Source organism: Tamandua tetradactyla, chromosome 8, assembly GCF_023851605.1.
Source record: "Tamandua tetradactyla isolate mTamTet1 chromosome 8, mTamTet1.pri, whole genome shotgun sequence".
NCBI lineage: Eukaryota > Metazoa > Chordata > Mammalia > Pilosa > Myrmecophagidae > Tamandua > Tamandua tetradactyla.
This window is the reverse complement of record NC_135334.1, coordinates 80,411,453-80,483,541: the sequence shown is the minus strand read 5'-3', so window position 1 is coordinate 80,483,541 and position 72,089 is coordinate 80,411,453. Positions and strand designations below refer to the sequence as shown.

The window sequence follows — 72,089 nt, the reverse complement described above, 5'->3', positions numbered from 1 at the left end:
TTCCTAAAAAGGTTCAGGATATGTTCCTCCAAATATAAGAAGGTAAAACAAGTAAGAAGAAGGCATGGGATACTGAAATTGGGGTCTTCAATATAGCAGAAGTGAATTAACTTCCTAGGATGATGGTGAAGGGAGATCCCTGGGTAGTAGTTGTGTTGCAGGCATAGAAAAAAAGGAAAAAAAATGTTTTGGAGATTGCTGAAGGAGACCAGAAATTCAGAACTATATAATCAAGAAAAAATTTTGATGGAAGACTTCTTATTGTTTGACCATATCATGAGGAGTTTTCAACTTCTGGCAACAATTTTGGAGTTACTTTGTGATTGGTACATAAAAAACTATATAAACAAAGAAATGAGAAAAATAATTAGCTTCAGGACACGGAGATTTCTTCATAAGAAATGCAATGTAATGGTTGTATTCTATATGTCTCAGTTATGAATAATACTGACATAAACATAATCATGTAAACACTGAGTACTTTTCTAAGCACAAATTATTGGTATACATAGATTGATAAAATGGAGGAAGGGAAAGAGTAGACATGTAAGGGAGTTGCACCGATATCTTTGAGAGAAGCAGTTCTCAATTGAGCTGGTTTTGCTGCCTAAAGGAAATTTGGCCATGTCTAGAGATATTTTTCATTGTCATAACTAGCAGAGTCTTTGCAACTGACATCTAGTGGGTAGACATCAAGAATACTGCTATACATCCTACAATGCACAGGATATTCCCCTCAAACAAAAATTTCCTGGTCCCAAGTATCAGTATTGCCAAGATTGAGAAGTCTTCTGAAGTAGAAAGTAAATAGATGAAAAATAATTTTTTAAATCAAGAAATAACAATTTAAGAATATTATTTAGAAATTTAGAGGCACGTACTTTATTAATATACAAATTATATGTTATATAAAAGTGGGAGTGGAGTTTAGGGATATAGATGAGTGGTCAGTGTCTGCTCTCTTCTTTTTGAAAAATTTTTGGGAAATGTATTAATTTTTAAGCTTTAAACATTTATAGCCATTCAAAACTAAAACATGAAAATAAGAAAAAATCCAAAAACATATTTTGGATAATTTAGTTGATACACCAAACTCACTGTGTAAGTAAGCCAGAAGCATAACTACAATGGGCGGTAATATGCCAATTACCCATTGGTAATATGCCCAATGTCTTGGGCAATTTGGGGCTGCTACAATAATCATAAGAGAAAAATAACTTGGCTTGGCAGAGATATTATCTAACATGCAGTCTTCACTTCTGCAGTTCTTCTACTCCTCCAGAAAACTGAAGTTTTGAGTTTAGGTATTCCCAAGAGAACAGAAGCAGAGGCTAGAGACCTGATGGGACATATGTAATCAATATGAGATAGAGCTCAAAGAAAAAAATAACTTCACAATCCAGGAACTGTGCTCACTCATAGAAAAATACAAAACAAAGCACTCATCTAACCAATGAAATTTTCTGCATTTTCTCACATTTCTAGTAGATTGCTGCCTATTTCTCCTGGCCTGTTGAGTACCTGGTATTCCAAGGTAAAATTATAAAACATATAAACATTTCTTTTTTATCTTTGTTAGAAATTAAAAGACTTAGACAGTAGAAAATATCTCGCAGAACCCATTTAATGTCAATATTGAACAAACATAAGCTCTCGTTAGTAAGGATTAGCAAATTGAAAAAAATATTAGCTATTGAAAAGATTGGACATCAGAAGGGGGCAATTTTCAATAATCAGTACAACTCTTGTCAATGCAATATACCTAGTCTAACAAATGAGAAAGCTTTATAATAAATCTTTAATTTGCTTTTCTTACATGATGAAAAATCTATCATGATTCTTTAAATGTCTTTGAATCTAGGGAAATGAGTGAAAAAAAAAAAGATCAGGAAACATTGAATAAAAGTGAATAATGTGGATGGTGCAGCAGTGGCTCAGTGGCAGAATTCTCGCTTTGCTAAGCTGGAGAGCCGGGTTAGATTCCCAGAGCCTGCCCATGCCAGAAAAAAAAAGAATAATCTGATTATAAAATTTAAAAAGATACCTCAAACATAGTATTGGAAAGTTGAATATGATTTATTCAATGAATGAAAAAATGGCATATTCAAGATAACTTTATTACATTAACAAAATAAAGAAGTCTTATTATAAAAGGTTTTTAAAAATATTTTATAGAAGTTTAGCATCCAATTATGCTAACACAATTTTTAAAAATGGAAATAGAAAATAATTCCACATGTATTCTACAAAGCATATTTATAAGAAAACTAACAGAAGACATCATTTTACATAGTGAAGTACTGAAATGTATCCCTATTACAGTCCTTGTAATGTTAGAGATGCATTTGTTTACATTCTCAAAATAATTTTGGAGGTTCTGACTAAAACAGTGTTACAAATCTTGGAAGTAAGGCAAAAAGACGATTCTCTGACCTTTACTGTTATTCTAGACATGCCCTAGAGGCTTGCCTACAGATATAGAACAGAGATTGAGAAAGATTTTCTGTAAAGGATCAGATAGAAAATATTTTAGACTTTGCAGGCCATTTGGTCTCTGTCTCACCTACTCAACTCTGTCATTGTAGTGCAAAAGCAGATATAGACAATATGTAAAAGAACAGTTACGGCTCTGTTCCAATAAAAGTTAATTTGTGGTCAAAGAAATTTTAAGAATTTTGTGTAATATTCACATGTCATGGAATATTCTTCTTTTTTATTTTTTCAATTATTTAAAAATGTAAAAGTTCTTCTTAGCTTACAGGCTGTACAAGAACATACAGTGGCTGAATTTACCCTTCAGGCCATGGTTTGTTGCCCCTGCTCTATAAGAAAATTATGTTTCCAAAATTCTATTGAAACATATGTTTAACATAGTAAATTCCCTTACAATGAATTTCATTAGCAAATTAAATTAAGTAAAATTCTTAAAAGGTGAATTATATTCATAATTGTATACAGTTGATTTTTTCATACTCTTAAATGCCTGGAAGGGAAGACTAGGGGCCCTATAAGAAAATCTTTCTAAATACTTAAATAATTCTCATAGATCTAAAAAACTAAACTTTTGAATGCAGTAAATAAAGATCTATTAAACATTCAAACTCTCTTAAAAACATGACCCAAAAATTTTAAACTAAATAGAAGTATAGCCATATGTATCAAATAGTCAAACATCTAAATCCTGTTTTGAAAGACAATGACTCTCAAATGGGTAAAAGGCACAGTCCAACTGCATTACATTTGTGAGAGATGCAACTTTTGTAGTAGAACATAATGTTTAAAATAAAAGTAGATTTCCAGTTCACGATGGCCTGCTGAGCACACAACTTCAGTAAAAAACATATAAAAACTATAGAAGTAATTCCATTGTATTATTGAGAAAAAAATCAATGAAGGGGTGAAGAAAGATAAAAGATAGCATACATAAGAGCTGAGTAGGGACAATAAAAGACACATACATAATCTGAAGAAATATATTAATTGAAAGAATAAATTAGAAAAATAATGTCCAGAAATATTTTCTCAATTTTGGTAGCAACTCAAAATCAAATCTGTGCTAATTGCAGTACAAGCACACAGCACAAATCAAAGAGGGTTTAAAAATAAGGGGAAGCAAAAAGATATAAATACAAATTAATTGTAATGATCCAGAAATGGATAGAACAATACTATGTGATGGTTGCACAATATTGTAAGTATAATCAAAAAAGCTGAGTGTGCATATGGTTGAAAGAAGAAGGCTAGGGGCATGTATGACATCAGAAGGAAAGATAAAGGGTTAAAGCTGGAACTACATAACATAGTGAAACCTAGAGTGGACAACAATACTGATTGAATTGTACAAATATAAGGAAGTTTTTACTTGAGAGAGAACAATTGAATGCCACCATTGCAAGGTGTTAAAAATGGGATGGTATATGAAAAAAACACAACTAAGGCAAACTAGGTTCTATGGTTAACAGTAATGAGTATTCTTCCATTAATTGTAACAAAGGCAACTTACCAGCTAAATGTCAACAAGAGGGGAATGTAAGAGAGAAGTATGCGATACTTGGTGGCAGTGTTGTTTCTTTCTTTCTTTTTCTCTCTTTGTCATCTTCTTCTTTCTTTGCAGAAGAAATGAAAATGTTCTCATATAGATTGTGGTGGTGAATGCATAATGATGTGATTATGCCAGAAGCCATTGACGGTATACTTAGGATAGATTGTATGGTGTGTGAATAAAACTGTTAGAAATAAACAGAAAGAGTTCTGGAGAAGATGTGTAGAGAGAGAGAAACCTATTCACTGTTGGTAGAGAAATAGAATGGTGCAGTCTTCTGGAGAGCAGTCCTCTGTGATGTTTCATAGAAGGCTTAGTGTAGGGTTGCAACATGATCCCGCAACCCTTTTATTAGAAAAAGATTTGGAAGAACTGAAAGGAGGGACACGAATGTACATTTGAACACTGTGTTTATAGTGGCATTGCTTATGATTTGCGATAGATGGAGGGGGCCTAAGGGTACATCGACTGATGGACAGAAGGGCAAATCATAGTGTTTACATACATTGGGATATTGAGTGGCTGCAGGGAGGGAATGAAATCATGTGATATGCAACTAGGTGAATGAACCTTGAGTGAAATAAGCCAGAAATAAAAGGACAAATGATACATGGCTTTACTAATATAAACTACCTATAATAGGCAAATTCTGATAATTGAATTTGAGTGCATAGGCTATCAAGGGGTAGAATGTGGGCAGAGATTGGGCAATTGATGATTAAAGAGTACAGAATGTTCAAATAAGGCTCATTGTAAAGGTTCCTAGATTGTATGCTCTTACAGCAATCACATCTATCCCTGAGTTTTAACTGTTAATTCTAAATTTTGAGATGGTTTGTCTATAACTTTGTATATAAATCAGTAGTTCCCTGGAACACTGGGTATCTGTATGACACCTGAGGCTCAGAGTTCTGCAGCTCTCAAAGTCAGCATTACTCCATATACTGCTATTAAGGAAGCTGAAAAAGAGGTCAACTCCAGTTAGAGATGTGAAAGAAATAGATCTGGTTAGGACTAAGTAAATCAGAATACAGGGTAAAGTGTGATATTATCTGTATTTAAAACTTCATCTTCTGTGTGAGACCAAAGGAAGAGATGTCTGTTTGGTCCAAAATTTAAATTTTCTATAGTGTACTACTTAATTTAACCTGTATGGTCAGTTTATTCAAACAACCTAATTATATGGAACCTAGATTAGAGAATGAGATCTTATTATGCTGTACAGGTTAAGGTAATACCTGGACATATTTGGGATAGAAAATTTGAAAGTATTTGCAAAGTCCCCTTGAGGGACTGGGGGAAAATGTAGAAATACTAAACTTCCCCACCTTTGGAATTCCTAATATTCACTCAGGCATTAGGGAATCCCAATTTAATAAGCCAAGCCCTTGATCTTGAGGCTTGGCCTTATAAAATTTATTTTGGCAATGGTGAAACTAGGCCTGCATGCAATTATGCCTGTGAGTCTCTCCCACAGAGCTTCTTTTATTGCTCAGATGTGGCCTCTCTCTTTAAGCCAACTTTTCATATAAACTCACTATCTTCACCACTACATGAGACATTACTCCCAGGGATGTAAGTTGCCCTGGCATCATGGGACATGACTCCCAGGGATGAGACTGGTTCTGGCATCATAGGATTAAGAATGCCTTCTTGACCAACAGGGGGAAAGGAGATGGAACAAAGTAAAGTTTCAGTGGCTTAGAGATTTCAAATAGAGTTGAGAGGTCATTCTTGAGGTTACTCTTATGCAAACTTTCACCAGATGTTGCAGAGTACCACAGTATGGCAAGTCCCAGCCAACAGAATTCCTGAAAACCCTGGAGAGTGCCTTGTCCTCTATCTAGTTTTCTATAAAAGTTTTTCTTTGTAAGTTTAGTTTTGCAGAAACTTAAACCTGCCAGGTTGATCGTATGCCAGATAAGCACTGAAACCTAGAGATACTAGTTTCTCCAAGAACATTCTTCAGTTTCATTATTCTACCCTGTAACGTAGAATTTATATGAAAAAGTTAAAATTGTCATTTCCCAGATGTCCTTGGAGATTGAGAGAGAGATGAAATGAGTGGCAGGAGGTGTGACTGAGAAATAAGGATTTAGCAAATGACTGTGACTGCTGACTCAGTATATAGATATTTCTTTTTAGTATCTAGTGTTTTAGAATAGCCAGAAGGAAATATCTGAAGTTGTTGAACTGTAATCCAGTAGCCCTAATCTTTGGTAATGATTGTATAACTATACTGCAAAAAAAAGTTAGTTGCCTGTGTTTGTATACATCTACTCTTCTGGCTGTTTTGTTCTTTTCTGCTGACAATACTACACTGTCTTATTTAACCTACCTCAATTATAAGTCATAAAATTGGTAGAGTGCAATACTGGTTGTCAATAAGACAGAAAGGTATGGAATGTTCAGGGTTTTCTTTTTTCTTTTCATTTCTCTTTATTGATCAGTGTAAATATTCTAAAAATGATCATGGTGATGAATGAACAACTATGTGATGATACTGTGAGCCACTGATTGTATACTTTGGATGATTTTATGATGTGTGAATATATCTCAATTAAATTACATTAAAAAGATATAAATACAAATTCTAATAATAATATGCAGGATGGCTTATTAAAATCAACATAAATAATTTATCATTTAAGTAAAAAAACTTTAAATAGATCAGTGATAAATTGTATTGATAAAAAGAACAACCCCAAAATAGATGTAACTATCATTCATATTGGTTTGCTGAAACCATATCTAGTATTTGAAATGAGATTTAAGGAGAAATTTACAAAATTATAATAATAGCAGAAGAATAACCTCCTTTCTCTTTCAGACTTTATAGAGTTTGTAGATGAAAAGAAAATAAGCATAGAAAAACTGATTATGACAAATTGGCTTACTTTTATAGTAATATAGAATTTTGTCTCTAGAGGCTGAAAAAGTACTTTCTTTTCTATTATACAAGTAATTCCAATAATTAATTATATAAAGAGCTAAAACATAAACTCACAACACATTCAAAAATCAAAAATAGAAATAGAATAGGCTATACTTCAAAAAAAATAGCACATAAATGAACTGACAAATAAGCAAAACTTAAATGACAACTTGAAATCATGTCACTTAAATTATGATCATAGAAAAAAATCCAAGTTAGATTTACAGACCATTTAGACAGTATCATTAATGACTCAAAGGCATCTTCATAATAATATTTCCTCTTTAGGAATGCCCTGTCAAAACGGGATTTATAAGCTTTTATTAAAACAGGGGAAATGATACCGTAATGAGTTTCTCTATTAAAGATGCTGAAGAGCGTTGGGAGAATAGTATTTTCCAGCAGATTGAAGATTAAAGAAGAAAAGGGAGTTTAGAGTGAATATATTTTTCTAATTTTTTTAAAGTAAATTTTTACTAAGTTGGTAAATATTTTTTGAAGTAAATATTTCTTCTAGTGTGAACACACTTGACATCTTTCTTTTCTGTAATGGTCATCAAAAACCCATTTTCTGTCAGTAAGTTTTTTCAGATATTTGTCCAGTTCATAAAAATCATGAAAAATAATGATGGGTTAAAAATGTTATCTGTTGCTATAAATAGTGTTTACAATATTTTTGATAAGGTATATTGTAACCAAATGATATAAAAGCAATTCGTCTGGATGGAACTTAAGATGAGCAACTCATGTTAAGCTTCCTACTCTGAAAATGTTAATTTTGATCTTTTATTTTATAGAAACAAATATGCAGTATTTTTATGTTTTAATAAGTTAATTCTAGTATGTACCATATGAAGCCTTATTTACCCTACACCCAACCCCAACAACTTTTGCTATGCTTAACTGATCCATACTGGGTATTGGGTAGAAATTTTTGAACTAAGCTGATCCAGGCCAATACCTTGCCCAGAAAATTGAAACTTAGAATTGGAATAAAAAAGGATAAAAATTTATTAGTGGGTTGTTCTAATGAACAGTGTTTCCAACCAGGAAATGCTACTGTTGAAGTTCTGTTTGTTTTTCTTCAAATATTACATCTTTCTTCAATTATATGAAATATCTTCTAAATATTCTACAAACACCTGGTAAATTTCCTTTAGTTCTCAATCTAGCCTAATTTTTTTTTAAAAAAAAAATGCAGCTTCCCAAGTCTGTAACTGGTACAGATATCTCTTTTGAGAGCTAGACTCCTAAACCCCACCCTTTTTATTCTAATTTTTGAGTGGACAGTTCAATATGGATTTCCCTAATATGACTGCTACTCATTATATCCTCAAACACAAATCAGCATATGATAATCCAAAAGGCAATATGGTATGGCTGTGAATTATGGATCTAGAGACAGAATGCAAGCTTGAATTCTGCTTCTACCACTTACTGTGTGACTGCGGGGAACTTACCCCTATGGCAGAGTATCCTCATCTACAATATGGAGAAAATAATATTACTTTTTTCATACTGCCATTATGAGAATGAAATGAGACGATACATATCAAACAATTAGAATAGTGCATAAGACAAAATAAGCAATTCAATTCATAGCATTATAATGATGTGTTTCCTGTTTAGGTGAGCACTGTTATCTATACAGTTACTCAAGCCAGAAACTAGACGCTTCATTCCGTATTTTCCCATGACTGTGCTAATTCATTAATTCTTGCCTTTATTCCACAAAAGATATGGTAAATTAACATTTGTCAAAATGACTCAGACTCATCTCTTACCCCCATCCCTCACACCTAACTATCCACAAAATCCTATCAATTCATCTGTGTATTTTTCTCTTATATCTATAAATTCTTCTTCTTTCCCATGTCCTTAAATTGAATTCTTGTCATTCTCATTTAGACTACCATAGTAGATTCCTTTCAGTCCTCTATCTCCAGGTTTTCTGCCTCTAACCTCTTTTCCACTGCTGTCGGGAAAATATTTCCAAATTGAAATCTGCAACTCCCTTACTCAAAACCTTTTAAGGACTCCTCATCACATGTAGAGTAAAATAATAATCTATTATCAAAGCATAAATCCCTTCATGAACTGCTTCATTTTGTCTTTCTGGCCTCATTTGCAGCAATTTCAGTGTTTACAGTTCTCAACTGAAGCCATACAAAGTTATCTGAAATCCTTTCATTCAATTACTGATTCAATAAGATATTGAGGCTCAACTACAAAGCTAATGATGTGCTAAGAAACATTAAAGAGCGTAGTAGGAGACTTGTAAAGAGTTAATAGTGTGAAAAATGCTCTGGCAAAGGTACATGGACTAAGAGGTAAGGGGAGGTTTAGATTTGATATTTGGTGAGGCTGTGTTTATTGTTTTTTTCTTTTTTTTTTTTTTTTGTCTCTTTGGACCAATGAAAATTGTCTGAAATTTTTCAGACAATTTTTCAGAGAGCGATGATTGTAAAACTAAGTGAGGAGACTGTAAGACATGGATTGGTTATTTTGGACATTATCCATGATGCCCAATAGATGGAGGGGGCCAAACTGTACAATGGCTGAGAAGCAGAACAGCAAACTGTGGTGTAAACATACAATGGAACATTCAGCTGCTACAAAAAGGAACAAAGTTGCAAGGCACACAGCAAAGTAAATGAACCTCAAGCGCCTTATGTTGTGCAAAACAAACCAGAAACAAAAAACACAAATATGGTATGGTCTCTTTTAGAAAATACTTATAAGAAAAATGAGGCCTAGACTGTAAGCTCTTATGGCAGGCACACTTAGTCCGGAATTGTAAGTGTATTTCTAGATTCTGAGATGCTGTGTTATATGTGTATAAACTGGTATTTCCCTGGAACTTCTGTGTACTTACATAACACCTAAGACTCATCCAGAGTTCTGCAGCTCTGAAAGTCACCATTGCTACATACAACAACTGTTCAAGTAACTGAAAAAGAGATCAGACTTCAAATAGACATAAAAACGAAGCCAATCTGGTTGGGACTAACGTAAATCAGAAAGGGAACACAGCCTTGTAATTTTGTATAGCTTAATGTAATACCCGGATACATTCCAAACTATAATGGACTGACAATTAAAAAGTACTGGTAGCGTCTCAAGAGGGACTAGAGAAAAAAAATAAGGAACTGTTAAGCTTTTCCACCTGGAAACCCCTGGTCCTATGTCAAACACTGGGGATCCCAAGTGAATAGACTGGGTCCTTGATTTTGAGGCTTTGCCTTATGAAACCTATTTCCATAGTAGAGAGGCTAAGCCTGCCTGATCATGCCTATGAGTTGATTCCTGGAAAACATTTTTGTGGCTTAGATGTGGCCTTCTTTCTCTAAGCCCAAATTTGCAAGTAAAATCATGCCTTACCCCCTGTGTAAGATATGGCACTGAGGGGTGAATGTCTCCCTGACAATGTGGGAGATGATTACCAGAGATGAGCCTGGCCCTGGTACTGTAGGATCACCAATGCCTTCTAGACCAACAGGAGGAAAAGAAATGTAACAAAGTAAGGTATCAGTGGCTGAGAGAGTTCAAATAGAGCCCAGAGGCTAACTGGAGGCTACTCTGATGTGAGCTTCAGCTAGATACTGCTAATTGCCATGCTATGTTAACCCCCAACCAACATGATTCCTGTTAACCCAAAAGAACACTTAGGACTTGTATTAGTTTATTAAAGCTGCCAGAAAGCAAGATACCTGAAATGGAATGGCTTTTTAAAGGGGAATTTATTAAGTTTCAAAGTACAGTTCTAAGGCTATAAAAATGTCCAAATTAAGGCACCCAGGAAAAGATACCTTGGCTTAAGAAAGACTGATGGCCCAGGACACCTTTGTTAGCTGGGAAGGCACGTGGCAATGTCTGCTAGCTTTCCCTCTGGGCCTCTCACTTCGTAAGCTCCACTGAGGACATTTTCTTCCTGCATTTCCAAATGAAGTGTGAGCTCTGTCAGCTCGGAAGTAGCAGTTCTCCAGACATCTACATCTGCTCTCTGCTTTCTCCAAAATGTTTCCTCTTTTAAAGGACTCCAATAAACTAATCAAGACCCATTTTGAATAGGCAGTCACTCATACCCACAATCGGGCATGCCACCTCTTTGTGGAGATAATCACATCAAAAGGGTTTCCACCCTACAATATTGAATCAGGATTAAAGGACATGGGTACACAACACTTTCAAACTAGCATAGGGCTCTAACTGATACTCTCCAAAAGTTTCATGCACTAAGTTTACTTTCCAGAAACCCATAATCTCCACAGGGTTCCTAGGCCAGATAAGTCCTGAAACTCAGAGGGGCCAGCCTCTCCAAGAGCATCAACTAATTCCATTCCTGTATCCTATGTTGTTGACACACATTTTCAACATGAAAATGTTAGAATGGGCATAGCCCAAAGGTCCTTAGAGATCTGGAGAAAAAAGGAGGTGGAGCTATGACAGTGGATGGGAGGATTTAACAGATCAGTATGGGTGCTGAATCACTATATTAATATTTCTTTTAGTCTTTACTGTTTGGGAACAGCTAGAAGGAAAAATCCGAAATTTTGGAATGGTAACCCATACCAAACTTTGAAATCTGATCTGTAACTAGTTGTTGAAAGGTACCTTGAAAATAATTGTCTTTTTTATGCATGTATATATGTTATGCTTCACAATAAAAAATGTTTAAAAAAATGTACACAGACTTTAGTAGGTGCACATTCAACAAAGGCCACACATTGCTGAAAATTAAAAAAACAGCACCTTTTCCTCCAGCAAAATATTTTTAAACATATAAAATATATTATAACAAGCAAACTTTTGGTATGGATTATTCAACCCAAATTATTAAAATGAAATTTGAATCCCTAGTGATAGTAGGAGCTCAAAGTAACTAGGATATAATAATTAGTTATGAAATAGTAATATCTTTTACCTTCATGGAATGAAATTCTTTTATTTACTTGTTCCACCATTTTGTTTACATAGAAATGGTCAGTAGGCTTGATGGTTTTTCTTGTGACATCATAGACCTTATTGCATTTTTAATAAAGTTTATTTTTGAATTGCTACATTGTTCACTGGTAACTGATATTGACCATGTTACATATATTATGTGAACCATACAGGTATTCATAAATGTGCAAAAATTATATCTGCAAATGCATCATAAAATTTTGGATAGGTTGTCATATTACATTTTGGAATTCAACTGATGGCTTGAGTGTATCATGCACTCAAGCCTCATCAATATTATGTTTCTTACTCTCCAACTGTTGAAAATGATACTTATTGAAATAATTCTTGAAAAATTATAATATTCTCTGTGTCATAAACTTTTCTTTTAAAGATAGTATTGTTATAGCCATTAAAATTTTTTATTTGATTTTGAAATTTAGATTTTAAACATAGGTGGACTGATTGAGGAATTCAAAATCAAAATTGTTCATATCAATTTTGCCAATATTTTCTATTTTAGAGCTTTTGATAGCAATGCTAAGAGACTGAGAGATTTATTTAGCATGAGAAATATACTTTTTCATAATGATTGTTCCTCAGTCATTATGAATGTTCTTCAAAGAATTTCACAATTATCCCAAACATGACAAATCTAAAATTTAATGTATTTGCTTATAAAATTGTTCATTAAAAACAGAATATTACAAATTTAATTTAAAACAGAATATTACAAAGTTAATTTAAAACAGAATATTTTCAAAGTTATACCTTTGCCTTGTGTTCTACATTCTATGCCATTGTTAATAGTATAAAAATTTCAAAAATAATACTTTATTTTTATTGACCTTCTATTCAGTTTTTAGCAGCATAATAACATAAACTTGTTTTCCCATTTCATATTTATTAATGGTTTCCAATTTATCATTAACATATGTTTTCAATACATTTGAATGCATTCTTAAGGCTGGACATTTGCGTAGTTTGTTAATGATATAAAAAAATTCAGTGCTATTAAAAGTGTTTTTTGTTCCAAATCAATTTTTAAAAAACGAACAAAAGAAAATGAATTTCTTTCGAATATTTAAAGTGTCATCTGCTGAATCACTTAAATTTTTCATGCATCTTTCCACATTATCATAACTGTAACTTCTAAAATCATTTTTGTGTAAATTTAGCTTTACTAAGCAATTTATTAATCATGTGTGTAATACGTGTCCAGATGATTTATTTTCTAGACAATATCCAGAAGAAAGTTAGCATGTAAAAATGTTTTCATATATTTGAAATACCCAATCCTAACGGTAATGATCACTTACTGGTTAAAATTAGTGGTTGAATTTACAATAACATCTTTTTTATTCATCTTAAAATTTCATTATTTTATTTTGTATTTCTTTGCCAATACAACATCATATTATATGATTTTGATGCTTTTAGTCTGCATGAGTGTTGGCTAAATTTTATTATGGTACTGCCAATTGAGCAAAATAACCATTTTCTTGCTTACTTTACGCAAAAAACCTGTCATTGTGCATATTATACATTCCACTTCAGCACATCAATACTTTTCCTCATTATGTCATTTCTGTTCTGCAACATAGATAAGTGAATTTTCTTACACATCAGTATTTACTTATAAATTTAGCATTACTGTTTATTTGCTTTTTTTCCTTATTTAGAAAATGTGATGTGGTTCCAATTTTTGTAACCATTTTTATTCCTTAGGCTTTTTTCCCACATTCATGAGTCTGAAAATATAAACAAATTACAGTTTTATTTAAGAATAAATGAAGTAACCAGGATCTACTGTCTTTTCCATCATTTATAACAATTAATAAAAAATGTTCCCAAAGTATCCTATCTGTATAAGCCAAATTATGCTACAAGAAACAAACAATCCCAAACTTTTAGGGGTTTCCAGAAGCAAAGATTATTTACTACTCACACTACATAAGTACTGCAGGTAAACTGTAGTTCTGCTCCATATGTTTTTCCACTCTCAGTCAAAAGCTGATGGAGAAACCTCTATAAGGAACATTGCTGATTTTATGAAAGAAGGTAAAGAAAGACTTAGCAAACTATATTCTAGCTCTTAAATATTCTCTTCAGAATTGACACATTGTGTCCTCATATGTAGCTGGCCAACTCCGGTCACATCATCAAGAATGATGTCAATGAACTGGGGATATAAACGCCTGCAGAAAGAGGAGTAGAGTTTTTTTTTTAACTAAATTTAATCTACCACAGTCTGTCCATTTGGTCAACAATCACTTTCCCTTCTTTCTCACTCAGGATACCTGATTAAAAGAGAGACTAGTGAAAAGTCCACACAATCACAATATGAGCATCAAAGTCCAGTGTCTTCTGATAGTTTCTCTAACAGGTTTGAATGCTCCTCTCGCTCTGGGTATCTCTGAACTAAATAGACAGCTATCCCACATACTCAATGCACAGAGGTGAAAAATGTATAGACTAACCACTAAGACACTACCTATTTGTATAGGGAAGAATGGGAGACACACACCACTACTTCTTTCATAGCAATTCTGAAATCCCACTGTGCAGATTTGCAAGGTTTCCCTACGTAAGGATAGCAAATGATTTTCTTTCTGGTGCAATTTTCTTCCACGGCCCCTGACTTCGGTCTCTCAGGGATTCCATACTTTCTGTTATCCACCCTGGCCATATTTAAAAGGGCACTGGAGAATATGCCATATGCCATCCTTAAGTCTGAGCAGCAATCTAAGCCATCTTCCAAACTATAGAATACAGAGTCCCAAGGTTGGTTTTAAATTTTAAACATCAACAGTATCTTTTAGTATAGCCTGCTGACTATTTTGACAGTTTAATTTCCTTTCAGAGAAGTTAGCTAACTTCTTAGATATTTGATTTTTGTCAGGATCTTGTACCAATATTCACAGTCAAAACTATCCATGAGGAATTTACCTCTCTCTTTACAGTCAGTTGTAGTTACATCCCATGGTCTTCTGTGGAAGAGCAGCAACTTTGGGCTTTTTTCTCTAAGCCATTTTGCCTGTTTTTTCATTTCTTCATGGTTATTGGCCATTTTTATTTCTTCCTTTTCCCGGAGTAGATTTTAAATTATAAATTTAATTTCTTTAACAGATACAGAGATATTCAGATTTTTTATTTGCTTTTTATCTATATATTTTTATTTACATATATGTGTACTGAGTCTATTTGTTCTTATGTCAGAATTTTAAAAATTATGTGTCTTTCAAAGCATTTATCCATTTTTCTAAAGCTGTTAATTTTATTAGTATAAAACTTATAAAACTCCCTGAAAATCCTTTCAATATTTATGGGATTTTTAATAATGTCTCATTTTTATTCCTGATATTAGTAGATTGTGTTTTCTTTTGATTATGAATTTTATCAATTTTTTCAAATAAATTAACTTTTGTTTCTTAGATTTTTTTGTAGTGTTTATCAACTTTCTATTTTATTGATTTTTACTCTATTTATATTATTTCCTTCCTCCTAGTTAATAGAATTTGATTGGCTTTAACTTTCACTTTTACTGATGTGATCACTAGATTGATCTTTAATGCAATATAGACATTTGAAGATATAAATTTTACTCTAAGCACTTCTTTAGCTACACATTTTGATATGTATTATATTACTCAGTTCATAAAACTTTCTAATTTCTCCTTTGATTTCTTTCTGATCCATGGGTACTTCAGAAACATATTGCTCAAATTCCAAATATTTGTGTGTTTTCCAGGTATTTTCCTCTCTGAAATCTAAATTAATTCTTTAGTGGACAGAGAAAACAATCTGTATGATATTGATTTTTTTTTAATTTATTCAAAATTACTTTATGATGCCAATATGATCTGTGTGAATGTTCCATAGACAATCAATTGTAAAAGTTGTCTATAGTAGTCTGTATATGTCAATTAGAACGATTTGGTTTATAGTGTTGGTCAAATATTTTATCCCTTATTGAATTTTTGTCTGGCTAATTTTATCAGTTACTAGAGGAAAAGATATATCATATAATCAATCAAAGGAAAGCAGCAGTGACAAAATAATTATCAGATGTAGCAGACTTCAGAGCAAAGAAAATAACAAGAAGTAAAGAGGAACACTATATGATAAATGAGTCCATCCACCAAGGAGACATAACAAACCTAAATGTAATGCTCTAAACAAAAGAGCTATGAAATATTTGAAAGGAAGTTTGATAGATCTGAAAAGAGATATAGACGAATCCACAATTGTAGTAGGGAACTTCATCATCCATCTCTCAATAATTGATTAAACAATAAAGTAATCCTCAGCAAGAATTTATAGAGTACTTCAACAATACCATCAGTCAACAGGATCTAATCAACATTTATAGAACAACCCTTCAAAGAACAGCAGAATACACATTCTTTTCAAGTAATTATGGAACATACATTAAGATAGACCATATCCCTAGCCGTGTGGAGGTAAACCTCAAAAAATTTAAAAGACTTGAAATCATAGTATCTTCTTTGATCACAATGAAATCAAACTAGATATCAATAATAGAAAAATAACAGAAAAATCTCCAAACACATGGAAATAAAAATACTTCAAATTGAATGAAAATGATATTACAGCACATTAAAGTTTGTAGAACACAGCCAAAGCAGTGCTGACAGGGAAATTTACAAAAATAAATTAATACATTAGAAATATATTCGATTGAGGCAAGATGGTGGCATGGGGAGGTGTGCCAGTTTGAAAGTATTATGTACCCCAGAAAAGTCATGTTTAAATCCTGAGACAATCTTGTGGAGGCAGCTGTTTCTTTAAATCTTGATTCAATACTTCAGGTTGGAATCTCTTGATTAGATTACCTCAATGGAGCTGTGGCTCACCCGATTGTGGGTGTGACATTTGATTAGATGGAGATGTGACTCTACCCATTCCAGCGGAATGAGAGCCAAGGGAAGCCAAGAGGGGAAAGCCAGCCCTGGAGAAGGAACCCCCATGGGAATAGAAGCTGAAAGCAATGGAGCCGAAGAGCAAGGGGCCAGCAGATGCCACCCATGTGACTACCCAGTTGACAGAGGTGTTCCTGACCCATTGGCCTTTTTTGAGTGAAGGTAACCTCTTGTTGGTGCCTTAATTTGGACACTTTCACTTCCTTAGAACTGTAAATTTGTAACTTATTAAACTCCTCCTTTTAAAAGCCATTCCAGTCATGGAATACCATATTCCAGCAGCTTCCAAACGAACATAGGAGGGGTGGGATTTAGTTCATCCTCTAGGGCAGCTAGTAAACAGCCAGAAGTTGTCTGGAGTAACTGATTCAGGGACTTCTGTGAGCAGACACACACCATACACCAGTCTGGAATGGATGGAAGGGCCAAGATCATAGTGCAGAAATGTAAGTAAAGACTCCCAGTCTGCGGAGACTGGCACCTCCCCCATGGGTACAGCAGACTGTTTGCCTTTACTTCACCATGGGAAAAATAAACAGTATCTATTAGTAGAAGGGAAGGTATGTCAACCAAGCTCCAATTGCAGAACTAATTAACAAATTCAGATGCTGAATACATGCTCCAAGCACAGATAAACCTGGAACAAGCACAAAAGAAACCTGAAAGTTTCTCCCTGGCAGAAAGGAGGTGGGCCTGACAAAAAAAAATAAAAAGGTTTTTTGGAGTGAGCTACAATCAGAATGCTAAAAAAGGGTTGTGCCCCAAGGAAAGGGACACATAGTGCCAGGTACCAACTCTGGCTCCTGTGACAAACCCAAGGGCTGGGATCCAGCTCTAAAAAGGAATTTTTTTCCCATTTTTAAAAAAATTTTTACGAGCCCATTAATTAAAGTTACAGACATTCTCAGGTTTCAGCACTACTCCAAACAAGGGCAAAGATAAGGCATATGTGAGAAACAAACTAACTAGTCAGGTGAAGAACATCATTCCTTAAAGTGCATCTGTTCCCTAAGTAAGTGGAGTAGGCAAGGCCCAGCACACATGGGTGCTCTTCATTTAGAGAATTCAGACCCCAGGGGCTGGAAAACAAGAAGGCCCAACTTCTGCTTCAGCCTTGGTATCAAACATGCCCTTTGCAGGGACAGTGTCAGCTGAGAATTAAAGACACTACACAACTTTATGCCAGTGGGGAGTTGTGGGCTGATAAGCGCTACCTACTGGTCAGGGAAGGAAAAACACAGATAAGACTGACAGCCTGCCGGGTCTCATCCTCAGGGAAACTTGGAACTGATTACAGCTTTTCCTGAGTCCTGGGCCTGTCTTGTCTTGAAATATCTGATTGAAGTTAATCCTATCTGGCAGGGCAAGAACCAGGAAAACAAGAGCTGAAAAATTCTGATAAGTTAAACACAAGCTATGCTAGAGGTAAAAAGTAAGTTGAGGGCAGGCCATGGTGGCTCAGCAGGCAGAGTTCTCGCCTGCTATGCCAGAGACCTGGGTTTGATTCTCGGTGCCTGCCTGTACAAAACTAAGTAAATAAATTGAGCTGAACAGAACAGAACAGATAGAGAACAACGCCATCTGACAAGAAAACCCTAGGTAAAAGAAAAACCTACATCCAGAATAAAGTACTTAAGGAAATCAGATGCATAAACATCCATAAAAAATCACTGCTAGTCTTACTAGGAAAAATGAAGATCTGTCCCAGTCAAAGGGAAAAAACTATCACTCTAAATGAGATACAGAAGTCGAAACAACTAATTAAAGATGTTCAAACAAGCATGCTAAATCAAATAAAAACCAAATCAATGAGGTGAGGGAAAATATGGCAAAAGAGATGAATAAAATAAAGACAGCGCTGTGTGGCAATACAGAAGAACTCTAAAACTTGAGAAAACAAATGGCAGAATTGATGGAAATGAAAGGCACAATAGATAAGATGAAAAGCACAATGGAGACATACGTCAGCAGAGCTGAAGAGGCAAAAAAAGAATTAGTGAACTAGAGGACAAGATATCTGAAATCATACAAAAGAACAGGTAGGGAAAAGAATGGAAAAATATGAACAGGGTCTCAGGGAATTGAAGGACAACGAGAAGCACATAAATATATGTGTTATGGGTGTCCCAGAGAAGAGAAGAGAAAAGAATAGTGGATAAAATAATCACTGAAAAATTCCCAACTTTTAAGAAAGACATAAAATTACAGATCCAAGATACTCAGCACACCCACAAACAGAATAGATCTGAATAGACCTACTCTGAGAAACTTACTATTCAGATTGTCAAACATCAAAGACAGAGAGAATCCTGAAAGAAGCAACAGATAAGTGATCCATCACATGCAAGGAATGCTCAATAAGACTTTGTGCAGATTCCTCAGCAGAAACCATGGAGGTGAGAGGCAGTGATATGATGCACTTAAGGTACTGAAAAAAGAGAAACTGCCAACCAAGAATTCTATATCAGACAAAACAATCTTTAAAAAATGAGGGAGAGTTCAAAATATTTTCAGACAAACAGAAATTGAGAGAGTTTGTAAATAAGAGACCTGTTCTGCAAGAAATACTAAAGGGACTCTACAAGCAGATAAGAAAAGACAGGAGAGAGGTTTGGAGAAAAGTGTAGAAATGAAGACTGTCAGCAAGGGTACAAAGAGAGAAAAAATAAGGTATGACATATAAAATCCAGAAGACAAAATGGTAGAAGAAAATACTTCCTTTATTGAATAATATACAATGTTAATGGATTAAACTCCCCAATCAAAAGACATAGATTGGCAGAACAATTTTTAAAAGGACCTATCTATATGCTGTCTACAAAAGACTCACTTTAAACCCAAGGACGAAAATATGCTGAAAGTGAAAGTTGGGAAAAGATATTTCATGCAAACAACAATTAGAAATGAATGGGGGTACACACTTTTCTCAAGTGCCCATGGATTGTTCCCCAGGATAAGCCACTTGTTGGGTCACAAAGCAGATCCCAGTGAACTTTAAAAGATTGACATTATAAAAATGACTTTCTTGGATCATAATGGGATGAAGTTGGAAATAACTGCTGGAATGCAGGAAAATTCACAAACACTTGGAGGCTGAACAACTCTTAAACAACCAGTAGGTCAAGTAATAAATTACAAAAGGAATCAGTAAATACGTTTTAGATGAAGAAAATGAGAATACAACATATCAAAACTTAGGAATAGGCTGTGCTGAGCGGGAAATTTATTCCCCTAAATACCTGTATTAAAAAAAAAGAAGAGTAAAAATTGAGAAATTAGCTGTTCACCTGAAAGAACTAGAGAAAGAAGAGAAAAATAACTCCAAAGCTAACAGAAGAAAAGAAACAACAAAGATTAGAGCAGAAATAAATGAAATTGAGAACATGAACACAATAGAGAATCAACAAATCAAAAATTGATTCTTTAAGAAAAAAAATTGATGAACGTTTAGCTAGAATGACGAAAAAGAGAGGATCCAAAGAGGTAAAATCAGAAATAGGAGAATGGATATAACTATTGACCACACAGAAATGGAGGCCAGAATGACAGGATATGAACAGCTACATGCTAAGTAGACAACTTAGATGAAATGGATAACTTCCTTAGAAAAGTATGAACAATGAACATTGACTCAAATAGAAGTAGATGATCTCAACAAATCAATCACAAATAAAGAGATCACATGAGTTATTCAAAACTTCTCAAAAAAGAAAAGTCCAGGACCAAATGGTTTCACATTTGAATTCTACCAATCACTCAAAAAAGACTTAGTACCCATCCTGGTCAAACTCTTCAAAAACATTGAAGTGGAGGAAAAGCCACCTAATTCATTCTATAAAGGCTACATCATTCTAATATTGAAGACAGACAAAGATACTACAAGAAAAGAAAATTACAGACCAATCATTTTTATGAATATAGACACAAAAATCCTCAACTAAAAACTTGCAAATGAATCCAGCACCATGTAATAAGAATTATACTCCAATAAATAAATACCAAGAGGTATTTATTCCAGGTATGCAGGTATGGTTCAACACAAGAAAATCAATTAGTGTAATACACCATATCAACAATCAAAGCAGGAAAACCATATGACCATCACTATTGATGTGGAAAAGGCATTTGACAAAATTCAACATCCTTTCTTGACAAGAATACCTCAAAGTACAGGAATAGAAGGAAACCTACTTAACATGACAAAGGAGCATATATGAAGCCTATAGCAAACATCACACTCAATGGGGAAAGACTGAAGGTTTTCTTTCTAAGATCACAAACAAGACAAGGATGCCCATTGACACTATTGGTATTCAACATTGTGCTGGAAGTTCTGGCTAGAGCAATTAGGCAAGAAAAGAAATAAAAGTCGCCCAAATTGGAAAGGAAGAGGTAAAACTTTCACTGTTTGCAGATGACATGATCCTATACATAAAAAGTCCTGAAAAACTACACAAGCTACTAGAGTGCAGCAAAATGGCAGGATACAAGATCAACACACAAAAATCAGTACTGTTTCTAGACACTAGAAATGAGCAATCTGAGGAGGAATCAAGAAAAAAATTCCTTTTCCAATAAGAAAAATATAATCAAATATTTAGAAATATATTTAATGAAGGCCACAAAACACCTATACAGAATAAAGTACAAAAAAAATTGTTAAAAGAAATCAAGGAAGATCTAAATAAATGGAAGGACATACTGTGTTCATGGGTTGGTAGACTAAATATTGTTTAGATGTCAGTTCTACCCAAATTGATCTATAGATTCAATGCAATACCAATCAAAATCTCCACAAATTACTTAGCAGAAATGGAAATGTCAATGATCAAATATATTTGTAAGGGCAAGATGCCATGAATAGCTAAAAATATCTTGAGAAAGAAGAATGAAGTGGGAGGTCTCACAGTACTGGACTTTAAAGCCTATTACAAAACTACAGTGGTCAAAACAGCATGGTACTTGCAGAAAGATGGATGTATTGACCAATGGAATTGAATTGAGTGTTGAGAAATAGACTCTCTCATCTATGTACAACTGATCTTTGATAAGGCTGTCAAGTCAATGCAACTAGTAAAGTGAAACCTCTTCAATAAATGGTGTTTGGAGAACTGGATATCCATATCATGGCTTATATACGAGATAATTCAAAATAGATCAAAGACCTAAACATTAAAGCTAAGAACATAAAATTTTTGAAATAAAATACAGGGAAATATCTTAAAGATCTTGTGGCAGGAGGTGGATTCCTAGACCTTCCACCCAAAATCACTAGCAGTGAAAGATGAAATAGCTAAATGAGATCTTCTCAAAATTGAACTCTTTTGTGCATTAAAGGACTTTGTCGGGAAAGTAAAAAGATAGTATACACAATGGGAAAAATATTTGGAAACAAGGATTTAATATCCAAAATACATAAAAAGATCTTACAACTCAACATTGTAAGGACAAACAACCCAGTTTTAAATCGGGCAAAAGACATGGACATATACTTCTCTGAAGGGGAAATACAAATGGTTTGGAAACATATGAAAAGATGCCCAACTTCACTGGCTATTAGGAAAATTCAAATCAAGACCACAATGCCATATCATCTCACACCAACTAGAAAGAGACACACTTATTCACTATTGACGTAAATAAAGAAGAGTGTAACTGCTCTGGAAAGCAGTTAGGCAGTTCCTTAGGAACCTAAGTATAGAATTGCCATATGATCCAGCAATCCCATTACTAGGTATATATTCAGAAAAACTGAAGGCAAGGACATGAATGGACATTTGTATACTGATATTTATAGTGGTATTATTCATGATTGTTGAGAAATTGAAACAACCCAAATGTCCACAAACAGATGAATGGATGAACAACCTGTGGTATATACATATGATGGAATATTCTGCGGTTATAAGACAGCATGAAGTCATGATACTTGCAACAATGTGGACGAACCTTGAGGGAATTACATTGAGCAAAATTAGCCTGAGACAAAAGACCATGCAGTATGGTCTCACTTATATGATCTAACAACAATGAGCAAACTTTGAGAGTTAAAGTCGAAAATACAGGTTTTCAGGTGATAGAAATAGGGTAGAGATTGAGCATTTGATGCTGAAGGAATACAGAGCATTCAACAGGATTAATTGTATAGGCCCAGAAATGGATAACATATTATCTGATCTCACACAATATTATAAGTACATTAAACAAAGTTGAGTGTCATTATGGTTGAAAGAGGGAGGCTAGGGGCATGTATGACATCAGTAGCAATAGTAGAGAATAAAAACTGGGACTGTATAACTTACCAATACTTAGAGTGAACAATGGGTTGTGATTAAATGTACAAATATAAGTAAGCTTTTACATGAGGAAGAACATATGTATATCAAATCAACATTGCATGGTGTTGAAAATGGGATGGCATATGAAAAAACACAATCAATACAACCTCATGTCCTTAGTTAACAATAACATTGGAATATGTTCCATTAATTGCAAAAATGGCAATATGCCTAAACTGAATGTCAATAAGAGGGGGATATAAGGAAGGAGTCTGGGATTCCTGATGTTCTTGTTGTCTCTCCTTTTTATTTTTTATTCTTTATTTTTTCCCTCTTCTTTCTTTGTGGAAGAAATTTGATGTCCTCACATAGATTGTGGTAGTGAATGCATAACCCTGTGATAATACTGGGAGAAATTGGGCAATCAACGATTAAGGAGTACAGAATGTTCAATAAGCCTTATTGTAAAGGTTCCTAAAGATTCTACACTCTTACAGCAGACATATCTGTTCCTAAATTTTAGCTTAAGTTTATTAATTTTGATATGTTGAGTTCTTCGTGTATAACCTGGTGTTTCCCTGGAACTGTGGGTATCTGTGTGACTCCTGAAACTCAGAGTTAGATTTCTACAGTTTGAAAGTCAGCATTATTCTATAAAGCAACTGTTAAAGAGGCTGAAAAAAGAGATCAGGTTTCAATTAGAGATATGAATGAAGCTGATCTGGTTAGGAATAAGGTAAATCAGAATGCAGGTTAATGGATGATATTCACTGTGTTTTACAGCCTCAACTTCTGTGTGAGACCTAAGGAAGAGATGTTTATTTGGTACAAAATTTATATTTCCATAGCACAGTATCTAATTTAGCCTGTATGGTCAGTTTATTCAAACTGCATAGTTACATGAAACCTTGAATAAGAAATAAGATCTGGATTTTGTAAAGGTAAATGTAATACCCCAATACATCTCAGAGTAATTTTGGTAGAAACTAAAAAAGTATTTGTGAATTCCCCTTGAGGGAAAAAAAATGTGGAAATATTAAACTTCCCCACCTGAAGAATTCCTGATAGTCTCTCAAACATTAAGGACTACCAATTTAATAAGCCACACCCTCAGTCTTGGGGTTTGCCTTTATAAAACTTCTTTCTGCAAAAAAGTAAGCTAAGCCTATTTAGAATTATGCCAAGTCACCCTAGAGAACCTCTTTTATTGCTCAGATGTGGCTTCCTAACTTTGGTAATAAACTCACTACCCTCATGGGACATGACTTTTAGGGGTGTTAGCCTCCTCAGCATTGTGGGGCATGACTCCTGGGGATGAGCCTGGCCCTGGCATTGTGGGACTGAGAAAGACTTCTTGATCAAAAGGGGGAAAAGAAATGAAACAAAATGAAGTTTCAGTGGCTAAGAGATTTCAAATAGAGTCAAGAAGTCATTTGGGAAGTTATTCTTATGCATTATATACATATTCTTGTTCAGTTTCTAGTGTATTAGAATAGCTAGAGCAGAACGGCATAGCCACGAGAAGCAGAGAGTCCATCAGCCAGCGACCTTTGGAAATGATGAAGAAAAACGCCTGCCGGGGAACTTCATGAAACAAGAAGCCAGGAGAGAAAGCTAGCAGATGACGCCGTTTTCACCATGTGCCCTTCCAGCTGAAAGAGAAACCCTGACTGTGTTTGCCAGTTGCCTTCTCACTAGAGAGAGAAACCCTGAATTTCATTGGCCTTCTTAAACAAAGATATCTTTCCCTGGATCCCTTTGATTGGACATTTCTGTAGACTTGTTTTAATTGGGACATTTTCTCAGCCTTAGAACTGTAAACTAGCAACTTATTAAATACCCCTTTTAAAAGCCATTCCATTTCTGGTATATTGCATTCTGGCAGCTAGCAAACTGGAACATTTACCAAACATGTAAAGAAGAACTGACACCAATTTTACAAAATCTCTTATAAAAACGGAAGAGAATACTACCTGTTTTAGTTTGTTAAAGCTACCAGAATGTAATATTCCAGAAATGGAATGACTTTTATAAAGGGAATTTATTAAGTTGCAAGTTTCCAGTTCTAAGGCCTAGAAATGTCCAAACTAAGGCATCTAGAGAAAGATACCTTAACTCCAAAGAAAGGGCTAATGAAGTTCAGGCCTTCTCTTTCAGCTGGGATGGCACATGGTAACATCTGCTAACTTTCTCTCCTCATTTAATAAGGATTCCCTAGGGGCATTCTCTTCTGCACCTCCAAACATCTCTGGCTGTGGGGGCTCTGGCACTTTTTGAAATTGTTCCCTCTTAAAGGGCTCCAGTAAGCAACCTCACCTTGAATGGATGGAGACACATCTCCATGCAAACCATCTAATCAGAAGTTGTCACCCACAATTGGGTTGGTCACATCTTCATGGAAACAATAAAAAAGATTCCACCCAGCAATATTGAATGAGTATTAAAGAGCATGGCTTTTCTGGGGTACACAACAGTTTCAAACCAGGACACTACCCAATTCATTTTATGAATTAGTATTACCCTGATAACAAAGCTAGATAAAGACAGTACAAAAAAAATGATAGACTGGTATTTCTTATGAATACAGATACAAAAATCATTAACAAAATATTAGTTCAGCAATGGAATTCAGCAACATATAAAAAGAATCGTCACACCAACAGATGTGGTTTAGTCTGGACATGCAAGACTGTTTTAATAATAAAAAATGAAGCAATTTAATTCGCCATATTAACAGGATAAAAAACAGGTATCACAAAAGTAAATCAATAGATGCAATATAAGCATTTGACAAAATTCAACATAATTTCTTGATAAACACTCTCAGAAAAATAGGAATAAGTGTGGAGCTTCCTCAACTTGATGAAGAGCATCTATAAAAAATACCTTTTACTAGTGTTATACTTAATGGTTAATGACTGAACGAGTTCTCCCTCGAAAGGGAGTAAGGTAAGGCTGTTTACTCTCACCCCTTTTATTCGATGCAGTACTGAAAGTTCCAAGCAGTGAAATTAAGCAAGAAAGGTAAATCAAAGGCATACAGTTTAAAAAGGGAGAAATAAAACTGTCAGTATTACAGATGACCTAATTGTTCACATAGAAAACTCCAAGGAACCTACAAAGACACTCCTAAAACTAATACGTGAGTTTGGCAAGGTCATAGAACTTACAAAAATCATGTGCATTTTAATATACTAGCAATGAACATGTGGATATTGAGATGAGAAATGCAATACCGTTTATAATTGCTAAAAAAAAAAAAGGAGAAATACTTAGGAGTAAATCTAACAAAACTTGTATGACACTTGTATGCTGAAAACTACATAATGCTGACGAAAGAAGATCTGAATAAAGGGAGAGATATACGGAGTTCATGCCCTGGAATGTTCAAGAGAGTAATGATGTCAATTTTCCCAAAATTGTTTATAAATCTAATGCAGTTGCTATCAAAATTCCAGCAAGGGTTTTGTGGATATAGAAAATATTATTCTAAAATTTATATTAAAGGCAAAGAAACAAGAATAGCTAAAGCAATTTTGAAATGAAGAATAAAGTAGGAGGAATCAGTCTATCTAATTACAAGATTTATTGTATAGTTACAGTTATCAAGACTGTGATACTTGTGGAGGCATAACACATGGATCAATGAAACAGAATACAGAACCCAGAAATAGACTCATAAACATATTCTCAACTTATTTTTGGAAAATGTACAAAAATATTTCAATGGAGAAAAGGTAATCTTTTTGACAAATTGTGCTACAGCCTTTGGACAACCATGAACAAAAAAATTAATCTTCATCAAAGTCTCACACTTTATACAAATATTAACTCAAAATTGCTCACAGACTTAAATATAAAGTGTAAAACCAGAAAACTTTAGAAAAAAATAGGAAGAATTCTTTGGGAATTCCAGATACCAAAGGGCTGGTACTGCAGATACCAAAGACAGAATCTATAAAAGGTAAAACCCCTACATTGTACTTGATCAAATTTAAAATTCTTTGTTCTATGAAAGACCTTGCTAAGAGGTTGCTAAGACAAAGTATAGACTGTGAGAAATTATTTGTAATCTATATATCTGGCAAAGAACAAGTATCTATAATATATAAAGATGCCTTAAAACACCAGTTTAAGCAACAACATAAAGAGTAGAAATTAGGTAAACAACCTGAAGAGACTGTTCGTTGAAGAGGACATACTGGTGGCAAATAAGTACATGAAAAGATGTTCAACTACATTAGACATTAGGAAAATGTAAACTGAGATATCACTGCATATTTGTCAAAATAAGTAACATTGACAAAACCAAATGATGGCAAGGATGCAGAGAAGCTGTATCACAAATACCTTTCTGGTGGAAGTGCAAAATGGTACAAACCACTCTGGAAAACAGTTTGGCAGTTTCTATATGATTTGCTCTCCTGGGTATTTATCCCAGAGAAATAAAAGCTCAAGTTCACATAAAAGTCTGTACACAACTATTTATAGCAACTTTATTCATAATCGCTCCAAACTGGAAACAACCCAGGTGTCCTTCAACAGGTACATGGTTAAGAAAACTGTTGTGTATCGATATCATGGAATACTCTTCAGCAATAAAAACGAATGAACTATTGATATACACAGCAACCTGGATTAATCTCCAGGGAATTATGTGTAATGAAAAAAGTCAATTCCAAAAGTTGTATAGTGTATGATTCTATTTGTACAATATTCCAGAGATGGAAAATTAGACAAATGGAGAACAGATTAGTGGTTGCCTGGGGTTAAAGAGAAGGGTGAGGCAAGAGGGAAGTGGATCTGGCTACAAAGGGGAAACATGAGGGTCCTTGTGGTGATAAAAATGTTCTTTATCTTTACTATATCTATGTTGATATTCTGGTCATCATATTGTACCATAGTTTTGTAAGATATTACACTGTGGGAAACTGGACAAAGGATATATGTGATCTTTGTGTATTATCGCTTACAACTCTCTAACAGTTTTTAACTTAGTACTCTTATGTGATCTTTCTGTATTATTGCTTACAACTCTCTAACAGTTTTTAACTTAGTACTTATTTTCCATGAGCATATTATAGGCAAACAAAATTTTTGCATCTATGTTTTCAGTATTTATTATTCCTTTCTTTCATGATGCATTGTATTGACAAGAATTCTCAAAGAAATGTAAAATAAGGGGAATAAAGAAGATACTGCTCTTACTTTTTTTAAAAAAGAATATATCTAGTATTTCCCCCATTTGGCACATGCATTTGATTTTAACTAGATGCAGACTCCATTACCTGCAGTACTCAAATCCAACTTTGAAAACTGAGTATTTTCCCCTAAGTTTGGGGCCTAAACTTGGCAGATGGCAAATCCTGTTCCAACTCATATGAGATTGTTTATAGTTTTTATTTATTCTATGTTATTTAAACAATCATGTTTGCAGTAGAGATATTTAAGTGCTATTTTAGGATGCTGCTTCAGAACTGTCTGGGGGTGTTAGGAAATATATAGTGTATGCAGCATTTACTTTGCTAAAATCTTAGAATTCTGAGTGCTCCATTTGTTTCAGATAAGTGAATGTGAGCCTGTATTTGGTCTACTAAGGATATATCTCCTTTATCCTCTTGGATGTTGAGTTCATCAAATATATTAAACAGTACATATTGAAATAATAATGGCTTATTTTATTTAGTCTATATGTGGTCCTTTGACTGGTAATAGTCACAAAAGGCAAAATGAGATTGATAAAACTAAACTTTTATAAAGATTCCTCATTATAAGGACTATCACATCAACCAAAAGATAATAAAGTAGCTAATTCAACCAGCTGCTGGCTTTGATTTTTTTTTTTCAGTTTTTCAACTAAAATATAGCATGCTAGTGATATTTATGTGTGTACAGGTTTATGTTCTACTCTATATTTTCATTTGTTCCTTACAATGACTCTGTGAGATAGAGATTATTATTACCATCTTATGGACAAGAAAATAGAGGCACAGAGACGTTAAATAATTTTCCCAAGGCCACATAGTTGAACCCAAACAGTGTGACTCTGAGCTCACATTATTAACCTCTACATTATACTGATTAGTTTGGGCTAATTCCTGTGCCAAACATTTTTCGCAAACTTTGTTTTCTGTAATCCTCAAAGCATCCTGAAATATATGTCATCAATTTTTAGAAAATTAGCTGATATCAATTACAGACACGGAACCTAAAATCCAGATACCCTAACTCTCAATTCAGTGTCCCTTCTAGGACATCAGGGGTTTTAAGAATGCTGGGATCATTTTAGGAATTATCCCATATGGGTCAGGAGAAAAAGGAACAGCCTAGCATTGAGCCCTTAACATGTTTCATACATTTTGTATCTCTTAGAACATTTATTCCTCTCAGCAACCCTCTGACGTATTTTAATGCCACTTGAAACATTAGAAATCTAAGGCTCAGAGTGTTTAAGTAAATTGCCCAAGATTATATGACTGGCCTAGGATATGAAACCAAATTGATTTAGCCTAAAGAGTGTGTTTGCTTTTGAGCATAGCATAGCGTGAGGAAAAGAAGTGGAAACTGATGAGGGAGAATGTAAGGAGAGAAATGTGTGGGTTTGTGGGGTTCTCATAACACATCCTCTTTCATGTAAGGTTCTTGGTAAACTTCTATTTCCTGAGTTTCCCAAACATACCCTTTCCTTGACCTCTGCCACAATATTTCTTTTCTCTTGTATCTCTTTTGTTCTCTTGGGCTTCTGCCTTAGAGTCATCCCAAAGGGTCAGAATGGAGCGAAGGGAGGACTAAAGGAAGGAAGCACAAGATAAAGGTATCTTTCCTGGCTTAGCAGGGTTTCCTGACTAAAGGAAGATGAGAAGGTAGAATCTCTGTAGCATCATTTTTTGTCCTTTTGCTGCAACTTCCTTTTACAAACGCTTCCTGAGACCTGTCCTAACCAGCCTGGCCATCTCAGAAAGACCCTGAGTCCAAGACTTCTGAATAAAGTAAGTCAATTTGGTTATCTTCTCATGTAGTAATTTTTTTCTTCAGGTACTAACTTCTATATTCTCTCTACATCTGTCGAATGCATCCATCTTCCTAGTCCCCTCTATACTTAAAATCCGAACCCAACACCCCTATCTGCATTGTTCACATTGGTACAGTATATTGACATTGAGACTAATATCACTTTCTTCATCTTTTCCACTCATACCTGCCCTCCCTAAAACCTTCATAATATCCACTCCTACTTTTTCCTTACCATATCGTATATCTTCACCTAATAGTCTTTCATTGGATATGTTATCCATAAAGCAAGTTCATCTTACTTAAACACCCATCTTATTGATGAAAGATTCAGTCTCTTGCCCTAAATCCAATTTCCTCATGTTTTATCTGGTCCCTGTAGATCTATTCTTTTTTCTGCATTCAATGTCTATCTTCCCAACACATCATTTCAATTCTGTCAGATTTTCTGATAATTCATTAAATTTATTCCTGATCACTTCTATCCAAATTCTTTTTGCCTTCTGCCTTCTCTATATTGCATTCCTATTCTCTTTGATTCATCTGTTCTTCCCATATCACACCTTTCTCCTTTTATTCCATCCATCATGCAGCCAGCCAGCCATTATAACACCTTAACTGATCGGTTACTATAAGCAGACCCTATAATAAGAACCACGAAGAAGACACAGAAACAGCAGTAAATAATTATCTCTGCAGAAATATGATTATTTGGGGAAGAAACTGAAATTTGGAAGATAATTAAGAATTCCACGGAATAGGGCTAGGTGTTTCTGACAGAGAGAAGAGTAAGCATAAATACAGAGAGAGAAAGAATAGCACAAAATGTTTAGAAAAAGGAAAATAGTATGCAATGATTAAATTGTTGTAGAAAGTTAAAATGAAATACATTTTGATATTTGGAGGGGAGGGCTGTATGTGTTCTGCAAAACTGGATTCTTATGGTCAGTGGGGAATAATATTTTTACATAGAAAACTCATTCTAGAAACAGGTGGAGATCAAATTGATGAAGGTTAAGGCTGGAGGGAGAAAGACCAGGTAAAGGTTATTGAAATAATTAAATCAAGAAATAACAAGGACCTTGTATAAGAGAACATGGGGAAGGTAGGAGAGAGGAAAGGGGACATGAGAGAGATAATAAGAGAGGCAGTTTTTATAGGACAGTTCTGGGTGGGATATAGGAAGAAATGGGTATAGAAAATATAGGAAACTTCTAGATTTCTGGCATAGGTGACTGCATGGACGCTAATGTCACTCATTGTGATAGAGGATGAGTAGGCTTTGGAAAGATCTTGTAGGCATAACGTATTTGAGGGACCCACATGCCATCCAGGGAATCATGTCTGCTACTTGTTAGTACCATTAAGGAGCTATGGGGCTACTTTGGCAATATAGAACATTCTTCACATCTTCCTGAGCAATAGCAGCAGCAAAGTAGCAAGTAAAATGATGTATAGGCTTGCCCCACATTAATGGGAGCAACAATGAAAGGCACCTTACCAAGTCTGAGAAGAAAAGAGGAAAAAAAAAAAGATAATTGACACCTTCCATGAGGAGAGGTGACAGAAGCTGAGCCTTGAAGGCTAAGTAAGAATTGGCCAGAAGTTTGCAGCATGAGCAAAGCTAAAGAAGTGATTGTGTGCTGAGAGATGCAGGGCACAAATACAGTGTAATCTAAGGCAAGAGTTGTTTTAGTGACAGCAGTGACAGACTGCGAATTCCCCATATGCCTTATTAAAGAGCTTGACCATTACTGTATATAGGCAATGGGGGAGTATGGAAAGCTTTTAAGTAGGAAAATAAAATGGCCACATTCGAGCTTTAAGGGCTAGATTAAGACAGCGAGGCCAGTTAGGAGTTTATGTTTGAGAGACTGTTTTTTCTTTTTCAATGGGCAGAACCTTGAATGTAAAGATAAAAAAATAAAAAAGAACAGGGTGGGCCACGGTGGCTCAGCAGGCAGGAATGCTTGCCTGCAATGCCAGAGGGCCGGGGTTCAATTCCTGGTGCCTGTCCATGTAAAAAATATATAATAATAAATAAATAAAAACAAAGATTAAAGGATAAACAGGAAAGTCTTTGGCCAGGGGATCACCATGCCCGCAAAGGTCATGTGAGGCAGCAACAGAGGAGAAAGGTTCAAGGCTAACATCATGGATGACATGTGTAGGTTTGAGGCTCCTGTGTATGTGGGCTAGTGTATGCTGCAGGGATAGACATGGCCACATCACCTTTCAGGCATGAGGAGATGATTGCTGGATTATAAATTAGTGGAAGACTGAGCATATCTCTTATTTATCTTTGATGTAGATGGTAAGAAGGGTAGTGATGGGAGATGCAGGACAGGAATATGGGCGTTTTGTGTTTGCATTACAGTACTGTCGTACTGCGAGAAATGCCAAGGGCTCAAGAACTGAGTAGCACTCATATGCTGATGGCTATTGATAGAGAAAAGGGAAACTCAGATACAAAACCATCAGAACGTTACAGTTTAATGTCTCAACTCATTCTGCCTCTGCTTACTACGTAGGAACCATGTAGGAACAGGAATAGGACTAAAAGTAGAGTTTCCTCCTAGAGGAAATAGTACACAGATGTTCAGCTAACTACACCCCATTCTCCTTTTTAATATCTATACTGTCTTTCAATGCTGTGACCATATGAGGACGTGGCTGACAATACTCTTTATTCATACCAACTTCCATGTGGAGATGCCAGCTACTAACCCATGACAGAACCAGAAGAGGCATGAAGTTTTGAAAAGGCAGATTGTATTTCTGATACCAGTGCAAACAAAAGAGAGCACCCCAGTAGATCTATGCTTTTTATATAGGTTTCAATGCTCAAGGAAGGTGGTCTACTCTCAATCCCAGAGAGGTTTGTGTTTGCACAATTTTCAGAATCAATGGCATCCTCAACTCTTCTGCCATCCAGAATCCAGGTGGTCCCTGGTCTTCCTCTTATGTGCTGGGTTGTGTGGAAAAATAATTCTAAAGATTTTATGAGCTTCTTTATTCATCTTTGTTCTTCTTCTTTGCAGGAGGGAACTGCTCCCCTAGATGAGCCCCAAATATTCTCTCTCCAAGATGTAACATGATGTATCTCACAGTCCCTCCTTTGTGCTACCTGAATGTTTTAGATGCTCTGAGGTCTTGACACTTCTTGATTGTACCTCTTACTATTCTATGACCTGGAACAAGTCACCTAATCTTTGTAAGCTTCCATTTTTTTCAGGTATTAAATTGGGCTAATAATAGTAATACCTCACAGGATTGTGACAATCAAATGAATTAACATCTGTAAATTTTTTAGATCTCTGCCTGTATTAATAACATATAGCAAATATTTGATTGTCCTATATTTTATTATTACTATGTTTGTATCTTATTTACTCAAAACATAGTCACTATCCAGCTCAAAGACAAACACTCACTTTAGAGTAGTATAGATACTATTATTATTTTTATTTTTTATCTATGTTTGCTTCAGGAACCAAACAGCGTTGGTTTTACCTATCACTTCTCAATACATGCTTATCCAAGGGCCAGAATAGACTCCTATCCCATCCTCAATACTAAGACACTTATCCTTGGGTACTTTTATAGAAGCTCATTTTTGGATTAGAAAGTGGCCTCAGTTCAATGGTTAATTGTATGCACTACATATATTACATTCTACCAATATAGTTCCCCCACGAAAAGAAAGTCTGGCCTCTTCTGTTGTCTCCAAAATATACTGTGTGTTCTCATCTCCTCAAGAGCAGTGAGCAAGATCAACCTCATGGAGCGAAGAAACCAGAGTGGAAGAGTGAGTGAGTTTGTGTTGCTGGGCTTCCCAGCTCCTCTACCGCTGCGGGCACTGTTGTTTTCTCTCTCTCTACTGGCTTATGTATTGGTGCTGACTGAGAACACACTCATCATTATAGCCATTAGGAACCACTCCACCCTCCACAAACCTATGTACTTCTTTCTGGCTAATATGTCCTTCCTGGAGATCTGGTATGTCACTGTCACTATTCCTAAGATGCTCGCGGGCTTCCTTGGCTACAAACAGGGTCGTGAACAGTTAATCTCCTTTGAGGGCTGCATGACACAGCTTTTCTTTTTCCTGGGCTTGGGATGCACTGAGTGTGTCCTTCTTGCTGTCATGGCCTATGACCGCTATGTGGCCATCTGCCATCCTCTTCACTACCCTGTCATCGTTAGTGGCCGATTATGTATGCAACTTGCAGCTGGCTCCTGGGCTGGAGGTTTTGGCATCTCCATGGTCAAGGTTTTTCTCATTTCTCGCCTCTCTTATTGTGGGCCCAACGTCATTAACCACTTTTTCTGTGATGTCTCCCCTTTGCTCAACCTCTCATGCACTGATATGTCTACAGCTGAGCTTACGGATTTCATCTTGGCCATTTTCATCCTGCTTGGACCGCTCTCTGTCACCGGAGCCTCCTACATGGCCATTGTTGGTGCTGTCATACGTATTCCCTCAGCTGCTGGACGCCACAAAGCCTTTTCCACCTGTGCCTCTCACCTCACTGTCGTGGTCATCTTCTACGCAGCCAGCATTTTCATCTATGCCAGGCCTAAGGCACTCTCAGCTTTTGACACTAACAAGCTGGTTTCTGTGCTCTATGCTGTCATCGTACCATTGCTCAACCCCATCATTTACTGTTTGCGCAACCAGGAAGTCAAGAGAGCTCTACACTATACTCTGCACCTGTACCAGGGCCAGGGTGGTAACCCCAGGAAACCAAACAGTGATGGGTAAGGAGAAGGTGTTGAGTCTTAGAAAATTCTTTTAAATTTGAGATTCATATCCTCTATGAAGTTCATTGTAGCTCTTAGAGCCTAAATATAGGATTAGCATTCATAGGCATCCCCGAAAGCCTGGGAATAATTCCTTGTAACTAGTCCAGGTAGAGGAAGAGGGATGACTTGCAATTTAGAAGCTGTATTTCTGTGGGACAAGGCTGTAAAATAGAGGCTAGACTAGGCCGGCCCAGTGTCACCTGCTGTATTGTAAACTACATAGAACAAGTTTCACGAATTGTGCATCCTGGTGGGGTTGCCTATAAAGAGAAGAGATGACTGAGCTTCATACTTAACAAGCAAACAAATGCAGAATTAGTGTCTTCATAAATGGTTCCTCTTGGATCTACTTCTGTGTCTTAATTCTGAGAGAGAAAGAGTAGAAAAGGGAAATGGGGAGGAGAAAGCCATGAAAGAAAGCACAGGCTTCATTTTGGAAAGGCATCAGAACACCGATGAACAAAATAGGGGTCAGGAGGAGATCATAGTAATATGACCTTCAAGGCAGGGAGCTAAGGAACTGAGAATGTATATATTGGCAACCTATCATGTCCTGAACTACAGGGCTCTCTAGCTTCACCTCCTAAATCCATAGGGTCATTGCCCAGATTAAACAGAGGTCACAGTGAATTTGATTGAGTGCAGTTGTTCGTTTAATCTTGTGTCTCTGTAATTAGACTGTAAACTTCATGGAAACAGGGATCATATTTGCTTGTTCACCATTTTATTACCATGGCCTAGAAAAAGATCTAGCACAGGGTTTAGGGTATGAATGTATATCATAAATGAATATAAATTGTAGCCATTTAGTCAGGACATGTGTGTCACACATGTAGATAGTGTTGGCTGACACAGGAACTAGTACCCTCATACTTCACTAGAGTGTGGGGAGGTACAAGTTACACAAATTCTACCATATGTATCTCAAGTCCTAAAAATATTGAAACTATTCTGATTCAGAAAGATTTATGTATACAAATCCTCTTATGTACAACAACCAAAAAACCTGGAAATATGAGAAACCTCCATGAATAGGACATTGCTAAATAAACTATAGTTCATACATTGAACGAAATACCACGCAGATATTGAAATAACTTGGTCTAAGTAGAGTAAATGACAGAAAAATATTCTTAACACTCTCAATGAAAAGCTTAGGACAAAAAACCCTAGAGGATATGTCAGCAATGATTTCAGAAATTTAGTTCCCTACAGATACCCAAGTCCCAGAACCCTGATGGCCAGAAGCCTGCATGAAGCTGCTCTCTCTAGGTTTGGGAGCCAACTATCATTGCTGTCCATCTTTTTATAGTTATCTGCTGCTTGATAAAATATATGTAATAAGACACTGGGCATCATTTGCTAGCCCTTCCTTATTAAGATTTCTTATGTAATGTCTATTTGTGCCAAAACAATTACATAACCTCAAAAGTATCTTATAATAATTTAAAATGACTAAAGGATATAAAGTTCATCAAAAGTGTATCCTCTAATTATCACCATAGAAAAAGTTTCTGAACTGGTGTCATGGTCTGTAATGACAGCGTTCTCTGGGCCTCACTCTTGTGTGAAACTCCCTTTTAGGCTGACTCCTGTCCATAGGAAGTGAACATGTGACGCTGACTTTCTTCACTGTACTTCATTTCCCAAACTTTTATTTATAGAATGTATTACTTTTCGAGTTGGAAAAAAAAAAAAAACACCTCAAATTCTGGTTTCAAAAATTGAAACCAAATCTTCAGGTGTAGGAACATTGCCTAACACAGAGTTCTGCACATATTCATCATTCAATAAACAAGAAATTAGAGAATTTATGAGTTCATGTGAACTACGGCCGGACTGACACCTCTCTTGACTTTAGACTGAATTCTAGTAGTCATGTGACCCTCATGGCTTGTATTGAATTTGAGGTCATAAAAAAACCTTTTAAGATTTTTCACATGAACTGTTAATAATCAGCTGAGGTATTACACTGTCCTCCATTGATGTAGTTATTTCCCCCCTTAACCTAGTTACAGGACTTTATTTTATCCCGGTTACATTTAAAGCTATTTTTGAAAGACCAATTTCTAGTCTGCAAATTTTTTTAAATATTGCATAGACAATGTAGCTCTACTGTAATTCTCTGGCAGTGTCAGGGAAAGTGTCCAGTTCCTCTCATTGATAAGGAGGGGGACCAGACCCAGACCAAGTCATCAGGTCAGGATGCTGTCAAAGTGGCCAGAGACAATTGCCATCTGAGGGTAAGTGAGGGGCAATAGAAACAGCTCCTGTGCCCAGACATATCTATTGGTTCTCACCAACTTCGAATAAAATCCAAGTTTCTTAGTCTGATTCTCAAGTTCTTCATACTAGGGTCTTGAGTTTTCCTTTAAATCTCTTGCCCACTAAGCACCCTGTGCAGATGAATGTTTAATGGTGAGTAATAATCTTTTTTTTTTCACTTGAACTTAATGATCCAATTTTTTTTTCTATTAGCTAATATTTCACATTGAATAGAATCATAAAATAGCCCCTAAACTTTCTGGATAAATAGCATTTTTAAAGTGACAATCCTTCTGTAGCTCGGGAAACCCTATTTCTCTTCATTAAAAATCCTTTACAGTCATGAGATACAAGGAAAGACTGAAAAGCTATCATATTAGAGAAGACCAAGAAGGCATGGTAACTAAATGGAATGTGAAATACTGGAATGGATCCTGGGGCAGAAAAAAATATTAGTAGACAAACTGGTAAAATCTGATTAAAATCTGTAGTTCAGTTAGTAGTAAAATCTGCCAGTTTTGGCTTATTAGTTTAGACCTGGTAATATAAGATGATAATATTACGGGAAACTGAAACTGGGTGAGGAGTAAGAACTCTCTTTAGTATCTTTGCCATTTTTGTGTAAACCTAAAATTACTCCAAAATAAAAAGTTTATTTGAAAAAGAAACACATCACACTATTTATTATTAGTCTTTTTATATCAAATAATTTAATAGAAATTTTAGTGATTTCAGTAGCTTCATAAGAACAATGGTAAATTGTCCCTTCCTGTTTGATTTCATGATGTTTATAGCAAACACTGCTTTTTTGTGCAAAATTGAAAAGTTTATTTTGAAATTTTACATGTAGTTTTACGTCTCATGAAATTCATTCATTGATGCTATTTTATTTAGCTAATTCAGGAGGAAGAGTTAGAAGCATAACTGACACATAGTTATAGCTTTATACATTTAGCAATTTTAACAGACTATACCAGCTCTTTCAGGTATTACCATGTGGTACAGGAAGGCACGTGTGGACAGTTCCCATGGGTTAGCTGAAGAAGAGAGGCACTTACAGCACAAATGTCTTCGTTGTCTCTTACAGTCATTTCTCAGGGGACTTTACCTTCCCTGATGTTCTTGCTCCTTTGCCTTATTTCATGAAGACCAGTGGCCCCAGCCTTCCCAGAATTAATGTCAACTCACCATTTGCCTTTGGACATAGAATGTGGTGACCAGGGGTGGAGGAGGAGTAGGGCTAGGTCCACGGTGCTCCACAAAATTCCACTTAGTTACACGCAGGCCTTTAGATCCTCAAGAGATGGAAAAAAAAATTCTCTAGGATTTCTTGCTTTTTTCAGCCGTTGTTTCAGCTCCCTTCAGTCACCTTTGGTTTCTGAGACACCTGTGAATCTTCTTGGCCTTCATTCTTACAAAACCTCTAGTGGTCGATTACAGTCTTTATAGTAACTTGAAGCAAAATTAATAGCAGGGGCTCTGAGAGTTTAATGGGCTGAAGACAATTTGACAGACAGAAGGGTTGTCACTTCACACTACTCTTAGCACACAGTGCACGCTTCACAAATTGTTCATTAATCGACTGAATGCTTCCTGGAGTTCAAGGCAATGGGTGTGACCTCTAACCCTAGGAAGACCTTGCTGTTTTTATCTCACTTTTTGTTGCCATTACTCTGTCTTCTTTCCTGTGCTAGTCTTTTGACATTTTTTCCAACTGAAAAAAATCCTGGCTATGCTTCCTACCCAGCACAGATAATACTCTATATTTGTGTATTTAATGCAATTCACTTTTAGAATCGCTTTCATATATATATATATATATATATATATATATATATACATATCACTTTCACATACATATATGCATATGTATATACATATACATATCAATTTAACTATGTTAATACATTCATAACATAAAATTTGCCATTTTAACTTTAACACCAATGTCTGATGTTGACAAGAGAACTATTGTTTCCCATATTATAGATAATAAACTGAGGAATGAAGACAATTTTTCTAAAATAAATTATCTAAAAAAATAATGGATCCCTATTTAGGAACAGGTCTTCTGACTGCTGAATGAAAATTATTGCTTATCATGCTATTTCCAGTCTACCGTGCTTCCATGAATCTGACACCTCTTTGATGAAATCTTTTCTATGTTCCCCAGTGAGAAAGTATTTCTCCCTTCTTGGCATTCCTACATTTTGTTATGGCATACAGCACATTCTACCCTCATTATACTGTGTACTTCTTATTTTACTTCTAACACTATAGGTTTCCAGGCAGCAGAGACTATGACTGTGCCGGTTTGAATCTTGTGTACTCCAGAAAAGCCATGTCCTTTAATCCTCATTCAGTATTGCTGCGTGGGAGCTTTCTGATTGTTTCCATGGAGATGCGACCCACCCAATTGTGGGTGGTAACTTTTGATTAGATAGTTTCCATGGAGATGTGTCTCCACCCATTCGAGGTGGGGTTGCTCACGGGAGCCCTTTAAGAAGGAGCCATTTTGGATAAAGCTTGAGAGCCACCAGAGCCAGAGACCTTTGGAGACGAAGAAGGAAAATGCCCCTGGGGAAGCTTCATGAAACAAGAAACCTGAAGAGAAAGCTAGCAGATGTCACCATGTTCGCCATTTGTCTTTCCATTTGAGAGAGAAAACCTGAATGTCATCGGCCCTCTTGAACCAAAGTATCTTTCACTGGATTGCTGTAGATTGGACATTTCTATAGACTTGCTTTAATTTGGACATTTTCATGGCTTTAGAATTGTAAACTTGCAACTTAATAAATTCCCCTTTTTAAAAGCTGTTCCATTTATGGTATATCACAATCCAGCAGTTTCCAAACTAGAACAATGACCTATATATTTTTATTCCAAAGAATACATAGCAGAGTGCACTATACATAACAAGAGGCTCAATAAAGCAGGAAGCATATTTGATGGTAAGAATAAACAAATGAATGCTTCTGTTACCTCAAATGGTAACCCCTGTTAACCACTTATTTTCATCTCACTTTTTGTTGCCATTACTCTGTATTCTTTCTTATCCTGGTTTTTGGTGTTGCATCACCTGACATATAGGACTAGAAGCAAAAAACTATACCATACCCATAGGTACAGAAAAACATTATACATGTATAAACAGAAATTGGTGGATGGGTAGAGATTCATCTTCCTTGGCCAGGTCCCCTGGACATAGCTGGTAGCAAATACAGTTTCCCTAGAGTCAGGCCAGACTGAGTGTAAGTGAGCCTCCTGGGGAGCAGACAGCAGCAAATGGTGTGCAAGTGCTAAATATACTCTCCAGCCTCTGATCTTGTGTTCTTGCCTTAGTGCTGCAATATCTACCATGTGGTTTAAAGAAAGACCAGACACATATTCCCAAGAAGTACAAAAATTGGCACATCACTCTTCTTTCTTCTGCTCAGTATAAAAATCTGAGGAACTTTCCATTCTTAAAAGAGGACAGGTGATGCACGGTGAGTTGTTGGATGCACCAGGAGAGATTGGTTGATCCCTAAGAAAGCAACAAAGAAGATGAAGAAAAACATGGAAAATGACTTTAGATACAATTTTTGGACAAGAGAAAGGGTGTTGTGGGGAATGAATGAGCAAATGAAGATTCAGTGCATAGTCCATTATTACTCAAGGTTAGGGAAATTTAGGCAGGTACTCGATTATTTGGGCATTGCACCAGGGCACAAAGGATAAGTTTCTTCTCTGGGAGTTGTCTACCAGTGTCTATTGTTTTCCCGTAAACAAGCATGTACAGGGCTGAAAGAAAAAATCCCTATAGCATGATGAAACAGATTTCTTTCCTAGGATTCCATAGAAAGCCCAGCACCCAGTGATTTTGGTTTTAAAAACAAGAAAAATAGAAAGAGAAGATTCTGCATTTCTCTGTGTTTTAAAGTAGGGCTTACAGGGTGGTACTTTTGTAGCAAAAGAAAAGTGGAGGTGAATATGAAAGGAAAGGGGGTGTGCTTGATTGAATAAAAGAAATACATTACAGAGAAGATAAAGAAGAAGGCACGAGTGATCTGTAAACTCAGAACTCTTCAAAGAGGCTATAATCTAGCTCTCTAGGAAATTCAGCTTACCTCATTCCCCAAACATGACGAAAAAGTGAGTAAAAGAGAAAGAATGATGATAGTGTGTGTACACAAGCATATGTGAGTACAAACAGTGAATATATATGATTAAATAAGCATGTTTGAGGGTTGTTATGAACTAATATAGTAACAGCTAATGCTTATAGAGAATAACCATGGACTAAGTCCCATTTTAACCACTTTCTGTGCATTTTCACATTTAATTCTCATAACAAAGCAATAAGGATGGCATTATTTCATTAATATCACTTGTAAGAGAGGATATTGAAGTACATAACTGTTAAGCAATCTGCTCATAACATAATGACATAACTAATAGATGACGGAACCAAGATTCAAGTGCTGATCTGACTTCAAATCATTTCTCTTAACCACTATGCAATGATGAATATGGGGTAATTGGTGTGGCTGATGGTGGAAATGTGCTATGTTTTAAATGTTATAAAGACTAGGAGACTCTCCATTGGTGTTGCTTCCTACTGAAACTAGAACATGGGGAAAACTAGGCACTCCCTGCACTCAGACCATAGTTTTTCCTCTAGGAAAAGCATTTAGTCAAAGGAACTAAGGAGCCAGGCCTGGAAGTCCTTACTACTGAGCTATCTCAGGGGTGAGGGTGTGAGTTGGAGACTGGAGATAAGGGAAAAATTTCTTCTCAGTCAGCAAGAAACACTGAGCTCTACCAATATGTCCTACTTTAAAAAGGTGGTAGTGGTGCCAATAGCCTATATTCCCACACCTTATCTGTCAGTCTCTTGCTATGAGCTATGGTCAGAAGGTCTGTAGTCCATTCTGGTATCACTGTGAAACCTTTTCATCCACCCACCCTCTCCATGCAAAGACAATAGCATGACAAACAAAGAGTGTGCTGGGAATGGTAAGCAATAGTCAGAAGGCAGGACCTGAAATTAGACTTTTGGACGAGGGTGGTATTCAATGGTGATATACATTCATTCATATGTGCTTTCAAGAGATAACTCTATGATAGCCTATTTCCTTAACCACAAACTGAAGTAATGGAGTTAGTTCATAAAAAATTCTGTCATCAGCCTTCATGCACAGTCCTCTCTCCCCTCTCCGGTCCAGAGCCCAAGGCAATGGCTAATATTTAGAGACAAATAAATATTATCACAAAGTGACCTGAGAACAGGGCTCAGACCCAATGTCCCTGTGCATATGTTTGTCATGAAAGCAGCCTGAGTGTGGAAGTTGAGGATGCATCTAAAGGTGTCCAGCCTGATAGATATTTGCCTCCTGCCAGTTGAGACTCTGTGGTCATTCTCTTCTGCCACTGACCCATTTTCTGTGGTCTCCAAAGCTTCAAGGCTTTCATCAATTCACTTCTGCATTCACTATTCATTAGGCATTCATGTATTTGCCAGTCATTGTTCTAGGCATTGGGTTTACAGTGGTGAGGGACAGAGTCTCCTTTTGGAAGGTACAGTGTGGTGGGGAGAAATCTCGACATGAGACATCTGTGACTGGAAACTGTGGGTATGCTGAGAAGGCACTTGACTCAGCTCTGGTGAGATGCCTCTGAATAGTCCTGAAGTTTAGAAGGTAAAGATTAAAGAATGGGTGAAAAAGGAAGACAGAGGAGTATATGCAAAGCCATAGTGGCAAGAGAATTTATAGCGCTTTTCAGGAGCAAAAAATAGTTGAGTATAATTGGAACATGGGCTGTCATTGGAGAGTAATAAGAGATGAGGCTAGAGGAAAAGTAAGAATCAAAATGTGAAGAGCTTCTAATGTGTGGTAAATAAAATTGTTTGCATCTTTATCTAAAGACAATAGGGGAGTCATTGAAACTTTCCTAATGATTTTTATTATTTAAAAATTTCCATAGACTCTATATTAAAGAAACTATTCTGGAACAAAGGAATATAACCAAGGTAGCACCAAATATTAAACTTTTGGAACTTTCTCTGCCCTATGTTATCCTCAGTAAACTCGGGGTGTCTTTTAGGCTAGATAAGTCTTTGTGCAGAGTTCCTAATTAAACAGAGACCTGGAACCAACCTGGTTAGTCACATTCTAATCATTTTCATCAGGTGAGTGAGCATTTGAGGTGGCAATACATTTTGATTCTGGGAGACAGTCATCAAAAAAAATGTAAGAAGTTTAACAAAAAGTAGGTGTTCATCACAGTTGCAAAATAGTCCTTATTAAGTGAAATTATTTTATTTTATGAGTTCCATTCACAGGAAGGACTGAAATACTAATTTATTTCCATCTCTTAGCTGATGCCGTAGTCATCTTCATTATTGGAGGCATTGCCATGGAAGAGATCACTACCTCTCAGTGTTTTTAGTCATGCTGGGGAGAAACATTACTCTGGTCAGTGAGTTCATCCTGGTGGGCTTCCCTACTGCCCCATGGCTGCAGGTCCTTCTCTTCTTCCTCTTCCTTGTGGTCTACCTACTGGTGGTAGGAGAAAATCTTATCATCGTGCTCACTGTTTGGGTCACTCACTCTCTGCATAAGCCCATGTACTATTTCCTGAGTAGCATGTCCTTCCTGGAAGTCTGGTATGTCTCCGTCACAGTCCCCAAGATGCTGGATGGATTCCTTCTGCAGAGGCGGCACATCTCCTTCACAGGTTGCATGACCCAACTCTACTTCTTTATCTCTCTTGCCTGCACAGAGTGTGTGCTCCTGGCAGCCATGGCCTATGACCGCTATGTGGCCATCTGCCACCCTTTCCAATACCCAGTCATCATGACCACGGGTTATTGTATGCAGCTGGTGGCTTTTTCCTATTTGAGTGGTTTCACAGTCTCTGTGGTCAAGGTCTATTTCATTTCACATGTTGCCTTCTGTGGCTCCAATGTCATGAACCACTTTTTCTGTGACATCTCACCAATCCTCAAACTAGCCTGCAAAGACATGTCCACAGCTGAGCTAGTGGACTTTGCCTTGGCTATTGTCATTCTTGTGTTCCCTCTCATCACCACTGTCCTCTCCTATGTCTTCATTGTCTCCACTATCCTAAGTATACCCTCCACCCAGGGAAGGAAGAAAGCCTTCTCCACCTGTGCATCCCACCTCACTGTAGTCATCATTTATTATACAGCCATGATTTTTATGTATGTCCGGCCCAGGGCTATTGGGTCATTCAATTCCAACAAACTGATCTCAGCTGTGTATGCAGTCCTCACGCCCATGCTAAATCCATTCATCTACTGCCTAAGGAACCAGGAAGTCAAGAATGCGATCAGAAAGACCATGGGAGGTGGCCAGTGCCTCAGCTTCAGCTGAGCTCTGCTGCCTTGAGGAAAAGACAGTGCCCAACCATATAACATTCTCATGAGATTTATCATAGTCCCTCATACAAACCCTGCTTCATAGACCTGGATTCTTAAAGAAATCACATCCTGCGAAAGGTGTTTCTACTTTTAAAAAGAGTTTAAAAGTAGAAAGAAGACACTTGATACATATTGCTTTAACTATGTACTATTATTGATATATACTGTAGATTTTAAGTGTTTTGAAATGATATATAAGAACATAGTGAAGGTAATAATTATATACTTAATGTATGCAGATGTTGTTTTAGCACATTATACATAATAAACCATTTTATTCTCTTGGTATCTTTGTGAGTTAGTTATGGTTATTTATCTCATTTTACAGATTTGGAAACTGAAGTGCAGAAAGGTTAATATGTTGCTCAAGGTTACACACTTAAAAAATGTCAAAAGCATTATTTGAGCCCAGGGAGATTGACTCTAGAGTCCATTGTGCTAGCTTCTTTCTATCCCTAATACTCTGTGATTGAAGTTCTAAGGTGAAGTTAGTTAGCATACATTAACACCTAGAAAGAACAAGCAATCCAGTAGATATGACATATGTAGTTGTGATGTTACTGATAATGATGCTGTAGTGGTGATGATGATAGTAGTTGTGATGGTGATAGTCTAGTGATGATGTGACACATTGATATTAGTAATGATGGTGATCATTTCACAAAACTTCTCCAATTTTAACCACTTCCAGGACTATAAAAGCTCATTTTCCACAATAAGGGTGGGATCAATAGTTACATGAGAAATTAAGGAATTGATATTACTGCCATCTTTATAGTGCATATATGCCTCTTGAGAGACTTTCTTTGAGCTCTTAAGTTCTTGTTACTTCCCAAGTAATATTATGCCTATCTTCAGCAAAATAAACGGATACAAAAACATCAATATATGTCTGAGCTGAAACCTTAAGGCATCAATAAAACTTAGATCCTACAAACTATGTGAAAAACAAATATAAAATTATCTACAACAAATGGAAGTGTTGGACATCATTAGGTCATCTGCTGAATAAATAAGAAATAGTATACCAGAAGAAAATTGAGCAAAATTGATTAAATTAATACTAAAATAAGGAAAAAATATTCACTAGTACCACCCTAACTCTAAATCCTGATGATTTAAGTGTGAATTCAAAATTAGTCTCCCATTTTGACCTAAGCCGCCCACAGCATGATTCATCATGCCTGAACTGATCTTTCTTATACACTGTTCTTATAATGTTACTGCATTGCTTAAGAATTCTCCATTTGAATTAAATAGGAACTACTCATTCTAGCTATTACTTCAATAATATTTCAACCTTCTCATCTACACCAACTCAGTGTAATAGTTGTATAACCTGCAACATAAGACTTCTGTTATTATAATACTAAGATGATAATTAGTCATTTTAGTGCACTCAAAAGCTACAGCTTACCACTTCTTGCATTGTTTAAATTATTCATTTAATCAGTATTTATAATGTCCGTATTCCATGCCAGGCACTGTAATAGCCTTTTTTGGTATAATGGTGAACAACAACAACAAAAACATACACTAAAAAAACGGATTCATATTATTTCTTCAAATAACTTAGAAAATAATAGGAAAGATAAAACCACAATTGAACTGTATTAAAAGTGTGATGATACAAGTATAAAGTACTGAAAGCAAATGGCAGGATAGTTCTAGGACCATCAGAGAAAATGCTCCAGCAGCAGTAATATAATAAGTTCTACAGAGACATTTTCATTTTGCAATTATTATACCTTTGGTGTATAGAGGTCTCCCAAAAATGGTGGCTACTGTTAGGGTAACCAGATAGAAGGTGAGTTGACTTTGAATATTCAACCTCTCCTAAAGCACCTTTTCATTCCAAATGATCAGTTTATGTGCTCCCAACTAGACTGAGTTCTACTAGCATGGAAATCCACTTTCTTCATCTTTCATTTTCAATACCTGTCACACTGTCTTACTCTGTAGGCACTTAGGCTACTTTTTCTTTATATCCCCCTACACAGCCCCCACAATTACCCATTCCCTGTACTCCTCCATATCTTTTGTTCCCCATCTTCAGTGGGCTGAGAGGAATTGATTTGCATCACCGTGGCTCATTTAGTCACTCGCTTCCAATTTCATTAGGCCAATGGGAGGCGGGATTATGTCAGTTGAAGGATGCAAGGGAAGAAAAGATGAAGGGTTTCTTCCCCTTCTTGCCTGGCTGGGTTCTGAGACTCTGGCAACACCTAGAGCTCCTTCAACAATAGGGGCATCCCTTTCAAGGCCACGGGAGCTGTCCCTGAGTTTCTCCAAGGCTACTCCTGAGATGGCTCAACATCCTCTCCTGGTTGCTTTCACCTTGCCCAGCTCTGTGAATAGTTGCATCATTTAATGCGCCTCAAAAAATCTCAGCTGAAAGCACTTTCTGTCTTGCTGTGGCCCTGACTCACATGGTATTCAATAAATATTACCCTCAGTGGGAATATCTGGAATAAATACACCACTTTAAAACACACGTGTTGAGATTTAAAAATCAATAGCAGCTATATAAGCACATATCATTTTCCAGTTTAAGTATGATATATGATAGAACTTGTAGTAAAACATAAAATCAATGGTTCCACATTTAATTTTTCAAGTATTTCTCTATAAATAACTTTTACTTTTCCTATAGCCACTGCCAAATTGAATTGATTCTGATATGTATGAACTAATACGTTCACCAAGTTTAAACTCAGGTGTTAAATGTATTATGCCCAGCTTTCCTGCTATTTCCCATAACTTGCCATATATCACTAGAAAGTACTTAGTTCTCAGGACTTTCCTGCAAAGAGAGCCACTCCTCTAATTTTCCCCTTTTAGGTTGCTTTTTTACTCTCATCACAGTACATTGGACTATATTTTAAGAACTGAAGAATTTCACACTATATTTTCTCAAGTGCTTCTAATTCACTCACTCAGGTTCATTATCTCCTAATAAATAACATAATAGGACTTTTTAAACAGCCCCATACTCTTTCACAGTGTGGTATTGGGAAAGCGAATAGGCTTTGGAAGCAAAGAGACTTAGCTTGAAACCCCAGCATTACCAGCTTTTAGCTTCATGTTTCTCACAGGTTTTCAAACTTTAGTTTCTCAGAGCTTCTGTTTCCTCATATGAAAGTGGATCATGGGGCTGTGGCGGGGGGTGGGGTGGGGGGCCCACAGTGGCTCAGCAGGCAGAGTTCTCGCCTGTCATACTGAAGACTCGGGTTCGCTTCCTGGTGCCTGCCCATGTTAAAAAAAAAAAGTGTATCATAATATCTACATGAAAAAGTTGGTATAAAGATGAAATAAGAATGAATATACATGAATACATGTAGAACATATATTGTTTGAAAATATTCAACAAAAAAACAATGTTAAAACAGGATTGTTTAAACAGCTTTAAAAGTCACATATCTCAAGTCCTCCATGATGCTTCTCTTATTGCTTCCAGCTTCCAGCTTATGTTGATTTATCCCCACTCCCATGAGGATGAAATGATCTCTAACTACTCCTAAATCCTGTGCATTGTTACAATATCTTGATCACAACACTCTGCCAGACTCTGACTTGTATTCACGGTGATTCAGACACACATATAATTTCTTGTAGTAGATTGTAAATTTCTTATTATCACATATATCTTTTATGACTCTCAGTTCCTAAAAATTTGCCTCTACTTGTTACATATCAATAGTCAATCAATGTTCTATGAATGTGTCTTTGTCTAAATGCAAATATTGTGGATGAGTCATTCAGTATCCATTCAATCCTTTCTAACATGCAAAGACTAGAAAACTTAAAACTATAGTTCTCAGCTTTCATTCGTGCTTAAGTTCTTATCTGATGCATTATGTGAAACTTTGATTCACATATGAATTGCTAGCAGAGGGGAACATAGTATGGGGCATCATTTTAGCTGATGTGGATTACTGCAAAAGTTCTGGAACCAGCAGATTTTGATTCACCAGCTTTCTATAGGAAAGAGCAGCAGTAACTTTCTCAACTGTGGTCAAGATAAGGCAGTTATGGGGGCTGAAAAATTTTCCTGGGAGTTCAGCTTAAGACTTCCTTCTCAAACTCTCTCAATGATTTTACATAAACCAGATTCCCTTTTAGCTTAAAGTAGCTAGAGTGGATTCCATTATCTGCAGTCAAACATTGCTTAATACAGTCACCGTAGGCAAATTATTACTTATTCTGAGCCTGTGTTTTCCACTTTAAAAACTGAGAGTAGTAATAATATTTCACAGAGTTATTGGAAGGATTAAATTACATAATGCAAACATGAAGTCTTTTGCACAGAGTAGGCACCCAACTTATTAAAGTTAGTCTCAGTTTTCTGCAGAGTTGCTGTTAAGTATTCAGCAATGTCCTTATGGCCTTGAAGGTGGCATTCCTCACAAAGGCAACCTTAATAATTTGATTAACTGGAGAGGGATGGGGTAAGAGAATTACAGTTCAGAATAATTAAAAGTTTTCTAGCATGAGAGACTAAATAAATGGTTTGCTGGTCCTGAAAATATCTGGAGCATGCAGTGTCTCAGTTTTCAATAGGCAATTAAACAAATCAATAAACCCTTTGGACATGGAGAAGTGGTGTTCTTTCTTAGCACATGTGGAATAATAAAATACCATCCCTAACTGCAGATGAATGGTGAAAATAACCATGTGAATATAGTAATAATTGTAGTTTTCTGTTGAATTTTATGATTATTCACCTAATCTTATTTTTAATAAGGGGTATCAATTAAATGTGTAAAGTGATGCAGTACTTATAACTATGTATCTTTATAGAAATAAATTCACAAATTTAAAAAGTAGATTTTTGTCCCTGCTTATTCATTTTCACTGCCAAAAATATGCTCAAATGTTTAATAAAAAGATGACACCAAAATTGCATCATCCATCTCTTCATGTTTCCTAGTTTTAATAATATTTAACAGAAATCTGAAAAAAAATTCAAATATTGGATAATAACTTTTATCTTTTATGCCACACTTGGTATTTTCAAAGAGTAATATATGTAGGGAGAATGTTCAGGCAGAGGTACATTTTATTACACATTAAATATATGTGCTCAATTCTCAACCTCCTGACTGGTGAGCTGGCCTGGACCAGACCTGAAACAAGGTCATTTTTGTTCCATTGACCTAACTCCTAAACTTTGAAAAGGCTGAGCAGTCTGCTTATACTTCCCCCAGACCTATAGTCTAACCATGCCCCTCGTTATGATAATCTCAAATACAATGAAAGATTAAATCAGGGGAATGAAAAGGCTGCATTTTAAGGTTAGGGGAAACATACCATAAACTGCTTCTTCCATATGTTCTTTGCCTGCTGTGCCATGAATCTTATCTTGTTTTTCTATTGGATCTCTAAGGATGGGTTTTCCTCCTTCTTAACACCTTCCTTAGGTTATTCTCAGTGACTTTTCATGTGAGATGGGAGATAGAAGAGCAAAGTAAACAATCCAAAGGAAGCGAACAATCCAAAGTAAACAATCCAAAAGGAAGAACCAAGACAGGCCTCCTTAAAAAATAAGAGTCAAATATGAGACTGCATGGAAAGAAGAACATTGAAATGTGTTTTACGCACCAAAGTTCAACTACCAGTTGTTTGTCATCGATGCTTAAGAATACTCTTCTCTAAAAGTGGAAAGAGTGGAGAGAAAGTTCTTTTTTGCTTCTCCCTAGAGCTTAGTATGCACTATTAATATTGTTAAGTCATCTTTTGTATATTTTGATCCTTTCAGTAACACTCTCTCTGAATAATATCAATGTTATAAATAAACAGGTCATGTATAATAGTGCTTTCTCAGGCAACCAGAGAGAGGAAGGAAAATCAAGATTTGGGTCTAGGATTCAGCAGACTTGCTGTGAACCAGTTCTGTTCTTCTCTGTTTCCACATCTGTTAATCATTTAGCATCCTCTCTGCTTGTTGACCCATGGGATCACTAGAGAAATTTCTCTAACATCTTTGTCACTGTTGCATTTGAAAGTGCTATAGCATTGGTGGATCAGATCCCCAAGGATGTCGAGTTTTAAAGAGAAGTCATCACTACTGAGCAGTAAGCTCACTGTTGTCTGATTTTGCCCAGCTGAGTTCCATCTGGACATTGTGGGAGGAGCCAACATACAAAGGCAGCCGAGTGTCAGTGGCAAAGCAGCAGTGTGTGTGAGGAAATGATAGAGTGAGTTCGAGAAGAACAGAGAGAGACAGACAGACAGAGAGAGTAAGAAGTGGGCAGAGACATGCATTCAACAGATACAAACAGAGGAAAAGCTCTCCCATCTTAAACTCTAGCATCAGGGATATAAAGATGTTCAATAAATACTGAAGTAACCCATGCATTTTGGATTTAAAAAGTCTTAAAACAGGTATGACTTAAGTGATATTGCATTTTCTTTAACCCTAAGCAGAAAAATATTTCATTCCATGTTATCCATCTGAATCCCAGTCTCTTTTCCAGACAAGGAGAACTGTAGCACCATGGAACTCTTGAGTTTCAAAGAGAATCAGTTTTATAGGAATTTGGTTAGGCTATTCCAAAGTGTCTCCTTATTTTCCTTTTTCCTTTTCCTTTCTGTCGTCTGTGTGCAACTTCTTTCAGGTGGAGAGGCAAAGACTCATGGAGCATCATGTTTGCCAGGGTACCTCTACATATATCTAATTAGGAGCAATTTTGAACCAAGATCTCTAAGCCAGACTCAACCAAAATGACCTACTTCACCCAGGTCCCTAAAGAGAAAGCAACAGAATGTTCTATGGTGAAGCATTTAGTCTTAATTAAGCGTCACAAGTCATTCAGTTATTGAGTGGCAACCATGCCACGGGAATTATGCTAGACATTAGAGATAAAAAAAGACAAGACAAAAATAGGATAAAATTGGTATTTTCAAGGAGTTCATAATAAAGTGCTGGTGAGAGGTAAGCAAACATTTGAATACAAACTGATATATGGTATCATGCTATGATGCTCTAAGGTGCAAAGTTTTATAAAACCAGAGGAGTAATCTACTAATTGCTGGGGTGATAGGCAAGAGGTGGATGATGGTGGGTGCCAGTCAGGGAAGGTTGGATAGAGAAGATGAAGGATCAAATCTGATTAGGCATTTGCCAGGTGGCAAGAGTTAGAAAGGGTTTCAGGAAGAAGACAGAGTACATGTACCTTCACCGAAACTTGGAAGGGGCATATTGCATAAGCTCAGGGTGAGTATCTGAGAAAGGCAAAGGACTAAGAGATAGAGGGTGGAGGGGTCAGATCACCAGGGATCTGCTATTATGTAAGGAGTTCAGATCTGTAGATGGCCATTGAAGGATTTAAACTGAGTCTATGTATTTATATTTTCAAGATCACTCAGTCTGGAGACAAAATGCTATTTAGTATATAGGTATATTCTTAAATGGACAAAAGGTCCTTTACTTCTCTCTCCATACGGTCCCAGTTCATTTGCAGCACATGCTCGCTGTATCACTGCTGAGATTGGATTTTGGATTTTCCTTTTACCCTACCCCTCCTTTTATTTGAACTACTATGCAAGTTCTCATCTAACTTCCTCTGCCTTAACAAGAAAACCTATTTTCTCCTTTCTGCAAAACCCATCTGATTAATCTATTTCAACTCTGCTCCTTTGGCTCAGCAAGTCGACTCCCTCCTCTGACTGAGCCAATGCTCTTTTCCTAACACTTCAGAGTTAGGAAATAGGCAGTGGCTAAGAAGCAGATGACTGGGTCAGAAATCAAAGTGCATTGGGTGTGTGTGGCGTTTCATGTAGATTCAGACTTTAGACACACATGGGGCTCAACTTGTGGGAGCGTGAAGAACATCACAATATTAGGAGGCCTTGAATGTTAAGCAGATTAGGAGGCTACCTCATGGAAAACAGCTAGAAAAGTCAGGTTTGAAATTTTAAACTTTTCATAATGGCTCAAGTGGGATATAAAAGCTAAACTGAAGAGTAAAAATTTAGACATGGAAGACTTGAATAAAAAGGAAAATTATTTGTTTTCAGTGTGAAAGGCAAGACCAGGGATCAAGAGAGTATATAGGATGGTAAAAATAAAAAACAAACAGGTAAAGCGTAGACTCTTGATATCCAGCATTTGGAGTATGGGTTGGGAGTGTGGCAGGGGACACAGAGCTAGTTGAGAAGGTATAAAGTAGGAGGCTTTATTGTGTAGTAGAAAGAGTATAGACTTAGGAGACTTCCCATCCTCAGTTATAACCCATTATTGACACTCACTAGTTGTGTATGAATTGAGTCAATTTATTTACTACTTGATCTGTAATATGAGACAAACAATATCTGCATTATTAGGTAATTGTTATGAGAATCAAGTGGAATAAAGTATGGAGAGACGCTAGCACAAGTTCTGCCATATGATTCACAACCAGTAAATTATACACATTATTATTAGACAGTCTATATGGGCTTGACGGTAGCAAAGGCAGAGGTGAGCAGTGAAAATGAAGACTAAGTTGGAAAACTGTGTGAATGCTGAGCAGGTAGAAAGTGTGGACCAGCATTTTCATGGATTCCTCATTCATGAACCCAGAGTGGGAGAATGTAAGAAGAGATCTAAGTAATTGCCCAAATCAGTAGTCTATAAACCTGCTCAAAGTTTCAATAATAAAATATGAATTTTAAAAATCAAAAGGACTTAGACTAGTATTAGAGAAGATGCAAACGGAACTCATTTCTTTTTCCACGTGACCAGTATGGATAAAAAATATTTAACCAAATGCTATGCGACTTGGTCAGTGTGTTGGAATTGGACAGAATCACTATAAGATTGTAGAAAAATGTGTGAAATAAGAGAGCCAACCATATATAACCTTTTCCTCCTGCCTTGTCTGTGTCTGTTTCTTTTCTCCACACCAAAAATTCTTTCTAATAAAATACAAATGATTTATCATTAATTTTTCATGTCTTTATTCTATGCCTTTGCACTTTCTATATTAATATATTACCAAATATATTAATATTCCAAACCCCAACAATGCCTCATATAGTTTCAATGTTATCTCCTTGATGAAAGTGTTCTGGGATCACAGAAGGAATTAATCTCTACTCTGGGTTTCTACTCTACTCAATCCTCTAAAGTAAGGCTTATTACATTTTCTTCTAATTTTCCCTTCCCTTGTCTATCTCCTTTACTAGACAATGTGTATTTGTCGTGATGTTATTACTTCCTGGAAATACTTGATAGGGTTAAAGAGGAAAGATCTGGAGTAGGGAAAGGGATCAGGGAGCAGGAAACTAAATCTAACACTTTTAAGATGGAAATGACACGCAGATCACCAGAGAGTTCACAGCAATAGAAGTTAAGCTGTGAAAGGGAAGAGGAGAGGAGGGTTGATGGATAGTACAGTGTTCTGAAGCAGACAGAAAAGATATGACTGGTAAAGAATGAGAGGATTATTTTTAGGAAGAGATAATGGATTGACCACCTTTAAAAGTTGTAGGAACATTTTAATAAGAAGAAACTGCAAGAAGAATTCTTAAAACATACATAATATCAGATCACTCTGTTCAAAACCTTCCAAAGACATGCCAGTCCACTCAGGGTAAAACCCAAAATGATTACAGCTACATAAGGGATATAACCTCTCCCCACAATTACTTCTATGACCTCATTTTCTACCCGTCTCTCCTCCACTTATTCTGTTCCTACCACATGGGCTTCCTTCTTGTTCCTCACACTGTGAGGATCATTGAAATAATTGATCCTTTTCTGGAAAGCTCTTTTACCAGCTAGGCCCATGACAAATGCATTCACTTTCTTTAAGACTCTGTTCATGCCTCACATCCTGGCCATCCTATTTAAAATATAAACCTACCACTTACTCCCTGCACTCCTGATTTTCCTTACCTGCTCTATTTATTTTCTCCATTGGACTTATCAATTCTCACATTTCTGTCCTTACGGTATTATTGTTTACACCTGTATCCCTCACACCTGTATCCCTTTCCTAGGATGTAACTACTTAAGATCAGGGCTCTTTGCATTTTATCTGCTTTGTTCAGTGAAATATTCCAAGCTTCTAGAACTGGGCCTGTCACATAATAGGTGCTCAATAAATATTTGTGAAAAGAATGAATTTGACATAAAGAAAGAGAGGGGATAGATGATAGTATAATTTCCTGATAAATGGGACCCAGAACTGATGGAGGGACTGGTCTTAGATAAGAAGTAAGGGGGAATGAGCAGAGCTGGTCAGTGGGTCTTGGAAGATGTATATATTCCTATAGGTTACTCATTTGTCTGCTGAGACTTGTGGATGAAGTGGGGTGGCAATTGGAGGTCAGAGGCAGGAGTTTGAGGAGAAGCAAATTAACTGAAAACACACTGCAGGATAACTAGTCAGTGGAGTCTTGGACATAAATTTATGGTAGCATCATTCTTTCTTTCATTTAATTTTTTTTTTTAATTTTTGCAGACACACTCTCCCTGTTCCTCTCTCCCCATTTCAATTCCCCCTTCCATCTGCCTTCTACTTCTGTGAATTTGCTACTTCTAGTCACCTAAGTGATATCATAAAATATTTTTCCTTAGATGCCTTGTTTATTTCACTGAGCATAAAGTTTTCAAGGTACTTCCATGTTGCAGCATGTTCCATTACTTCATTTTTTCTTATGGCCAAATAATATTTCATTGTGTGCATTACCACATTTTTTAGTCATTCTTTTGTTAGTGGACACAGATTGTTTCCAGCTTCTGGCTACTGTAAATAATATTCCTATAAACATTGGTGTATACCTATCTGTTTGCAACCCTGGTTTCACCCTCTCTGGGTATATTTCAAGAATAGAAATTGCCAGGTCGGTGGTAATTCTATATTTAACTCTTTGAATAACTGTCATATTGCTTTCTATAGTGGCTGTACCATTTTACGTTCCGACAAACAATGCATTTCAGTTCCAATTTTGCCAAATATTTTCCAACACTTGTTATTTCCCTGCTGCCCCCACCTCCGTTTTTAAATAGCATACATCCTTTTAGGTGTGAAGTGGCATCTCATTATAGATTTTATGTGAATATTTCCCTAATAGCTAATGATGTTGCACATGTTTTCATGTCTTTATTGGCCATTTGTATATTTTCCTTGGAGATATGCTTATGTAAGTTCTTTGCTCGATTGGATTGTTTATCTTTTTGTTGTTGATTGTAAAAGTTCTTTATATATTCTGAATACTCAGCCCTTATCCTATATATCATTTGAAACTGTTTTCTCCTGTTCTATAGTGTTTTTACTCTCATTAATTCCCTTTGGTGTACAAAAGTTATTAATTTTGATCAAGTCAAATTGATCTGTTGTTTCTTTTGTTGATTATACTTCCAGTATCACATTTAAGAACCCATTGCCAAATCCCAGGCCATGAAGATTTGCCCCTATTTTACTTTCCAAGAATTTTATAGTTTTAACTCTTATATTTAGGTCCATGATCCATTTTGAGCTTATGTTTGTATATGGTGTGAGGTGACATCTAACTTCATTCTTCTGCATGTGGATACCCATTTGTTGAAAATACTATTTCTTCCCCACTGCATATACTTAGCATCCTAGTTAAAATCACTTGGCCATAGACATGTGGGTCTATTTCTGGACTTTCCCTTATGTTCCACTGATCTATTTGTCTATTTTTGTGCTAGAACCACACTGTTTTGATTACTATCACTTTGTATTACAATTTGAAATAGGGAAATGTGAGTCTACCAACTCTGTTCTTCTTTATCAAGATGGCTTTGGCTATTTGGGGTCCTTGCAGTTCCATATACATTTGAGTTGGGGTTTTTTTTTGGGGGGGGGGTGTTTCCATTTCTAAAAAAGGCTGCTGGATTGCATTGAATTTGTATATTGCATGGGGTAATATTTGCATATTAACAATATTAACTCTCCCAATCCAAAAACATGGGGTATTTTGCATTTATTTAGGTCTTCTTTCAGCAGTGTTTTGCAGTTTTCAATCTATAAGTCATTTGTGTCCTTAGCTAAATTTATTCCTAGATATTTTATTCTTTTAGATGCTACTGCAAGTGAAAATGTTTTCTTATTTCCTCTTCGTACTGTTCATTACCAGTGTATAGGAGCACAATTTTTGCATGTAAGTTGATTTTGTACCCTGACACTTTGCTGAACTCAACTTTTAGCTCTAGTAGTTTTCTTCTGGGCTCCTTTGGATTTCTACATATAAGATCATGTCATCCACAGATAGAGATAGTTTTATTTCTTACTTTCTAATCTAGATACATTTTATTTATTTTCCTTGCCTAATTTCTCTGGCAAGTACTTCTAGTATCATACTGACTAGTGGTGGTAAAAGTGGGCATCATTGTCTTATTACTGTTATAAGGGGAAAAACTTTAATCTCTCACCATTGAATATGATGTAAGTTGTGGGTTTTTAATAAATTACATTTATCATGTTGAGAAAATTATTCCGTTCCTACTTGATGAGTACTTTTATCGAGAAGGGGTGCTGAATTTCAGTGTATACCTTTTCTGTATCTACTGAAATAATCATGTGTATTTTATTCTTTCATTACATTTATGAGTGTATTGTGTTGATTTTCATATGTTGAACCTACCTTGCATTCCTGGGATAAATCCCATTTGGTCATGGTATGTAATCTTTTTAATATGCTGTTGGATTTGGTTTGCTAGTATTTTGTTAAAGAATTTGCATTTCTAATAATAAGAGAAATTGGTCTTTAATTTTCTTTTCTTTTGATATCTTTACCAGGTTTTGATATCAGAGTAATGTTTGACCTCAGAGAATGGATCAGAATGTGTTCCTTCTTACTGAATTCTTTGGAAGATTTTGGAAAGGACTGATATTCTTTTTAAAATGTTGGATAATATTCACCAGTGAAGGCATCTAGTCCTGAACTTTAGTGGAAGGTTTTGATTATTCATTTAATCTCTGGATGTATTATAGGTTGGTTGATGTTTTCTATTTCTTCTTGAATCAGTTTGAGTAATTGGTGTGTTTCTAGGAATTTTTCCATTTCTTCTATATTATCTAGTTTGTTTTCGTACACTTGTTCATAATATTCTCTTATAATCAACCTTTTTCCTTCTGTAAGGTTAGTAGTAATAGCACCATTTTCCTTTCTGATTTCAGTTATTTGCATATTTTATTTTTTCTTTGTCAGTCTAAAAGATTGCCTACTTTATTGATATTTTCAAACTTTTTGTTTTATTTATTCTCTCAATAGATTTTTTATTGTCTTTTTTATTTATCATTGCTCTGATATTAATTATTTCCTTTCTCCTGCTAACTTTGAGTTTACTTTGTTCTTGTTTTTCTAGTTCCCCAAGATGTAAAGTTAGGCTATTAACTTGAGATATTTGTTCTTTTTTAATATTGTTATTCATAGTTATAAATTTCCCTCTGAGTACGGCCTTCATGGCATCCCATAAGTCTTGGCATGCTGTGTCTTTGTTTTCATTCACTCTAAGTATTTTCTAATTTCCCTTGTAATTTCTTTAACTCTTTGGCTAAGGGTATGCTGCTGAATTTCCACATATTTGTAAATTTTCCAGCTTTCCTTCTGTATCATTATCTAGCTTCTTTCCAGTAGTCAGATTGGTTTCTTTTTATGAATTTGATATCTTAAAATGTATTGAGACTTTCCTGTGCCCTACATATGATCTATCCTAGAGAATGATCCATGTGCAATTAAAAAGAATGTGTATTCAGCTATTGTTGGGTGAAGTGTTCTATGTATGTCAATAAGTTCTAGTTGATTTATAGTATTGCTCAAGTCCTCTATTTTCTTATTGATCTTCTGTTTAGATGATTAATGTTGAAAGTGATGTATTAAAATCTCCAACTATTATTGTAGCACTGTCTAATTCTCTGTTAAGTTCCATCAACTCTTACTTCATATATATATTTTTAGGGGCATATATGTTTGCAATTGTTAAATCTTCTTGTTGAATTGACCCTTTTATTGATTATTATATACTTATCTATCTAACAGGTTTTTTTTATTTAAAATCTATTTGTTTGATATCTATATAGCCACCCCCACTCTCTTCTGATTGCTATTTGAGTGAAATATTTTCTTCCATCCTCTCACTTTCAACCTATTGTATCTATGGATCTAAAATGCATCTTGTGTAAGCAGTTAATACTTGGGTCATATTTCTTTATCCATTCTGCCAAACTCTGACTTTTGATTGCAGAGTACAATCCATTTACATTTAAGGAAATTACTGATCAGGCAAGAGTGATATCTTTCATGTTTCTAATTGTTTTTTGTAAGTCTAATACCCTTTTTTGTCCTTCCTTTTCTCCATTACTGTCTCCATTTAGTAGATGATCTTTTATAATGAACTATTTTGAATCACTTATCCTTAACTTTTGTGTAGATTTTTAAGATAATTTCTTTATGGTTATCATGGGAATTACAATTAGCATCCTAAATCTATTACATTTTAGTTTGCTTTGATTCTAAATTGACCTAAATACCCTACACATATATTGAATCTATATCCCTTCACCCCTTTTTTATGTTTTAATATCCTTTCACCAATTGTAACAAAGGTACTAAACCAATATAAAGTGTCAATAAAAGGGGGATATATAAAAACATATTTTATATGACTTTTATGTAAATCTACAACCTCTGTAATTAAAAAAACAATAATTAAAAAAATTATACTAAGTGAAAGAAGTCAGGCACAAAGTGCTCATATTATATTATTACATCTATATAAAACGTAAATAAAAAATGTATCTGTAGTGACAGAATTATATTAGTGTTTATTTAGGGCTGGGGAAGGATAGAGGGATTGAGAGGTGACTGGTGAGGGATATGAGACTTTTTTTTGGAGTAATGAAAATGTTCTAAAATTGATTGTGGTGATGAATACACAGCTATGTGATTATACCACAAGCCATTGATTGTACACTTTGGATGGATTGCATGGTATGTGGATAACACCCAACAAAACTGCTTTTAAAAAAAAACTATCCAAAATAACTGAGAAATAGACCACACTCAGTATTTTACCTGACCAGGAGAATTTTTTCCAGTTGATATCCTGTTTTTATTTTCTCCAGGTTTTGAACTTCCCTGCTTTCCTATCCTACTTCCTGGATCATCCTTGGATACTTATCCCAACCACCATGGCCTCCTGCCTTGTAACTGCTGCTGAAATTCAGGGATATGTTGATAAGGAAAGCATTTACTCTCACTGTTGCCTAAAATCTATTTCTGACCGAGCTCTGTTAGCCTGAGTCCTGAGACTGACCTTAAGATTCTGATTTGGGATCTTTAGCTTTACATCTGTGGTGAATTATTTTCAGATCCTATTCTGCCTCCTGATTTTCTGAAGAGGACCTTGTGGCCACTTGACTCTAAGAACCTGGCAGTAGGGATAAATTTAATGAAAAATGCTTATAGCCTGAGGGGCCTGTGTTCCTAAGTTGGATCTCACAGTTCAAGTTGGCATTATCATTATTAGAACCATTGTCTTTTGGTTTTCTAGCTATGTGGAAGGTAAACATCACCAATATTAGTGAGTTCATCCTGGTGGGCTTCCCAACTGACCGTTGGCTGCAGTTTCTATTCTTTTTCCTCTTCCTTAACACCTACTTGCTTGTGCTGTTGGAGAACTTGGTCATCATCTTTACCATATGGGTCACTGCATCCCTGCATAAGCCCATGTACTATTTTCTGGGCACCATGTCCTTTCTGGAGACCTGGTATATTTCTGTCACAGTACCCAAGATGCTGACTGGATCCCTTCTTCATCCAAACACCATCTCCTTCCTGGGCTGCATGACCCAGCTCTATTTCTTCATCTCACTTGCCTGTACTGAGTGTGTGCTTTTGGCTGCCATGGCCTATGACCGTTACGTGGCCATATGCTGGCCTCTTCACTATCCGGTCATGATGACCACAAGGTTTTGTGTCCAGCTGACCATCATTTCCTGGGTGAGTGGCTTCACCACCTCCATGGCAAAGGTGTACTTCATCTCCCAAGTTTCCTTCTGTGGTAACAATATCTTGAACCATTTTTTCTGTGATGTGTCTCCCATCCTCAAACTGGCCTGCATGGACTTTTCCATGGCTGAGATGGTAGACTTTATGCTAGCTATTGTCATCCTTGTGCTTCCTCTTTCAGCCACTGTCCTCTCCTATGCCTTTATTTTCTCTACCATCCTCCACATACCTTCATCCAGTGGACAGAGGAAGGCCTTCTCCACCTGTGCCTCTCACCTTACAGTGGTGGTCATTTTCTACACAGCTGTGATCTTCATGTATGTACGACCTCGGGCCATTGCCTCATTGAACTCCAACAAATTGATTTCAGCCATATATGCAATCTTTACACCCATGCTCAATCCTATCATCTACTGCCTGAGGAACAAGGAGGTCAAACATGCCATCAGAAAGACCATGGCAAGTGGACAAGCCTTTTTCTGGAGAGATACTATTTGCTGACATCATCTTTAAAAAGCCACATCCATTAAGGGAAATACTGAAATTATTCACATATTTATTTATTTGAATGATATAGGCATATGGATCCAGAAATCAAAGAAAATTCCTTTACTGTCAGACCTTAATTGAATAATTCCTTTTATAAAGCAATGAGTGACCTAGTCAAATAATTAGCTAAAGAGTTACAAAATAATTTTACTTTTTATAAAGATGATATTAAGAAAAAATAAGTTCACCTATGGCTTTTAGAGTTCCATTGGTGAGGTCTTTCCTTTTTTATTTTGTTTTGATTTGAAAGCCTTTCTATCTTAGGAATACAACACAAACAGGGGTTCTACTGTAGTCAGTGTTCCCAGGTATGACCTGTTCCTTTCTTCAACTGGTAACAGTGCCAATCCTTTTATAATCAAATGGTCTTGACATCTCATTTTCATTACTCTTTAAAATTTAGAAAAATGAAAAGCAAACTTCTTTCAGTCTCTGACAGAAACACAATAGAGTAGAAAACTTACAAAACTTCTCATGGCAGAAAGTGAGAGTGTTTTTAGAGATGTAATATTTCATGCTCTAATTATTTTCCTCTGAAGAAACCTCTACATGTAAATTTTTAATGAAATGGCCAGAGCAAGACCATAGAGAAATTAGCAACAGTTAGTTAAGACCACCCCTCCCTTTTTTAGGTAAAGGAAGCATTGGCGTTGACAAGAGGCCAAATACTTTGGCTTAGAATGTTCTTGGCCTTAATATGCAGGATTTTCCCAAGTCTTCCAGAACATTCCCCTTCTCATCTGTTTTACTTTTGGTTTTGGACAGGTGAGTGCAGTACTCCAAGGGGTTGTATAAGCTTTTAATTAGCAATTTAAAAATAAGAAATTACAGATGGATTCTCTCTGGCCCATATAGTCTCACTAGATTTTATGGAAGACAGGCATAGTAATTTACTCCAATACTTTGGAGGCCACATTTCATAAGTTTATTTGGGCTATTGGATTATGCAACAACATATTGACTGTGTTTTGACTTTATTTACCTTGTATCACCATGGCCTTCCCTTTTTGTATTGTTTGTATAAAATATCAAATGAGATTATTTTATTTTACTTTTATATAGTGTTGGGCATTGAATCAGGTCCCAATCCCTGATCTTGTGGATATGAACCTATGCTAGTTTGAAAGGATGTATGTACCCTAGAAAAGTAATATTTTAATCCTAATCCCATTTTATAAAGGCAGCTGTTTCTTCTAATCCTTATTCAGTACTGTATGTTAGAAACTTTAATTAGCTTATCTCCATGAAGATGTGACTCAATCAGAGTGGTATTAAACCTGATTAGGTGAAGATGTGTCTCCAATCATTCCAGGTGGGTCTTGATTGATTTTACCAGAATCCTTTAAAAGAAGAAGCACTTTGGAAAAAGCTAGAGAACAACAAGAGAGAAAGCCAGGAGATTCTGAGAGAGCAGAGAATGCCACAGCACCATGAAGCAGAGAGTCTACCAGTCAGCGACTTTTGGAGATGAAGAAGGAAAACGTCTCCCGTGGAGCTGTAGCAGAAGCTAGCTGTGTTCACCATGTGCCCTTCAAGCCAAGAGAGAAACCCTGACCGTATTTGCCATGTGCCTTTCCAGATGAAAGAGGAACTCTGCCCATGTTCACCATGTGCCTTTCCACTTGAGAGAGAAACCCTGAACATCACTGGCCTTATTGCATCAAAGTTAGATCGGACATTTCTATAGACTTGTTTTAATTGGGACATTTTCATGGCCTTAGGACTGTAAAGATATAATTTATTAAATTCCTCTTTTAAAAAGCCATTCCATTTTTGGTATATTGCATTCTGGCAGCTAACAAGCGAGAAAAGTAAGTAAGTTTGAAGATGTTCTTAGTTAAGGCGTGTCCAAACTGAATGAGGATAAGTCTTAGTCCAATATGGCTTAAGTCTGTATAACCAAAGGAAACTGGACACTGTATGAAGCCACAGGGAGAAGCCAGAAGCTGGAAATCAATGAAATCCAGAGGGAGAGGAGAAAATGCTATTTTGTGCATTGTCATGTGACAGACAAGCCAAGGAATCCCAAGATTGCCAGCCGGCCAGTAGATACAACCCCTGGAGGAAGCAAGCCTTCTAGCCTCTGAAACTGTGAACCAATAAATCCTTGTCCTTAAGCTAAACAACCCATTGTATTTTATTTGTTTTATCAGCTAGGAAACGAAACTGTATAGATTAAGATGGTTTACAAAGTGTGGTACATTCCAATTTATCTAAACTTATTAGATTCTCCTGGTCATCAATTAATTTTAACCTTAACACTATATTCCTAATGATATGTACCATTTTCTTTCACTCAAAAATGTTAAGGAAATAGCTCATGGTCCTCTTAGTGGTCTAAAAATAATATAAGGTGCTTTAACTTGAATCATGTAATTTTCTACCCCAATGCTAGAATTTTCTAGGCTTTGATAAAAGATAGTGCTCTCCTGTATAAATTTCTGCATGAAATATTTTATTACTTGCTAATGAACAATTAGTGCAACTTTTGAAATCTTATACCATTATTTTTTATCCTTAAAATGTCTTTTAATTTCAGTTAAACTCCCTGGCATCATTAATTATGACAATATCAACTAACATCTCTATTTGTAATCTGACATTTCTTTTCTGGTCTAGACTCTGATTTTTAAAATATTATACATAACCATTAGGTTATTTTTATCTGAATCATCTGTGTCCTTACCTTTGTCTATTTTACTTGAGCAACTGGAATTCTGAGTTATCATATTTCTTCTAGAAGAGTGCATTTTCTCTCTCCTTTTATGACTATGTATTTTATTATTATATTCACTTTGTTTTGTTTAAAATATTTTGTTTTTAATTGTTTAAAGCATTCAGAAGAGTAGAGAAAATGGTCTGACAAGTCTGTCCACAACCAGATTAAAAAATTGAAGATGAAAAGCTATAGGTAGTTAAATTTTGGTATTATATTCCATATTTAAGCTTGGTATTATATTCCATATTTAATACAAGATTGGGCTCAAGCAGGCCCCATGGCACAGAAATTCCATGAGAAACTGGTCCAATGGGAATATATATATATTCAATATCAGAGGAGTAACATTTAATAAGGAAAGATGGTATGACCTACAGCTTAATAGAAATCTTCATACAATGGGAAGAATAAAGAAAGGTTATGGTTTTCTTGGACGTCCATTGGGAAGTGAACCACAAGAAATAATAGATAAAATTGTCAAAGCTGAGGGTTGCAGAGAGTTTCCTTCATAAACAAATGGCAACATCTTTTGATAAATTTTTCCATTCATTGAAAAAATGGAGATTCTAATTTTATTGGGCTTATCAGTAAATTTTCAACAGAGAATCAGAATCAGTAGTAAGTATACATTAAAACATTTTTGGCAAGGAACTGGCTGACATGGTTGTGAAGGCTGGCAAGGTGGATCCAAAATTCATAAGGCAGATGGTTAGAAAGTGCAAGTTAGAACTCTTGGGCACAAACCAAAGCTTCTATCCAAAGACAGAATTTCTTCCCCTCAAGGAAGCCTCAAGTCTGCTCTTAAAACCTTTCAACTAATTGAGTTAGTCTCACCCAGAACATCTAGGAAGATCTCCTTACTTAAGGCCAATTGATTATGAACTTTACTCACATCTACAAAATACCTTCATAGGAACACCCAAATTAGTGTTTTTGGTTGAATAACTGGGAACTATAGTCTAACCCAGTTGTAAACATAAAACTGACTATCACAGTTCACACTTTGTCAACTCGGAACTCATATACATCTCCTTAAACCACACTTTACTCCAAATAAAGACTGTAACAAAGTCTTGCTACTACCTAACATGATACATCCTGAAAACAACAGAAAACATGCTCTTTCCCCACAAGAAGACACAAAGTTCTTGGATGATGCTCATTCTTTTCCTTTGATACTTTGAGGTCCTCTAATTTAAATATTGTGATATGAATTAATTATTATTAATAATTCCTTTGCTAGATGATAGGAGAGGTAATAAAGTAAGCATCTGGTATACACACACACACACACACACTACTGGTTGTAGTCAGATCAGTTTGGTGAGTTGAAATCTATAGTGCTGGGTCCATGCATACTCCCCATTCTTGCCATCATCATTTTGTTCAAGAGCCCATTTGACAGTGGCAGGTATGGCTAGGGAAAGAAGTTGAATGATATCCATCATATTCATATTTATTAGATTATTATAATCCTCCTCCTCTGGGGTCACTCTTGAGTGACCCTTCACACAGGACTCAAATACTGTCACATTGTTCATTCAGGGAGCCTATCCATTTATCTAGTCCCCAGACCACTTTGTCACCAATTTTCCAATTATATTCTTTCCAAGTTCCTGAACATCTTCTCAAATCATTGGCTACTGCTCTTAAATCTGTATAGACTCATTCTTCAGGCCTTTTCTTCTCCTATGCAAAATGAATAACAAGTTGTTGTTCAGAGTTGTACCAGTGACCCATTACCGTTGTCCTTCAGATGTCCCAGAAAGGGCCTGTAGAGTTGCAGCTGCCCACTTTTGGATAGTAGCTTCATATTGGGCAGAACCACTTGTAGCTCAGGCCCAAGTTTTCTCTTCCTCAATAAACTACTGATAGAGAACAACCCAATGAGTCCATAATTACAGATTGCTAAGACAAGGTAATGTAGCAGGAAGAGAGGCCATGGGCATTTGGACCAGTTTCCCATGGAATTTCTGTGCCATGGGGCCTGCTTGAGCCCAATCTTGTATATATCATATCCATTTGATGATGGAGTACTACTGTTTATGTTTATCCCTATGGGTTAATGACTCAGAAAACACTCAGATCACGTAGTTAGTAGGTGATCATGGTTAAGTGTTCAGTGTCTGCTAAGGCCTGGTAGCTGTTTCTCTAAACAAGAGTAGTCATCTCCAGAAGATTGCAGGTCTCTTGGAAAATCATAAGTGTTTGGGTTGCAAGTCACCTATAGGACCTCCCAGAGACAACAAATAGCATCTCTATCTGCCACTGACATTTCAGATACCATCAATCTTATAAATCATATGACTGAAGTGACAGAGCAGCTTGGGTGGTAGCCTGGACCTATTGCAGAGCCTTCTCTGCAATGAGCGGCTTTTTGGGTCATTTGGTAAATGGGCTGGAGAAACATACCCAAATGATAAATATGTGACTTCCAAAATCCAAAAAGGCCCACTCAGCATTGTGTCTCTTTTTTGGTTGTAGGAGAGTCCAGATGCAACAATTTATCCTTTACCTTAGAAGGGATATCTCAACATGCCCCACACTATTAGACCCCTAGAAATTTCACTTAGATAGAAGGTCCCTGAAATTTTGTCACATTTATTTTCCACCCTCTGACATGCAAATGTCTTACCAATATATCTAGAATAGTTGTTACCCTTGCTAACTAGGTCCAGTAGTAATCAATATAATGGACCATTGTTTTGGCCTTGTAAAAGAGAAAGGAAATCATCACTTAGGTGGCATCAATTATGACAAAAGGACTGAGGAGTTGTTATACTAGTGAAGTATCTGAGGATATTGATGGCTGTGCTAGCTGAACACAACTATTTCTGGTGGTCTTTACTGACAGGTATGGAGGGAAAAAAGAACTTTTTTAGATGAGTAGCTGCATACAAGTTACCAGAGGAGGTGTTAATTTACTCAAGCAATGAAACCACACCTGGAACAGCAGCTGCAGTTGGAGTCACCACCTGGTTAAGTTTATGAAATTTACTGTCCTTCTCCAAGATCTATGAGTTTTCTATACAAGTCAAATGGCAAGTTGAATGGAGATATGGTGGCTATCATTACCCCACACTTTGAAATCATTAATGATGTCACTAATCTCTGCAGACCCTCCAGGAATGTGGTATTATTTTTGTTTACTATTTTCCTAGGTACAGGCAGCTACAGTGGCCTCTTGGCCTCTAGTAGCCTCCACTTGGCCTCTCCTACCCTAATAACCCTCACTTTACAAATCAGGTAACAATGTAGGGATTTTGCCAGTTGCTAAGAATGTCTATTGAATTTATGCATTCTGGAACTGGGAAAATAACCCCAGAATGGGTTCGGGTACCACGGGACCCACCATGAGACAGACAAGCTAAAACTCAAGTTGGCAGTCAGGCAGCAAAGAGAAAGATAATCTCCATAAGCCTCTACTCTCACTGATGGACCACAGTGACGTTTTGGGTCTTCAGAAATTACTACCCACTTAGAGCCAGTGTCCAGTAATCCTAAAAAAGTCTGATTGTTATCCTCTTCTCAAGGCATAGTCACTCTGGTAAATGGCCATATGTCACTTTGGTGAAGGCTAGATGAAAAGTTTAACTGTATATTTTTGGCAACAAGTTCTCTTCCTTAAGGGGATTTATCTTCCCTTTCATGCAAGGGGTTCTGTATATGTAAACTGGTTCAAGTCTGGAAATTGACTGAGGGGCCATGACTCTCTGTTTTGTGGTTTCTATTAGAATGCTGCTCCATTGGCTTAGAACTCTTCTGCTTGTACAGATCAAGTACGTTTTCGGTAGAAAGACACTATGATCATCTAGCTATGCCATAGGTGTCTGTGAGTCAGATTATTCTAACCTCTACTTTGAGTTTGCTGCGTATTATAGTAACCTTGACAACTTTGTTTTTGGTGATTATATGACAACACTTTTCCTATGCCATCCCAGGATCCCATTATCCACATGCATGTAGGGATTCCAGTTCAGTGGTAATACTTCTCACTATAATTTCTGACCTACAGAGAAGAGTGACCACAGAACTCTTCAGGGATGTTGGCATTCTCCTCACAAATTGATTTCTCACAGTTACAGTAAAAGAAACATTCTCTGGACTTGCCCAAGGTAAATGAACATGTCTTACAGGAAAAAATATGCTCTAACTTCCCATTCTCCCTAAGCCCCTTTCATACCTTCCAAACCATAGTTCTGACATTTCAACTTAAACTTTCACTTATTTTAGGCCATTTTGGGGTCCATGTTTCAGCCAACCAGTCACAAAGCTTTTTAGAGATCTTTTTAACCCCTCAGCTAAAACATTGAATCAAAAAATCTCTGCTTAATGTGCCCATATCAATAAACTCAGCCTGTCCAACTTTGTGTTCCTTCTGTCATGATCCCACACTCTTAAAGTCCATTCCCATGCATATTCCCTAAATTTTTGTCAACATAAATTAGAAAAGTCATACAATTTTTTTGGTTTATGGCACATCCCCACACCGGTCACACTTTGTACATCACCCCTTTGCCTACCGGGACTTGAGTGAACTTAGAGGTCTAGAAGCAAAGTGGAGTGGTGGAGTAGGTCCCCATGAGAGCTGGCAGTGCTTTGCAAGTCAGCTGCCTCAGGGAAAGCCATTTATGGGTTCTTTAGGCAAAGCAGGGCTAACATCCTGAGTCAGAGGCAGAAGGGTTGCCCTTACTGGCAAATAGACAGCAGATTTTGGGGATTTGATGTCCCCAAATTCCTTGGGATCTGTCCGTATGCCCCAATTCCATATTTTGGATTTTCATTCCTTTACAATCAATGAGGTTACTTTGATAGAAGACATCCTGGGACCTTGAGTATTTGGTTTGTGTTATGATTCAGCCACTGGCAGGATGAGACTCTAGGTTTGATTTTCAGAAATCTCAGCCATGGGCTGAAGAAGGTAAGAGTTCCTTTAGGGAAGTATGGAAAATTCCTGGTCATTTATGCAGAACTTGAGTTGGGAATTTGAGGCCTTTTTTTCCTTTCCCACTTTGTCCATCCAGTTGAGGAGCATCCAGGCAATCCCATTATACTCTTTAGTTTTACGAAAATGAACCTTGCCTTCTATAAGAATTTGATGAGGAGTACCCAATAACAATATTTGTGTATGTCTATAGCCACATCATGTCATGGATACATGTGCCCTCTTTACGCTAGAATTGAGACAGGGTTAGAGTTGGGGTGGTGAGTGGCTGATGAGCAAAGAGTAAATTCCAAGGAGCAGTCAGTCAGCAAGAAGAAAACTATCTTTGAGAACAACAATAAACAGCACCTGGGGGGCCAACAGATCCCACCTGAGTGAGTCATCTAAGATCAAGCATTCATAAGGGAGGGAAAAGGGTAGGGTAGTAAAATAGTTAATAAAAATCACAAAAGAAACAAAAATCTATAAAAGCAGATTGCAAACAAACAGAACAATAGCAGATTGCCCTACAGTGCAAGGGCCTCTTACCTTTCTCCTCTCTTTTCTTGGGGGAGTGCCCTCATGTCTCCTCATATGCATTGTTAATAAAGTTTCTACCTGCTTACCCAGCCTGTTCTGTGCCTTTAAATTGTGGCCAAGAACTAGAACCTGAATCTGGCAGCAGAAATAGTCTTAGTGCCTTAAAAATTAATCAGATTAGAAAACCAATTCCCAAAACCCAGAACGGTTTCTAAAAGCTTATCCTTAAGATTCCGTTCCTCTAGAACCACTCAAAGTTCCAAAATCAGTACGTCAGGGTTCAAACAAGATTCAAGCAGAACCATTAAGAGATACTTATTAAGAGATTTATTACAAGGAACTGGCTTATATGATTGTGGGGGTGCCAAGGCAAGTCAAGGAAAGGCATGATGGAACTTTGGGGCACAAGCTGAAGCTGCCATCCATAGCAGCATTTCTTCTTCCTCAGGCAAACTGCATTCTATCCTTAAGGCCTGTCTACTGATTACATTTGACCCACTCAGATTACCTAGCATGTCCTCCTTTAAAATCAATTAATTATGGATTTTAATAACATCTGCAAAGTACCTTCACAGTAGCCCTCAGATGAGTGTTTGAATAAATGAGTGGAGACTATAGTCTAGCAAGTTGACTCATAAAACTGACCATCACATTGGGTAGTTATTTTTCCAATATGAAAGCTTTAGAAAATTCTCTTATCAGGGTTTTATGCCCCAGTGGTGTAACTTTGAAGAAAATCCAAGGTAATTGTGTTACCTGCTCCCTTTTATTATTTAGAATAACTAGCAGTGAGAATTGCATACCAATATTTTGCATTCCTTTTCATTAAAAATGCTTCATATTTGAGATTTTCTGTTAAAGTTGTGAATTACATAACACCATGATAAATAAAGTCAGAATAATATTTTAATTGCATATTAATTTATTTATCAGTTTGTAAGTAATGGGATAGGAAGAAAGACTTCCTTTCTTGTCCTTCTACATTCTTCAGCAGAGTAGTCAGAGGAATTCTTTTTTATTCCTAAACAAGATTGTGCTTATTCTCCACTTAAATTCCTCCAACAGCCCCCCATTTCACTACGAGTAAAAGTCAGAATCCTTACAATGGCTCTATATTCCTGCTCCAGTTATTTCTCTGATCTCCTCTCCTCCCACATCCCAGGTCACTCACTCTGTTCCAGCATCACTGGCCTCCTCGCTGCCCCCCACAGTCCCACCACAGGACTTCTGCACTGGCTGTCCTGCCTGCATAGAATAGTCTTTCAGATTTTGCTCAAAAATCATCTTCTCAGTGAGGTGCGAACTGACCATCCTATTTAAAGTTGTGACCCTTCCCATGTTCCCCATATTCCCTCTTTGTCTTACCTTGCTTTTTAATTTTAGAGCACTCGACACTGTATACACTGTATAATTTATTTTTATTTTAATTTTTTTTGTTTATCACTCTGAAGTATAGAATCCTATGTCAATGGGGATAGTTGTATTAGCTAGGGTTCTCTAGAAAAACAGAATCAACAGGAGATATCCGTAGATATAAAATTTATAAAAGTGTCTAACATGACCTTGGGAATGTAGAATCCAAGCTCTGTAGGGCAGGCCACAAGCTGGCAACTCTGATCAAGGTCCTTAACAAATTCTCAGGAGAGGCTGCTGGGCAACTGTGGGAATGGATGAGTCCAAAATCTGTAGGTCAGGCTGTGAAGCCAGCAGCTCCAATGAAGGGTCTGGATGACCTCCACAGGAGAGGCTCACTGGCTGAAGCAGGAAGTGACTGTCTCTTCTGAATTCTCCTTAAAGGCCTTTTGGTGATTAGATTAAGCATCACTCATTGCAGATTACACTCCCCTTGACTGATTCCAAATGCAATCAGCTGTGGATGCAGCCAACATGATCATGATTTAGGTCAATGAAATGTCCTCGTAGCAACAGAAAGGCCAGCACTTGCCTGACCAGACAACCAGGCACCACCACCTGGCCAAGTTGACACATGAACCTGACCATGACACTTGTCTAATTTTTCCTTGTCATATCTTTAGCACTTCATACCTAGCACATAGCAGGACCTCAATAAACATTTATTGAATCAGAAAATTTAAAAATAAACCAAATGGAAATATGGAGGGAAAAACAAAGCAAGAAACCCCATGTATGTTAGTCGAAGTTAATATGTTCTAGAATAATCATTTATGGCCAGTGAAAGAATTACCTCATTGGAAAGAACTAAGAGGACCCAGTTTTCACAGCTCTCCTGAGACCCCATAAATGTCACCACACCCGATGACTTGGGGCAAATGACCATCCAGAACAAGTGAGTACTAGCTGTAGCCACGGCTGTGAATGAGCCCTCCAAGCTTCCTTTAAAAGTAGACCAATCCCTAAGGACCTAAGAGCTCATTTCCTGAGAGAAGAAAGCAGGGGTGGGAGGCCAGGAATCATGCCCAGGAGATTTATTAAAATCTTGTTTCCTGAACCAACATATCCAGGGAGAGATCATTTCAGCTGGGGAGAAATTTTCCTTTAAACAGAGCTGCTGACAAGGGTCATAGTAGTTGTCATCATATAGGGAGGCAGAAGAGCCACCTACAAGAACAGGGCCCTGGATCACTGTGTTCCCCAGAGACAGAAAGGCTGAACACTAAAGATAATTCTTTGGATCCTTGTCTCATATTTTCTTGCTTGGGACTTTTCCTTTATTCAGCACTTTCTCCAGGGTGTAGTAGGAGTAAAAGCCTTTTAAAAAG

At 36.4% G+C, this 72,089-nt stretch overlaps 3 protein-coding genes across 3 annotated transcripts; all 3 read left to right on the top strand.

Moving 5' to 3' along the window:
• Nucleotides 1–33,934: 33,934 nt before the first annotated feature.
• Nucleotides 33,935–34,918, top strand: LOC143643630 (olfactory receptor 226). The gene has a single exon (XM_077112236.1). It carries the CDS (start codon nt 33,935–33,937, stop codon nt 34,916–34,918), a length of 984 nt encoding a protein of 327 aa, XP_076968351.1.
• An 8,740-nt stretch (nt 34,919–43,658) lies between these two features.
• On the top strand, nt 43,659–44,603 carry LOC143645219 (olfactory receptor 6B9-like). The gene has a single exon (XM_077114777.1). It carries the CDS (start codon nt 43,659–43,661, stop codon nt 44,601–44,603), a length of 945 nt encoding a protein of 314 aa, XP_076970892.1.
• Nucleotides 44,604–60,160: 15,557 nt separating this feature from the next.
• LOC143643629 (olfactory receptor 6B9-like) lies at nt 60,161–61,117 on the top strand. The gene has a single exon (XM_077112235.1). The coding sequence runs from the start codon at nt 60,161–60,163 to the stop codon at nt 61,115–61,117; it is 957 nt and encodes a 318-aa protein (XP_076968350.1).
• Nucleotides 61,118–72,089: the final 10,972 nt, after the last annotated feature.

Coding starts and splice junctions, on each gene's coding strand:
- LOC143643630 (XM_077112236.1), top strand. CDS start 33,935: ATGGAGCGAAGAAACCAGAGTGGAAGAGTGAGTGAGTTTGTGTTGCTG.
- LOC143645219 (XM_077114777.1), top strand. CDS start 43,659: ATGCTGGGGAGAAACATTACTCTGGTCAGTGAGTTCATCCTGGTGGGC.
- LOC143643629 (XM_077112235.1), top strand. CDS start 60,161: ATGTGGAAGGTAAACATCACCAATATTAGTGAGTTCATCCTGGTGGGC.